Genomic DNA, 72,089 nt, shown 5'->3' with positions numbered 1-72,089 from the left:
TCCCATAAATCTTTCCAGTTTCCTTTCCACACACAGTGGAAACTTAAACTGGGCCTGCCTCCACTGTTAAACTTCCACTGAAGGCAAAACTTTGAGTTTGATATATTCTGCCACTTGAGAAAAGCAAGGATTTGAATACTAAATGGAGCTCCATAATCCATAGCCATGTAATTGTATGTTACGCCAGGAACTTCTGCTAAGAACGGAATTCAGGCAGAGGCACCAAGCTGACATGGAGACAGAGGCTGCTGCTGGGAAAATCAGGGGGAAAGGGATGTTTAGGAGGAAAGGGGGAGGGAGGAGAGAGGAATGTCACTGAGAAATAAGTGAGTCCTGGAAAAGCAGTAACAGAGAGCTGCTGGGAAAGTAAGAGGCAAAGACAGACTGGTCAAGGAGGCTTTGTGGCAATATTATGATGGAAATCCTGGAAGAGCCTGCTGGAGTAGGGGCTGATGGCACCCAGAGAGACTTCAGGAGAGAAACACAAAGACTGGAGTGCTGTTTTGGTAGTGTGTTCCCCCAAAAGTCTTACCTACCCTCAGAGGGAATCTGGGAAGTTGAAAAAAGTCACTCAAGTGTATCATATCTTTTTTGTGTGATGCACATGTCTAGCAAATGGGGAAGAGTTTTGGACATCTGGCAATGCAGGGGCATAAAGCAGGAGAAAGGCAGATGAAGTCTTCAGTGAGGAACTTGAACAGAGGCAGAAACAAGCTTGAGAGCTGCTGCCTTCTAATCTGTCCAGCATGGAGTACCCACACAGGGCTGTGATGTGTTCCCTTACACCAGGATGCAGGTGCTGTGGGAAGATGGTGGGGCCAGATATGAAGACCAAGCAGAAAAGGCAGGATTTTCTTGCAGGGTTGTAAGCCTTGCCAGGCATTTGGGCTGAGGTTTGCTAGAGGGTTGCAGATTCTGTGTTTCCTGTATGGTGATAAGATCACACAAGCAGCAGTGAAGGCTTTGGAACATGTCTGCTTTTCTTATTTCCCTTATACTATATGTCCCTTCTCATTAGACATGAGTGGATCACATTTCCAGTTTAGGATGCATGAGTGAGAACAAGGACAGAAAGATAAGAGAATTGTGCAAAGCCTCATCCCTCTGCTTTTTATTACCCTTGTCATCTATCAAGAGACCGACTGCTTCTCTTGCTTTTGCTTTTTTTTCTTTTTTTTTCCTCCAGCATATTTGTAAATGTTATTTACTTATTGTCACTAGCTCCTCCAGGCTGTCTACTTTAATTTTATATCACAAATTGTGACCGGCAGCATTTTGTTGCTGCTGCTTTCTTTATTAATTTGTGTCTCACTACTCCAGCAACAATAAACAGTCTTCAGCCCTCACTAAATTGGGCTCCATTTTGGATCCAAATGTCACAGGAATATTGATAGAATTCCAAGCCTAGCAGGGCTGGGAAGGTACTGTGGGCATTGCTATGGCATACCCACACTTTTGATTCAAGTTCTGGGCCCTTTAACACAGAGGAAAAGATTATGCAACAGTATCATTACCAGCACTATCACATTTCTCTTCACATCACTAAGCATCATCATCAGCATATTTTGAAAAATTTTTCTATCATTTAGAGTTTCCATAGTTCAAGTTATATAGACCTAAAAATAATGCCTTACCCTTTAAGCACTTTGGACAGAATTTTTTTTCTGAGTCTTGAGTAGTTCAGAAAATCTTCCTTGAGCCAATTTACCATGCAGGGTTTATGCCATCAGAATTATTATTCTACTCATGTGATTGGCCTTGCCAAGTTTCTCTAGAGTCAACATGTCCATGTTTATGTACCACTGAATTGACAATCTTTTATCTGTGAATACGGTAATGGGATTAGAAGCTTGACTCTTTCCCTATTTATTACTGTGTTTCTGACAGTTCTCATTCCTAATTCTCTTAATTTGGACCATCACATTATCTACAACCAGCCTGTAAACCTGAATGCAATGGTCTGATTATTGAAAATTACTGAAATCATCTCCTCTTTCCACACTTGATCTTCTTTAAATACCCATGTCTCACCACAAATAAAATTTGTGAGAGCAAGTCTTAGTCCTGTCTTTGTGCAGTAGTGCTAATAAAAGCAATAAAAAACATAGATTTTGTCATTAAAAACTTGTTTGTGTGTGCAGAGTAGGTATTTATATTATGGGATGTTTATTCATGTCTCTTACCAGCAATAATGAATAAGCTATATTCTATGAAGGGAAGTTCTCTAGACATATTTGCTACAGGGATCCCCAGAAGGCACACAGTAGTGCAACAGCTCTGGATTTCTATTCTTTCTTACTAGCATGAATTGAAACTACAGCCTCTACAGTACAATATATTACATTAAAACATAAAACAGATATAGCTGAGGGGAATAGGAGGAAGGAAGAAAGGCCAGAAATCTGTGATATTAACCCAAAAGAATTCGCTTGTTTTCAAATGTGTTTAATTCCTATAGGCTTGAGTTACCATGTTTTAAAGAACCACTCTTTTTCTTAAAGGTATTAGTCAGGGTACTGGAGCTGCAAGATAAAAATAAGATTGGATAAATGTGCCTGTGGCTCAGATCAACACCTGACAAGCAAAAATCTGCCTGTCATTATGCCTGCTTTGTATGCCATCATTGTTGATCCCTGAGTGCAAGGATTCATGGCATTATCACAGCTTCTTTCTCTAGACCTAAATGCTGGCTTCACCACCATTTGTTTTTTTAATATTATACAGTAGGAAAATTGAAAGGCTCACACTGCCCACACACACGGGCTGATGCATTTGTACTCAGCAGTCAGAGCCAAAGGTCGTCTAAATGATACACAGAGTGATGCTTTGAAAATTCATGGCAAAATGAGATCCCCCTCTCATTTCTAAATTACTGTTCTTCCCACTTGCAGATGTGTAAGAGGCATCCACACTAGGAAGCAATCTTTTTTCCTATGCCAGAGCTGACCATTCAAATTAGGACTTTTTTTTTCCCATCACATCATCAATTTAAAAAGAAAAAACCCCTCTCTATAGGATTTGTTGCACTAGAAATATATAGTGAAAATATCATAAAAAGGCCATTAATGACTATTAATTCTTCAGGGTTTTAAAGTAATTTCTGTAAAACACTATTATATTTTTACTCAACTTGTTCAGGTTTTTTAATAGATTAAGGCTAGAAGGGACTGCTGAATCATTTATTCTAACCTCCTGCATTACTGATAAAATAGCATCCAGTTAGTCCTGTCTTGAGCCCATTGCATTTGTCTGAGTCACACACACCTTTCAGTTTCAGTTCATTCATTCTGAGGGATCCCTGGGTAGAATTCCTTTTTCAAAATATGGATGGAAATTACATTTGAATTGGAAAGAAAGGAATCCTGTCGCTGCTTTTTTCTAGAGAAAAAAAGGACAGAAATTATGAGAAATACAATTCCTGTAAAGCATTTGAAAACATGGAAATATTGATTACCAGGATTCCTCTTAACAAGTAAAGATATAAATTGTTATCTGTTTTTCCCTAAGCCTTAACAGTCTTTCCCACGGCCCAAATTAATTATAGTGATCTAATTAGGTCACAATTCTTGAAACTAGCAAGTCATAAGACCTCTTGTATTTTTTGAGGTGTCTCCTCTGGTATGAAACAAATTGCATCCCAGAAGTGCCTAGTTTTCTTCATTAATTAATGAAGAAAGACAATTAGCTCAGTTACAGACAGCTGTGCTTGGGCAGATGAGTCTTATTCACAATGATTCGGTATTTAGCTGTCAAAAGGAACAAAAAATTAGAAGACCATTACATAACATTTTTCTGCTTCACATAAAGCTCAGGGGATCCTCAATATAGTGCATATGAGAACCTGGGATAAACTGCAAATTTAACCTGTTAAAAGGTCTGACAGGTATTGCTGTCCTGCCTAGAAGAAAAAGTCATGAGAAACAGGCTAAAATGTTGTTTATTCAGGGTTAGAAGAACCTAACAATTACCAATGAGGAAAATGCTTATCCTTCAACAGAATTCTTAAAAGACAGGGCTCTGCAGGAAATAATTCTCTCTCAAGACTTTGTTAGCATCTCTGTGCAGCCAAGAAATGGTTGGACCAGACAATGCAGGCAATAATCCAGCAGTGACACACTGCACAGTGCAGCCTTCACTATCCATCACTCTTGCTCAAATCATGGCTGCACCTTCGTGGTGGCTGAGCCCACTGACAGCAATCCCAAACTGCTAATGGACCACATGCCACCAAAAAGTGGAAAAGGTGCCACAACTGGCCATACCTCAGCTATTGTTGTGGGAAATGCTGGGGAATGGGGGAAGGCAAATATACGGGCCTCTCAACCCCAGAAGCCAAAAATAGCTTGTATTTGAAAAGTGACTGGACAACCTGAAGCCTGTGAGATACAGAGGATTATGTTAGAGGCTCTGCAGCAGACTTCAAAAAGTTTTAGTTACAATGCAATAATCTTCCTTTGACATTGCATGCCCACAGTATTTCATTTAGCTTTGGATTTCTCACTCACACCAAGCTCCCAAGGAGCCATATCCATCGATAATGCTTTCTTTTATCTCTGATTGGTTTAAAAACTCCATCCTAAGCAAGTCCAGATTAGTTATATATGCCATCATCAACTCCCAGCTGGATTGTACCAGTGCATTTTATTTGAACATGAAGTAATCAGACCTTCAGAGATACCTACTAGCTGATTACAGTGAACAAATTATATTACTTTCTCCACTGACTCCACAAAATATTGAATTAAGCTCAAGATTGCAGTGTTTATATTCAAAGTACTCCCGGGACCTCACAAAGTTCTGTCACAATGAAGCCTTATGGAGTAAGAAGAAAAAGTTATTTGCCTGAAAAAGAACTGCTTTGTGGTCTAATTTGCAGCTCCTGAATTACACCAAGCATCCCACAACTTCCTCCAAAGTGTATTTTATACTTATCTAAAAAAATAAAGATTCTACAAAAAACAAAGCTCATCAACATTCACCCCTTTTCCCCAGGGGTGAACTGGGAGAACAAATGTTATTTGTGGCAGTAAATACTTCAGGATTTTGAAGTATTATTTGAAGTATTTTACCACAGTGAACACATTCTAGATGTTGCCATCTCTGACAAAAAGCGTCATCTTCAGATGGATTAATAATCATAGAAATTACAGTAATTCTTCTTCCTTTGCTACTTATTATTCAGCTACTCTTTTCCTGGCTTATTGCAGTTAGGGTTCTGGAATGGACTAGAGAAAGTACATGTAAATAATCTCTTGTATTTAGAATGAAATAAAATAGCAATATATACTGTGAATAACTTGCTTCTATCAGAAGTTACAATTTCTCAGGCAGACACACGAAGGACACATTTTCCCCAGTTTACTTCTGCTTAGGAAAGACTCACTTGTCCCCCTTCTCCATCAGACCACTCCTGAGGTTTATTACTAGCTGAAAGATTGTATCTGTAATAATATTATTTTCCTACAAGGTAGTGCCCACCAGGAATAACAGATTAAATCATGTTCGAGCTCAGACAACTGTTAGCACACACCACAAGAATTCGTTCCTGCCAGTTTTAATGATTCTGTCTGAGTGTTTACAAAGCTTGTTTCACAAAAGTGCTAACTTGCTTTGCAAACCTTTCGCACATGAGAAACTGGGGAAGGGGGGAAAGAGAGAGAAAGAGAAAAAACCAATTTTCCACACAGAGAACAAAGATGCTAAAATTTTGCTGTCAGTAAGGGAAATACTGGAACTAGTTGTGCACAGGGATTTGGGAAATTTTCAGGGATCATCTCCCCCAAAACAGATTCCACGCTTTCCTCTTGTTTTTCAATCACCTTTAGGAGCATGTTAGCTCCAAAGGTTGGATTTCAAATTGCCCAGTGATGAGGGGCAAGGCAGAGTGACTCTCTGGTAGGGAGGACTGTAAGAGGGGGACCTGGCAGCCATCAGAGCACAACAGCCATTAACAGCTTTTCCTGAAGAGCCAAGGCAGGGGAACAGCAAGCATTGTTCCTGAAAACAAATTCATCAATGTCAGTGTCGTCCTTGCTAGCTCAGATGCACAGCTTTCAGCTGGTATATTTATTATTAATTATTATTAAATTTATTTATTTAAGTGTGCTTTGCATAGATAGACACATTGTCAGTCACCAAGGACTTAATATCTAAATTAGTTAGGACAAACAAACACGAGATGAAACAACACTGTAACCAAGAGCATGTGAGGGGATTACTAATGAAGAGAGAAAGAGAAAACTGTTTGAAGTGGTGAGTTGTGTCTTCAAAGAAGAACCCACAGATTTTAAAACCAGTGATTATGATCATTAAAATAATCTAGGACAACCATTTTATATGATGCTGAAAACACTCTGTAATGTCAAAATGGACATTCACTGAAATATTTCAACCTGGGTCTTGAAGCCACCTCATAGGAGCAATTCAATTCCATGTCTATTCACCTCTCTCTGGGATTATTGTGCTTCCTGAAGAATAGGAAAAAAATACTCAGAAGATGAGGACAAAAATCTTTTCCTGATATTGGAAAAAGGATCCAAATTCTAAAGAGCAACAAGAACAAAAAAGGAAGGCAAGGGAATAAATGGAGCAAGTGGATTTAGAGGGAACCAGAGGATGCCTGCTCAGGTGAGAAACATACAGAGTGATCATAGGGTATTTAGCCTTATAGGGTTTTAAAGACCTAACTGTTAAAAGGTCTGGAGGTAGAAAGACAGTGCAGAATTAATATTATATGTTTAGAGTAGCTGAGAAGCATAATAACTGTATCAGCAAAGCACCACTAGATAAAACAAGGAATGAGTAGGGCATGAAGGCCAAATGAGATCTAAAATGTCTCTGGCTCCTTAATAAAGAAAGGCTTTTATCTGAGGTCTTTTCCATTTCCAGATAGAACAGACCAGCAATTTCTATCATTTATTAGATAAACCAGAATCCATTCTTCAGTGGGTGACTAGATAAATGTTTGAATTCTTCCAAAAAATGATAAAAGCATAAGAGGAAAGTACAAGGACTCCCAAGCTTTGAAGGTCAGCTACTTCACCCTGGAGCATCCTGTAGACTTGGTTAAAGCAACTGACAAATTACAGGAGAATAAGAGACTTTCCAAAGGTCATTTTATTGGATCTATTCCCTCTTAAGTACATTATTAAAAGATTTCTTTTCATCTGGATCCTGCTGTCCCTTTCGTGGTCATCTCCAACTGGCAACCCTTCAATTTCTTTCGATAATATGAAAGCTGTGCTTTAGTAGAGGTTCTCTAAAGCCCAAAATGTCTCATAAAACATGGGGTTTCTGGTTGCTTTACATCAGTCTGCAGATGTTTCAGAGTGCATGTGAGTTGAGTCTGGCTTGTGCAGGTGTGAGTCCAGCTTAATAGTTTTCTTAGGCTTCAGAAAAGGTCCATTTAGGAATAGAAACCAAAACTGGAAGCCAGAGGGCAAATATTTTCAACATCTGCTACTCTTTGTGTGATATTCCTCTGCTTTCAGAAGTAGGATTCTTAGAATTGTTTTGTATGGCTTCGATTCAATCTCTGAAGTGCATTTCTGTAACAAAGAAATACTGTTACTGGGATCTAGTGTCATGGGAAACAAGATTCTCAGATTATAGGGCATAGGCACGCCTCCCTTCCCTGCTCGTAGCTATGTAGCTCACTTTTCCCCCTGCAAAGATGACTTGTGGCACTGACAGCAAATTCTGACATAGAAAAATGATGTCGGAGAAGCATTTAATCTCTTTTCACCTGTTCTTTATGAACTCTAAGTCCTGGAAACAAGAACCATACCCATGTTATTAAATATCCCTACCAGCAATCCTATCTATGTACTGCTGGCGAACCACTTCAGTGCGATTCCTTCGAGCGTATTTTTCCCATCCTGCAGTCTCAAGAGCCTGGCTAAGACACATGCTTATTCTTGTTAGATCTCATTCAAGCACATTTGAGACATTGCTACCAGGTCCAGAACACTTTTCCCAGGGCACTGGATATATTTTTCTCTCATGAAGAACTAATATTATTATCTCCATCAAGAAAAAAATGAAAATCTAAAAAAAGCCCATAGAAAGTGCTATTTTAAGCATTCACATTTGCAGGAAAGTCCCAGAATTCAGGGAACTTCTTTGTGATAAGGGAAAATAGTAGGAAGAAAGAAGCCTTTATCAACAATAATACATAGAGATTGTTCAAAAGCAGAGCCAAAAGCTGAAAATGCTGATAAGTCATTTTTCAAGTAGGGTGTGCAGACATTTAACAGACCATAACTTCATGCTTTGAGAAGATATAATCATAGAGAAATTCTTTGCTTGGGACCTGATACCTAAAGAAAGGGTGCCAATTTGTAAATGTACAGAATGTCTGAGCAGAAGTGCTTTGTGTACTTCTTCCCATCCTGGTCTCCTGTTACCTCTGGCACCATAACATTACCATAATACTGGTAACAGATCCCACAGATCTGTTTTGCAAGTACTACTTGCCAGGAGACCAAGGTCCTTTCAGTTCTTTTAGCCCCTATCTTGTCTCCCCTTATCCATGTCTCCCACACCCTCATCTCAGTGTGGGAAAGCCACATATTCCAAAAAGAGGAGTATCTCCTGCTGTGTTTCCACCCTAGCAGGATCAGTTCTATCCTCTGACCTAGAGGCCATGAAGAGCAAGCTGTTAACATTGACAAGTCTTGTTTGCGGATTCAAGGCATTCACTCTGCCTCCAAACAGGTTGTATGGTGCCACATGGTGGCACCCCTTTAATTTGGACTTGCTTGGGGTCTCTCACTTTTCTGATCCGCGTTGTTGTCCCTGACCTTCAATGGAGCACAAGAAATTGGATGCTGCTTGAAAGGAAGATTTGAAAGGTAATAGCAACACTCAGCTCTCCAATTTCTTCCACTCGTGAAGAATATATAGAAAATCCAGAGAAAACTAAATAACTGATTCTTAGAAAGCTCTTAGATATCACTAAATAAGGCATAGACCATTGAACATTTTTTTAATAATAGTTGATGTGGGTCTCCATATGTGTTAATTTTTTATTTTTTAAAATATAACTGGAGCCCATTTTTATGTTCCTTCTTGCTTTTAAGTATAGATTGTTCATGACACTTGATAACTTGTATGACCAGCATTTGTAGGGTAACTGCTTTATCAAGCTGCCTATGGTATATCCTTGCACAGCAGGTGAATAGAAACAGCCACACAGAGAAACACAATGGATGAAAGGCTGGACCACGAAAACAGCAGTTTGCATTCCTTAAAATTGAGCAAAAACCTACCTGAGTTCATCCTTAGCTTTGAGCATAGGGATTATTCACTGTATCCCAGTGGCTACATTGATACTGATGAATGCAGTGGACCAAGGTCTGTCCTCTGCTCTTGAGACCAATAATTCCGGCACAGCGCATATCAGTACAGCTGAACTCTCTTCCATGCAAAGTATGGGCTACAGCCAAACCCTGATAAACTCTGTCTGAGGAGTCCTTAGCCCTGCCAAGGTCTATGCTGACCATGCAGCATGTAGACCCCCAGACCCAGGCCAGGGCTCAGATGTCCCCTAGTCTTATTCCACTTCCTAATATAAATTATAAACTACAAACTACAGTAGTATAGAAGTATAGACATGACCACAGAAAAGTTATCAAATGCAATGGTGGGGTGCAAACACATACAGCTGCTCACAATAGATCTACAGACCTCTGCAAGCAACTGGAAGGACCCCATGTACTGCCACAGACCTAGATTAAAACTATTAATTATGTTTTGTTCCTGTATTTGACAGTGGTTAGGTCCATTTTCAGGAGAGAAAAAAACCTGCATTCTCTTAAATACTTAATGTTTATAAATTTTTTTATGTCTGTAATTAATTGTAGGTACCTCTTTACTTATGTGTAACTAAAGGGGGACAAAAAAAGATTAATTTCTGAACAAACATACAACAGCTATTGTTTTAGTTAGAAAACAGAGGAGTCTGAAACAAAGTAATTTTTTTTAATGTAATAAAAGGTGAAAAAATCTAAACAACAATAATGGAGATTTTTCTGACAGTTACAACTTGCAATAAAATTTATTTTTAATGAGAAAAAGTTGGGAAAAGGCACATTAAAAAAAGTCTAAAGAACATTGTGCAATGACATTTGATTTTAACACTGAAGTTTTCTTCTTTGCAAACAAAACTCCATCTTTAAAACATGTGCAGAAGGGGGTACAAATATAAATCAACTACAGCCAAAACAAGAGTTGTATAGTCAGTACCACAGTACCACCTTGTGGGGAAATAAAAATGGCTTCAGCATTGACTTCTTCCTCTGCACAGTTTCAGGAAATACTCCTCATATAAACATAAAATTATAACTAAGACAAATGAAACAGACCCAGACATCAGCAATGTATGTGATGCATGATTTCTCCCAGTGTCAAATTACTCTTTTTGAAGAATCCATGTTCCAGATGAAATCTTTCAGAAGTCTACCGTAAAAACTTCCTGGAAGAAAAATGTATCCTTTTACATTTGCCTGCATTCTTTACTTGACTTCCATTTGTTTCAAATTTATTTCTCTAGTTACACTGAATCAAGAGAACAATTGCATCAGGCATGTCAAATTCCACCCACACAAAATGCTTCATAAAGTTAAAGGCTATGACACAAATAAACTAATGTCAGGATCTTTGAGATTACTTTTTTATTGCTTTTCTGCAACTGATGTAGATATTAGAGACAGTAATATTCCTGACTACATCTGAAGAAATAAGGTTATCAAATCCTCAGATCCCCAAAGGGAATTTTCATCTGCCTTTCTCCATTTCTTTCACATAGTGAAAGAAATTTGTATGATTAAGTAATTGCTGGTTGTCAGAAGACGTAGTTGCCCAGCCATCATAGTTTAAGAGCTGTATTAAATGCAATTTTCACCCTTTCAAATATAACTTCTTATAGGCATCTCTGAATTTAATGAATCCCTAATAAAGCAGAACAACTAGTTCTTTCTTTCCCAAGTTGCTTGGATGTTGACCAATGGGGCAGGGGGGAGATGCGGGGGGGAGTATTCTTTTGGGGATTTTGTTGGGCTATTTTATATTTTCCTCCAATATATAAACAGTTTAAACTTGCTTTTCTTCTTGCTGTGGAGAACATGCCATTGATGGGAACAGTGCAGAAACAAACTCACAAGAAATTAACAAAATTGTATTCAGGTTTACTCTTCACACAGAATTAGGTTGTGACATTTAGACCTCTAGAGTTTGAGGACTCATCCAAGTACAGCTATTCTACTAAGACTGATACTGGCTTTACCTGGGCTGGGGTCAGATCCAATAGTGGGATTCCCTTCACCTTACTTTCATTAAGAAATAGGGTGAGCAGCCCAATTGCCCAACATACCTACCTAATATCATCTCAGATTCCCCAGAATATGATCCCTGGACCTTCAGCTCATGACCTGCATCACATTTACCAGCCCCATGCAGAGGCCACAGAATCCCTGGGGGTCTTCAAAGTCACTAAATGACTATTAGTAGGAAGCTGAACCAAGCCCTAGAAGTCTAACTGAAGTTCATCACAGGGGTTTGCAGTACAGAAAAAGACATCCCCAAAGAGTAATTTGGGAAGAAATGCCCTTTGAAGACACCTGTCTCTCCATACTGATAAAAAAAGGCTGTTTTAAATCATCTAACTTTCAGGAAATCACATTTGATGAGACTAAACTGAAAGTTAATGTATAACAGTTTATAGACTTTTTCTCTATTTTTGCATGCTGACAATATTGGCATTGTTGGCTGTTGTTTGGGTTGCATGTTGTACATATGATTTTACAAGGTGATCTGGCCTATAATGCACACATTATTCCAGGATACCAGTCAGCTCAGATGCCATTAGTGGTGGCAGTACCAGCAACTGGAGTCTGATTGCCAGGGATGGTTTGTGTACATGAACAGTGCCTCTGCACCCAGCTGCTCTTTTACAATCACATGCTCTCTTCTCAGTGAAGGCAGCGCCCCTCTTCTCCAAATATGCATTTAATTTGCCAGAAAGACAGAAAAAAATTATGCCTCCCTCTCAACATGTTCTCCACAAACCAACACCCTAAAATCATTGCATCACACAAATTCCCCAAGTTCAATCTCCACATTCTCAGTCTCCATCACAGTGGATCTGGCACACATCCCAGAAGGAGATGATTTTCCAGATGTCACCACCGGGCACACGGAACTTGGAGGACCTGCCATGCCACTAGTCATGTATGCCCCACAGTCTGGGAGACCCACAGGCACTCCCAGATAGAAAGTAGGCAAGTCCTGAAGTTAACATTTCAGACTAGCTTTGAAGTTTTGAGTTTTCTACCACAAAACCTAGTTGAGAAGAAGCTGTTTTTTCCTTTCTAGAGGAAACACCAAAAAATTTTTGGTGCTTTATCACATCCATATTTACTCTGACTTTTGACTATGGTCTCATTTAATTGGGAGCATCATGTATAAAGCAGAATAAAATGACTGTATGTCATTACAAACAAGTGATACAATGATATACACTGTTTACTTCCTTCTCCTATAATTTTATTTGCTTTATTCTTCCACTGATAGAAATATGTAATCTTGATTAGAGATTATTTTTACTGATCATTTTTAAAGATATCTGCTAGAAAGAAATGCTGTCCTAATGATGCATGGTAAAGCATGTTAACAAGTACCTCTTTAAAAGAACCAGATCGTTTTGATTTTATTTTATATTACAGAACACTGACTTACAGCACACATAACATGTGACTCACATATCAGTTAGAAATATGATTATCTGGTGCCATTTTTGGGTTCTCCATGTGCATTCATAGGCTGTTTTCCAAACACATCCACAAGCAACAAGAAAGCAGAGCCACACAGAGGACATGCCTGTGCACCCAACTGGGCTGGAGCTGCAGGTCCACGTTCCACACTCGTTCCATTGGTTATTGCAAACCACACAAGAATCAGGGCACCTTCTGTGAGATGTTTCCAGCCTGCTAGCATATCCTTAGGAACATAGTACAGCCAAGGTTGGAAGGAACCTTGAAAGATTATCTGGTCCAACCTTGTGCAGGAAATGGAGGCTAGATGAGATTATCTAGCACCCTGTCCAGTTGTACTTGAAAACATCCAGTGAAGGCAACTTCACCATGAACCTGGATGTTGTTCTAGGCATTGGTTATTCTCGCTGTAAAAAAAAAATCTCTCTTGCATCAAGATGAAACTTGGAACAATCAGTACCCATTGTACCTTTTCTTCCCTATGAAGAGAGGGACGCCATCCTCTCTGGAGAAGCCCTTTAAGTACTAGAGTACTTGTGATGAGATCCTCTCTTGAGCCCTCTCTTCTCAGGGAGAAAACGACTAACTGCTTCAGACTTTCCTCATACAAGTTCTCCATTTGACCAAGAGCTCTCTATGTTCCATGTTTCTGTCAGCTCTAGCTGATATGAAACCAGAAAGTAAGAACATCTATTCCTGTTTCTCATTTAAATAGCAGAACAGATCTTCTAGAAGAAAAACTTTGAAGGTAAGTTCCTCATACACAGAAGCCTTAGTGTACAAGCTCTCAGACTACATATCTTATCCCTATTTTGTGATGAAGATAATGAAGTTTCCCCTCTTATTTCCAGTCCACTGCTCCCATGCTTTGTGATACTCCACCCACTTTTGTGTCTTGTATAAAACACACAAGGCTGTAAACTCCCTTTCCCAATATTGTTTTAAAATCACACCTGAGACAATTCCTTTTACATGCTCTGAATAATTAATTAGCAGCTTTAAAATATGAAAGATAATGATATTACTTCCTCAAGAAATAAAATACCAAAAATTTCTCCTACTTCCAATTTCACTTCCTTCTTTAGAATACCAATTTCCTCACACAATTCAATGCAGTACTTACTTAAGAACATGCAGTTCATTCCAATCTATACTCAGGTAAAGAAATACCACAATAAGAATTTGCTACATTATTTACACTTTTAATAGAACATTTTTATTCAACATATGATTAGAAGATACCTCCTTGGGAAATTAATACAATACTTTGCTTTCAAAGACAGTTATGACAAATAAATGATTTCATTAATCAGGACCATCCAGTGACGTGACTTTCCCCTGAATATTTACAGGTCTCCAAACTGCATGCATTAACAGGGCTCTTGTGCAAAAAGGAGTTTCCTTTTAATTGAATATCACTTTCCATCAGTACTCTTTACCTCCACAATATCTTTATCTTTCCAGTCTCTTTAAACAGAGGCAACATATATCCTCTCTGTCTTTGTTTCGAAAGATTAAACATGCCAAGTTGTTTTATATTCCCTTCTGTGGTAAGCCCTCTCTTATCTTGACCATCTTTGTAGCTTTTTTCTGCAACTATTTAGGTCTCAATTCATTTTTCTTGGAAAGCAGGTATCAACACAGTGAGGCCTTTCAGATGAGGTCTGCATAAACTTTTATAGCTTTATTAGATATATCACACGGGATATATAAGCTTGCACATTTTCTAGGTGCATTACCTACAAGACTCACAGTCCTCCTAAAACCAGTTAAAGCATGCAAGTTGTAATTTTCTTCACCTCTTCTTCGTAAATCTTTCACAGGATAACAAGATGTCATGAGTTCTCAAATTAATTTATGAATGTGTATTCTAATATTTTCAATACTAGCTACTTTATTTCTCTTATCCTTGGAGTCATCTAATTTCTCCCATTTGATATTCTTATCCTTCTCTCCATTAACTATGCTGTATAAACTTATGTCTTCAGAATCACTGTCATACTCCTAATTCTCTTATCAACACTGTTAATGAAATTACTAAGAAACTTTCTCTCAAAATCCAATCCTGAAAAGATTTTATTAGTAACTTCATTCCAATACTTCCCTTTTGATAGTCTCTACTGTCTCCTAACCACTCCCCTACCTTCTTTACCCATTTTCAGTTCTTCTAATGATTCTTATCATGTCCAGCTTAATTAACAATTTCCCACAAGACAATATATCAAATACATTCAAGATAGAATAGTTCTACTCATTCTCCTTGCCTAAAAATATCACTGAATATATCAAAAATGGTCTTTTGTTAAGCCGAGATAATTGACCTTTGATTAAAAAGATGTGACATTTTATTCCATTTACATCCATGCTCTTTATTATTCTCTCCATTTTATTTTAAAGCCTACTGAGAGCAGAGCAAAAGACACTTAGGTGTCTCAATCTGTTCTTGCATCTTCCTAAAATACCTTTGCTACTTTATAGCTACCTACATTTACGCCTCTGCCTAACACATCTTCTATCAGCAATTTCATGTACCATATCTTTCAGACCTCTCAGTTCAAGATCAGCCAGTCTACAGCCATCTGTCTCTTCCTTCTCTGTGCTAAATTTGTTACTATCTTTCTCCCCCTGGCCACTTACCCAAGCCCGGCTACTGATAGCTGCACCAGAGAAAATGTGTTTGTTTGGTTACGGGACTGAATCTAGGTAGTCTGTCACCTTTGCTGAGCCCTTAATGCACAGTGGCTGCATTATTTGACTTTCCTGGCTCTCTTGGTGGTTTAGACTGCTGGAAAACTCTGGGAGATCTAACATGTCCCAGACTAGGAGGCAAAATAAGGTTTAGAAACAAACGTGATCATTTGAGTTTCTGTAATACTCATACAACAGAACTTTTCCTTTTACTAAAGTGAATACAATTCCTTGTATACAATTGACTTTGCTATTTAGCAAAGCAGCTCGTGCATTATTTTGCAAGGCTTTTTTAGGTTTTTTTAATAGATGCATTTTATCACAAATAATAGGGAACACCACCACTGAAGGAATTAATAGCTATTCAGAAGATTTTACATACTATGGGGAAGTCTTCCCAGACTGCAAAAGAAGCAATAAAAATACATGAAGCATGCTAGGGGCACTATCTCAGTGTATTTGACAGAAGACACCCTTGTTCTGTTTCCCAAGACTTTGCAACCATTAATGCAGGACATAATTAAGGAAATCATTGAGATTCAAAGTGGAATCTCACACACATACAATATTGCAATCTGCTCTTGGGAAATATTAATGTACAAGCCAAAGGAGTTGCATGAGAAGAGTGGATTAGGCAACAACTCAGCCATGCAAAGAAAAAGAAATCTCTCAATATCATCACAGTGATTTGTCCTCATGAGATATTACCACTGTACCTGCACTGGAACAAGCCGTGGCTCCTCTGGGGTGCCTCCCAGCTGGGACATGAATTTGTGGGGCACGTGTGTTTCATAGTGTTCTCCATACTACTGTCACCAGAAACCTGCTCTTTAATCCCAAAGGGTTCCCACAAACTGAAATAACATAACTTCATATTTACAGGACAATATTTAACAGGGACAAAATAGAGTCAGACTTGGCAGAAACATATTCCTGTGTTTAATCTAGAAGGGAACCTTTTTTGTTGTAGGCATTCCAGTTGTAGATACTATTCAATATGTTCCACCACTGTTTCTTAGTTTCAATCTTCAATCATCTAAAGTGAGACATTTGAACCAATTTTTTAAAATGCATATACTGTAAACATAAGTTAAGTCTTTTGAAAGAAGAAATCACTTAGCTTTTTTCTAAATTAAGTCAGTGGAAAATAATGCTTGCTCACCCCTCTTTAAAAATTGTCAGACTAATTTTAAGGGAGGTGGATGAAGGGTAGTCTGGATAATCTATCTGTGCCTTTGTCTGTATTCATGAAAATGTGTCCAAATTCTAAGCTGTACAGCTCCATATTATATTGGATAAATTTTCATTAGGGTATGCAGATATTAGGGCTAAACCTCAGGTCTGTTAATCTGTCCAGGTGGACTTTGTTTATATTTTGCATCAGACTTACTGCTGTCACTTTTGAAAAAACACAGCCCTACACTCTAGGACAGGCGTGACAAAAAGCTCCACAGCAGCTGTCTCTGAGCTGCTGGAGCATTTGTGCACACTCTGGCCATGGTACCCAGACCTTTCCAACAGTCTTTAAGCAACCTTCCAGGCAATGTAACCACTTTCCAATGTTAGAGAGAGGCCGAGACCCAGAATGTGGACTTCCCAGGTTCTAGGTTTTTCTTCTAAACAGAAGAGCAGTTTTTCTCCAAGATAAGCACAGCAGGTGCAGCTTTTATTTTCCTTTTTCTCCTGTATCTGTTGAATAAATATTTTGGGGCTGTACAAGCAATACCCAGTCCACAAAATAGCTAATCGTAACTAATTAAGACTGTGTCAGTCAGAAAAGAAGAAAAAAAGTAATATCAAAATTACCACATCCTTAAAACCCCTCCTGATCTTCACAGCAGTGACATTTTGATAATGATGATGACTCTGCCTTCACAAGAAAGAGCTCATTATTTTTGAGATACATATTTCCACATCAATTTCTGAAAGGAAATGAACCTTACAAGCAACTATAATTGGAATGCTCTCTTCTGCTGTCTTAATACCCATCAACAAAATGTAACAAAGGTAACAGAAAAATCTCTCCACTGAAAAATAGAAGACTGCAACTGCCATCTGCCTGATACATACCCTCAAGAGAGGCCTGTGAAACATAACAAAAAGCCAAATATTCAGTTACATTTAACAGAGATCACCAACTGCCACCCCCTAAAGCACAAGCACCCATTTGGCCATCTTTCTAAAAAAACTACTGAGGTAGTTCACCTTTCCCAATGCATATGTGCCCAAAAAAGAAATAAAATGTTACACTTTTGGCCTGAGATCGTGCTCATGATTGCAACTAAGTATCAAGATGATGGATTTCAAGCATCCAGTGATAGATTTTCACACCTCCCTTTCTTTTCATTCCCGCTTTTTGCTTGGCTTCAGTTGACTTCAGACGTTCCTTGTCTTGATCTACAAGTGTTTAGAGAACTGAAGCACTTTATCCAGCAGTATGAAGTCAATATGAACCACACTGAAAGGAGTTTGGTTTTCATTGGACTTGCAGTTTTCTCTATACCTCAGAAATCTATATTCTTAATCTTCCAGTAATCGATATATTGCACACTCCAACAGCTGAGACAGCAGCAGCTGCTTCACACTTTCCTGTGAGAAGTTGTGAGGTCCAAGTATAAACTGTGGCACAGCATGACTAAGATGAGCACTAATAGTGGCTTTTGAGAAAATGAAAACCAAATACTTCGCTGGGTATAAGGGGGCGCCAGGGTCAGTATGAACATCCAAACCTATAAACAACCTAAGAAAGTAGGGGCTCTGGATAACCCCACTGCTGGATGAAGCGGATATTAGCCAGATTTTGTGGTACTTGAACTAACAGAAGATTCTTTAGATCTTTTTACAGCAAACCATATCAGAAAATCAAAAAGCAACAGCAGAAACTCAGCACATTCAGCATATGAGTCTGCTCCCCACTCCCACAGAGATTGCTTAGGCAATGTAATTGCACCAACCCCACCAGCCCTGCATACGAGTTTCATCTTGCATGCAACAGAGTCAACATGTACTGTGACTGCTTGGCTGGGATTTCTGGATTGGTGTACATCTGAGAATCCCAGACAAATTACAAAAGCTGACAGAAAAATACAAGAGGGGACGAAACAACCCTTAATAGCAACCTGTCACAAAGTGCAGCAGCTCAGATAGAGGTACTTTCACTTTGGCTTTTCTAACAACAGCTGAGGCACCGTAAGATTAGGTCACTTCCCATATTCATCCTTGATTTTTTTTTTCCTAGTTAACTGCTTAAGCGGCTTTCTCAGGCTAGCCCTGCGAACCAGATCTCTCTACATTTATGAGACTTCCTTGTGAGGCACAGACATTCACTAGCATGCTAGCAGAGGAAGATCTAGGAAAGCTTACTAGATCTACTAAAATTACATACTATTAATAGTATTGTACAATAACATAACTTTTTATATATAGCCTGAAGGTTAAACATATCAAAATGAAGCACAGCTGTTTCAGGGGAACACAGCAGCTCTATTCACTCATCTCAGCACTGATTTCACACCACGGACTGCCCTAAAGCATCAGTCTGAGACATTTACCAGTGAAACACTAATGGGGTGGGTGCTGAAGCAGGAGCAGAAGCAGGAGCAGCAGACAGCCCTGGCAAAGAGTGGGTCAAGACTCCCTTCGAGAGGGAGTAGTTAAGGTATACGTTCATTCCCTATCCCTTTATTACTATCTGTTTACATCAACGGCTCCATTCTCCTCCACTCCACAGCCACCCTCCTACACACAGTTTTCCCCTGAGAAAGCACCACTGAAGAACACAAGGCCTGTCCTCGTCCCAACACCCCGTACAACACCTCCTGCCCTGGACAAATACAAGCACATATAACAGGGGAAGGGCCTGTGCCCCGCACTAGCATGGCGGTGACACGCAGCCCCGGCAGGGGGCCGTGCCCGGCAGCCGCCCGGAGCGCGGGGAGCCCCGCCGGGCTGTGCCCTGCAGCCCCGGCTGGACGTGCGGCCGGGGCGCTGCCCGCGGCTCTGCCGCACTCCGCGCCCGCCGGCGGCTCCGGCTGGCGGCAGGAACAGGAAGCGGGGCCGGGCAGGGATCGCGGCTGCGCCCCTGGCGGCAGCGGGCGGCGGGGCGGGGCGGGGGCGGTGCCGCCGCCAGGCCGTGGCCCCGCCGCGGCCGCCCGAGAGGCCGCTGCTGCCGGCGCTTCCCCGCCCGCCCCCGCCTGGCGCTCCCTCCCTCCCTTCCTTACTCTTTCACTCCGTCCCTCCCTCCTCGGCCGGGGCAGCAGGAAGCGGCTCTGATGTCAGCGGCGGCGGCCGCGGCGCGGCTCTGAGCGGCTCCCTTACCCCCGCCGCTGCCCCTCTCCCGCTGCCGCCGCTGGGGCTGGCGGCCGAGCCCGGCTGCGGCCCCGGGGGCGCCGCCTTCTCGCCCGGGGACGCGCGGCCGAGGCGGTCCCGAGCTGCGCAGAGGCCGCGGCCTAGGGCAGTCGGCGCGACGCCCCGCGGGGGTGCGGGAGGGCGCGGGATGCGCAGCGGCGGCGCCGGGGCCTGTGCCCGCCGCCAGTGAGGCCCGAGGCCGCCGCGGATGCGGCCCCGGCGGCGCCTCGGCCAGGCCCGCCCCGACCTGCGCCAGGAACCGCCGCCGAGCCCCGCGTAGCCCCGGCTCCGGCCCTCGGCTGCCCGGTGCCGGACCCTCGCGTAGCCCCGGCCCCCTCTCCTCCCTGCGGTGAAAGAGGAGGCATGTCTGCTGCCGCCTCCGCTGAAATGATTGAAACCCCCCCGGTCCTCAACTTCGAAGAAATCGACTACAAAGAAATCGAGGTGGAAGAGGTGAGTGAGGGTCCCGCCGTCCCCCTGGCTCCCGGGGCGCGGCCAGCCTGGCCCCGCCACGCAGAGCCCGGGGCTCTCCTCCCCGGCGCCGGCCCTGCGCTGCGGAGGGGCCCGCGGAGGCTTCGCGGGTGCGCCGGGATGCCGAGACCCCCCCGGTGTACCTGAGCGGGGGTTCTGTGCTCCCGTGGATGCTACAGCGGCGGGCACCAGCGAACAAAGGCAGTCTGGCTGGGAGCGGAGGTGAAAGGTTACTCCTGCCGGCCCTGCTGCTGGATTCCGTACTGTGGAGTTTTATTTAAACGGGATAGATTTATTCAGGACTTTAAAGTTTCGCCGCCCATTTTGCCACCCACTTTAGTATGTGTGGCAAGCATAGTTGTCAAGAGAGAGCTGTTAATTCTAATCTTTCTTTTAGATCTCTATGCCCCTGCTTTCACTTTCTGCCACCGAACTGAGCCATTGTATATATAATGACCATACCACTCTTAATGATTTGCTAAATTTACAGCTTTGTGAGCTGTAAGGATAAACGGGGGTTTTTTTCCTAACACAGGCTAGTGATGTTGCACTCATGGATATTTAATGTTTCATTTGTGACTTGTGCCTGTTACGTAGGAAGTGACATTCTGTTATTGTATAACAAAATTAGAGGGAAGTTTTTCTTTTGTGAAATTCACATAGTGAAATTATTCAGGTGCACCTTTCATATGTCAGGGGTTCCTGTGAAATTAAGGTGGGTGTGATCTAGGGTAGCTTGTATGCTTTAATAATGGGCTCAGTAATCTCTATATACTACAGTGTTCTTTGACTCTCAGAATTACACAAAAATATTGCTGTTGTTTTTTCCTTTGTCGCCTGCTAAATTCTTTACAGGAATTAAGTTTCTTCATGTAGACCCATAACAAATTTGATGAGGCCAGCTTGTAGAGTCTGGACCTAACAGGCATCCAAGACTGCTGAAACAGACCCTGTGCTTTTATTTGTAGATTAACATCTTTCTTAAAGTAATAATTTCCTGTTTTCCTTAAAATGTTTGTGTGGAAGTGGAGTTTTGTGTAGTTTTATCAGTATGACAACCTTTGTCTCAGGTTTTTGCAGTACTTTGCTAGATACTAGTTTCTTCATAATTATCCTACTGGGCTTGGGTCTCCTGGGGATAATTCAGGGACCTTAAAATCTGCCATGGAGCACCAGGGCACCTTCTGCTGTATTCAGGTAGTATTGTGGTAACTTTGGCTTTCACCATAGCAGGCACTGGGCACTGGAAATTTTCAGAAGACAATATATTTCAAAAGATTGCCTCTATCTCTTTTTGTGAATTTGGCAACCATACAGATTTTTGTTTCTGTAAGTCTAGTTGTTCCGCCTCCCTTTATGCATTTAACTCTTCTGAAGTGAAGGTATTTTTTGTTGTTTTTGTAACACTTACTAATAGCTGGGGATCAAATCACATGTTTTGGGAGAAATATAATTTCTCACCCAATGAAGAAAGTTTAAGTGGATTGTCCATTGTAAAAAGGTGCCCAGTGATGCCTCATTGAAGTGGGTACCACATTGGCTGTGTTAGACATAGCCCTTTGAATTAATAAAGTGCTATGCAAATCTTTAATCCTCACAACACCCTTGGGGAGGTGTTAGCAAGGATTGTATTGCTGTTTTACATACAGGAGATGTGGAGCTGCATAGTGTGTAATTGGTATAACTAGAGTCTAGCATTCTGAGATTTAGTGCTCAGAGCTTGACTGTATCCCACACGTGTGCCTGGGGCTCACAGAAACAGGGCCGTCAGTACAAAAATGTATCTAGAGACAGTGCTTAAGTAGAAATTTGTTTAATGCAGTTGTTATTCTAAACACAGTATCTTCGTAGAGATACAAAACTCATGTAATATAAGCAAGACAAATTTGATAGTGTTGTCTCCATTAAAAAATTGGTCACAGCTGGCATAGCATTTTGAGTGTACCTGTCTTCCCAGAAGTTCTCATAGGCAAAGGGAATACCCTAGTGTTGGACAAAGTCTAAATGTCATTGCACAGAGGAAGAAATAATACCTACTTTACAAGAAAACAGATGGATTGGAGATCCTACTTAGGCCTTGCTTTTCTGAGCTGTGGATGTTGACCTCTTACTCATGATGCAGTTTCAGCACAAATAGTCAACTTTGTAGTCATAACAAAACACACATCCTTACTGAGGATTTTCTGTGCTCTCACTTTAAGCTCAGAGGTTTTCAAGGATTTTAAGTGGCTGTAATATCACAAAATGGTCATATTTATGCTTGGCAAACTTCAAATGTTTCAAAATGGAGTGTTAGGAGATCTACACTGGAAACTCAACTGCTTTTATAGTCATAGCTTTGCTGTTGTATTATCAAGGCTGTTTTGTCAGCAGATAGCAGTCCCACTCTGCCACTGGTTTATTAATAGATATTGAAGTTCTGGAATACTTGCAGGCCCAGAGAACTTGCTAATAAATGTGAGATCTATAAGTGCACTTTCATTTAGGTTTGTCTGAACTCTACTGAGATAAAAACAAGAATATTTCATATTTTGGTTTAGCTACCATGCACATGACTAACTGTAGTGTTACTTCCCACCAGTCAAACACATCTTCAGCTTCAGAATGCCTTTTTGTTATTTCAAGTGCTTAAAATGAAGTAAACCATAGAGACAATTATTATGAAAGAGTTGTAGTCAAATCAAAATTGATGTGACACAGCACGAGCATCTTCAAAGCTAGACGGGGAAAAACAACACAAAACTTTTGTTCAACAGAAGTGCTCTCTATTTCACTATGCAAGTTTTCAATTGTGAAAATGGCCATTTTTAGTTTTTAGTGTTGTATAGAAAAATCATTAGAAACTGAAAAAATAAAATCTAATATAACTGAAATCAAGTCAACACTAAAAAGCCTAATAGCCTTGTTTTAAAATCTCGTATTTGAATCTAGAACAACACTCTGGTTGTTTCTTCCCAGGGGAGTTTCCACATCTAAGCTAAAAGAGACTTTGGTTTTTAATTTTCTGGCAGCCTACTCCCTGCCGCTCTTTCCTGAAAATTCCACAGGCTTTCCTCTACCAGGTAACTGGGTAACATTCCCATACATGACCAAAATATAGACCTCTTCATCACATGATGTGTATATGCTTGGATTGCACAGCCAAAGGTGCATGTCTGGTCATGTATACTGCAACCCTGCCCAGTCACTGCCTGATGCAGACAAGTTAAAAAACGAATGCCATATTTGCATGGTTGCAAGTTACTTTTGGATGGTCTGAAATGTACGTTATTTGAAAACCATTGTTTAATGCTCTACTGGTATATTGTGGTTTACAATGAAGTTTCTTTTTAACAATCTATTTGGGCAGTAGTTAATTCTAAGAGAGTTAGGGTCATGTTTTCTTTGAGATGAAGAGATAAGCTTTATAAATATTTATTTTAGAAAATTTACTTAAGGTCCCAGCAACTAAGGAGATGCAATTTATAGTATATCCACCTATCTTAGATATTTTTTAAGTAGTTGATTAATTTCATTAACTGAGTAGTGTGCTGAGAAGTACACGTGTTCCTTCCAATTCTGGAGCAAAGCAGTTCAGAAGCAAGAGAATGAGCAATACAGCAAGGCAACTGGGCTTTGCTTCCCTTTATATAGTTAACTTTTAAAAAGTTAGTGAGATGCAGTGTCTGATTATGTCCATTACAAGGTAAAGCAGATTTGTGTGAGCTGCTGTTGAACATGGAGCTGTTACTACCTTCATTGTTTCTGTGTCCTGGGGGATCATCCCCACTTGTAGAATACCAATCTGAAAAATTGGAAGAAATTTGGAGAAGAATCAGATGTGATTTGAGATCTGAACAGCATTATTGGATATCTGACATGAGTACAGAAGGATTGGTTCTCAAGAACCAAGGGTGGTAGTTAGAAATCCATTTGATCTCAGTCAAATTTCTCAGCCTTTTTCAGTAAGACTTCAAGGTTCAAAGCTGGGTATTCAAAAAAAAGGCAAAAATAAGTACATGGTGAAAACATATGCCGGTATTTTCTCTGATTTTCTTCGAAATACATTTCTGGGTTAATTCAAATAACTACTTAAATGTAGTTTAGTTACATCAATAGAAGATTCTCTTCATTCATTTATATAAGAAAATAGCTGGAATGTCAGCTGAGATGTGAATTTATAGCAGAAGTTATGCAACACCTATTCCATGTGGATGAAATTTACTGTGCAGTGAGTTAGAAGATAGCTAATAAGCTAGTTAAACTCTTAATGTGACACTTCACACTCATTTCTACACATGCAGATACATTCAGTGAATCAGTTTGTGTCCTGTAAAAGAGACTCATACTTCACTTCATAAAGAATCCATGGGAAAGAAACCTCACAGATCTATCCGTTCCAGTGATGAAAGCAAGATCCATATTTATGAGATAATAATAGCGTTCTATGTCTAATACCTTTCCCTAAGAAAAAAACTAAAACAACAGAGTAAGTTTCACGTGTCCCTTATTTGTTCCACCCAGTGGATTGTTACCAGTATTTTACCAGTTGCAGTCACTTGTTTGTTTTCTGGTTTGGTTTTTTTCCAAAGACCGGTAATTTTAGACAGCGCCAGCCCAGAGAGCTCATAAGAGTCCTGCACCCTGAGTGCCTCATTATCCAACATCTCATTTCTAAAACAATAATTCACTCTCTGGGCTGCTCTAACAGAACAAATTGATTCATACTAGAGCATCAGAAAGTTGTTTTGTTAATGTTTTTAAATTGCCATTAATTGAGTTCAGTTCTTGAGACAGATGTATAAAATCCTATCAGTGCGTAAAAGCTTTTCATTATGTGATAAACCAGAATGAAAGTATAACCTGATAAACTGTTACCTTTAAGATGCATGATTTCTTGGAATGACCTGAGCTGTCAAAATGCAGGGAGGGGTTGATTGCATGTTCAGAGCAGAGGAAGAATTTCTGGAAACATAATTTTTGAGAGCAGGCTGGATGGAGTTCTGAGTTACCTGGTCTAGTGGAAGGTGTCCCTGCCCACAATGAGGGGTTGGAACTAGATGATGTTTGAGGTCCCTTTGAATCCAAACCATTCTATGATTCTATAATTTCAGGAACATGTATGATGATACTTTGATTCTTCATAAACCTGTTCTAAAGAAGCTGAAAAGAGAATTAGTTCTTAAAACAGAACTAAATTCAGATAGACCAGCCACTGAATGAAAACTGTACAGTGTTATACAGCTCTAACAGATGAAACCTTAGATAGGGACCAACTGTATGACTTTGTCAAGAAGAACTTGCCTATATTAAGAATCTAAGTTGATTTTAATAACCAGTTTCTTTCAGGAAGAAATACTTTTTTTCTACAGTGTTTTGTGTAACTTCTACGTTCAAACTTAGAAACTAAATCTAAACTAAATTACTTAGTTTACTTCAAATTAGTAGGATTGCTTCCAGGGGTTTTGGGGGTGGGGGAGTGGAGAGGATTTGGAGGTTCTTCATTGCTGTATGAATCCCAGAAAGGAAAAGCAACATTTAGAGTTGTGCTGACACTAGTACAAATAAACTTAACCAGTCAAAGAACATAGCTGTAAGAATTGGCAGATAGATCTGAACTCCTTCCTAAAAGTGCTGCCAAGGTATTGGCCACAGTCATTTGTGGCACAGGGCCAATTTGCTTCAACCTACTTAATAAACCATAGCACACACAGAGGAACCAAAGCTGGAATTTGACGCTGGTTGAATGAATGATAGAAAGTGTAGGAATATAATTTTAGAAGCTCTAAACTGTTGTTCATGGCTTCTTTTGGCACTTTTTTAAAATCTACGCTGCATATGCCATACATTTCACATATGTGAAAAACTGAAAATATTAGTATACTTTATTGGTACTGCTGGAGCTCTGATAGACAGAGAGAGTAGAAGCAACTGAATTTTAAAATGTGAATCTTTTTTGTGTTTTTTAGAACGCATTATAGAACACTTTTTTCCACTCTCTCTCGTGTAGTATCTGGAGCTTGAGAGATCCAAACATTCAGTTTGCATACATCCCATTTCATTAGCAAATATACCAGTAAACAAAGCAATGTAGATATTAAAGATAACTTAAAGCCCGTTGTCATTTTGGAAGCACGGATTTTGTTGGGTTTCTGGTTTTGGATTTTTGTAACTGCTTGTCCTGCTTTCCAAAATTGTAAATGAGCAGTCATACAGTAGATACAGCAAATTATGAAGTCAGTTCTCTGAAGAATACTACATCTGCTAACCAGGGAGCTATTATATTTTATTGCTGTCTTATATATCCAGCAAGGTTTTTTTTAGAAATAAAAGCACTAGGTATCCAGCATGCAGAACTACCTTACATGGAAACTTTATGGATAAAGAGAAAAACTTTGCATTTTTATGTTTTTGAGTTAATAGAAAACTTGTGGAGTTAATGCAAAGTTGAAATTAATTCTTCCAAAGTTTTGACATTTGTTAGGGAATTATGGTGCATCTGAATAAATAGAGATGCATTTTTCTTGTTTTACTGGGGGAGGGGAAATTTTTGGTCACATCCCTTAGGACAAAATACATCCTTAAGCTCTTAACATATCTGCAGTCTCTATTTCCTGCATGATTTCTAGTCTACATAACTTACCAGTCAGTATAGTCTACATACTTACAAGTCAGTATCATGTATCTTTGTTTATGTACAGCATTTGATACTATTTGTACACAGAGACAGAGGTAATGCTTGTTCCAGGGTTCTTGTATGGTTCATATTCTTTAAATAAGACTCTAAATACATTATCTGGAAAACATGCAAGTGGCACTGTCCTTCACCATGTCACTTTGTCACACAGTAAAATGTAACTTTTTACTGGTATGTATTTTGCAGGTAGAAGAATAAATTTTAATACATTTTTCAATCTTTGAACCTCTTTAAGTATTACTTCCAGTTTAAAATGGTTTTGTGTCATGTACCAAGTGGTTTTTGACAAACTTAATTCTCTTCTGTGATAAAGGTAGAAGCAGACTTGTTCTTACTCTATTTCTAAATGTCTCATCTACCCTGTATCTTCCTTTTTTCTCCTAGAAGATATTTAAAGAAACAGAATCTTTTACTAAAAGAATGTGTTTATTTTTAGATCATTTTCCAAATAAACACAGTGCTACAGATCAACTGCTGTTTATTGATTTGTTGTGTCAATAATTCCATTAACTGTGCTTCATATAATTCCGAATATGCGCTGTTGCCCAAACATATGGTGTGGCACCAGCAGCAGGGGACAAGAAGGAATGAGCATGAAGAAACTAAAGTTCAGGCAGTGCCTCCCTCCTGTGATATTAAGTTACTTAGTTCCAGCACGAGGTGCTGAAGGAAACTACATAGTGTTTCAACTGTTCTGACAATATCTAAGACTTACTCCTTTAAAGAATAAATTTAAGGGAAGAAAGTTATATGTAAATGGACTCCACCACAAGCTGCCTTCTGTCAATTATAAAGGGGTTTTTGCTGTGAGTAATATACTTTTTCCAGATTAAGTAGGAAAAACACACTGAGTTTTCACATATGGGAAACCAATTTGTATTTGATTTGTCATTGTTTCTGATGGTTACTCCTTTCATGTGCCATCCAAGAGCCTGAGCTGCTTTAATGGAGGATCAGCTCTTCTGTTTTCCCTGTATCCTAGGTAAATATTCACTGCATCCATGTCCTCTTCTCAAGTTCAACCTTCTGGCTAAGCAGGCACCAAGTCACTGATAAATTGTTATGAAACCTTGACTGCATAATCATTTATCAAACTATTTTCACCAATAATAAAATATACATACCTGATGGTCTCACAGCTTTCTATTACATAATTAAAGTTTAGATTGCCTGGTAAACTCTTCTTCTTGGTGCACAACACTGATTTTATTTTTTATTATTATTTTTTTCCAGTCATCAGTGGGACTTCTTAAAGAACATCTAATTCTTGGAATTTATTCCACTTTTCAGCTAAAACCCAAATATTGTGACATTCATGGCTCAATGTAAAACACTACATGGGGCAGTATACTTATTTCTGTGAGTTTCTTCATTTATTAGAAATATTGTTTAAAAAGACAACATTAAAAATTAATTATTTCTTTAGTATATTAATTGGAAGTACATGTACCAGTTCTCAAGATGAGACATGCAAATAGTCATGAATTTTTCTGCAGGGGAGCAGTATGCATTTATATTGACTTAGGAGCTGAATTTACCATGTGGAATCAAATGGAAGAGATACATGGACTTTCTTTTTTTTGTTATACATCTCAAAAGAAATATAAATAAAATGTATAAAATTATATGTAGTATATATTGCATATTGATAATATTGAAATAATATACATAATACATATAGTGTATTTGTACATATGGGCATACACAAGGCTTTTCAGCAGGGAAAGATTCGACTAGCCAGAAATAAAGTAAGCCTGACCCATCACAAACTGTTGTAAGTAATTCAGGCTAAGTGGAAAAAGAAAGTCAAATTACTTAATTAAATTTTTAGACCAATCTTTTAACTGACATATATGCACTGCTTTCAAATCACTCTTTTTGTTTCTGTCATTGGACTAAATGTAACAGAGTTGTAGTTGAAAACTCTGAAAGCATGTGAGAAAAGGTATATTAAGAAAAGGAACCTTCTAAAAGGTGTTTCACAGAGACTTGAACCATAAGGCCAGTCGTATCCACCTAGGAGAATTCATTATGTGCCCATCTTCTTTTCCCTAAGTGAGAGTTCTTCCCACTCACTTGGGTAACCTTGTTTGGATTTCTTCACAGTGTAGGGGAGCAGCAGATGTGGAACTAACTGTATTGCTTCTGCCAATACACTTCATCCTTCACAAGCTGCTCTGTGGCATCCTTCTCTCATTAACTGGCCTTAGTATTTCCCAGGTGATTGCACTTACGTGCTCACTAATCACCATTTCTGTGAAATGCAGACTTACAGCACACACACTGACTGATGAGATTTTCCTTATTCTGTAGGTCTGGTCATGTGCTGTACAAGGTGGGTAGGGGCTTTGTAATGGACAATTTTTGTGAAGGTGGGGGGCCTGCCAACCCCTAGAAAGTGAGCAATTTTATTCAAAACATGGTCTGAGAGAAAAGGAAATAACAAGGAAGACTGCTCAGGACTTTTATGTCTTCCAGTGACTCATTGTTTCCAATTTGTTTATATGTACTATTTTTGTAGGCTGCTCATCTATCATTCATGGCTTGGTGTTTCCAACCTCACGTGCGGAATGCAAGAAAATAGCGTGTGTTACATCAGGACAAGATGTAAGAAGGCAACACAAAGTGCAGGGCACTTTGGCTGGGGGATGAGGTTACAATCAACAGGTTCTGTTCTTAAACAGAGCAGAACTGGGCATGTTCTGTGCATCTCCTGGGCATGTCTTATCGCAGACTCCATCTGTGAACCACTGCTGTGGAAAGTAAATGGGAGATGGCAGGAACTCCTGGAAGGCTAAGTGCATGCTGTAATGTAAAAGAGAAAAATATTTCTTACAGTAATAAGGAAACCAGAAGAAGAAAGTGCCTTTGATCACCATGGCTGTCAGGGGCAGCTGTACCTTATATTCACATGAAACTTCTAAGAACTATTAAGCATAATTTCCCTTTTTTTATCTTTCTTAATGCAAGACTTTGATGGGTTTTTTAAATTTATATTTTTCATCTCTTCAAATTGGGGCCTTGATTGCAGACTTTCTCATATCCATCATGACAGTTTAGCAGGTCTTGAGTTATGCATCTACAGCCCTTTCCATCCCATTCCCAGGGGAAATCAGTTTCACTGTTTATTTATTTGGAAAGCACATAGTAAGCCCCTAACCCAAGGATTACATAAATGGTAGTCAGCGCTTTGTTTCTCCTCCTCTCTCCTACTTCTCATCTTGCCTGCCCTGCATTTTTTGGGTTTGGAGGAGCTCCTTTTCCTTCTGTGCCTGTGTGTGCCTTAGGTTTTCTCCTCCTCATCATTTTCTTTTGAGCATATGAGTAACAACGCACTTATCTGTGCTTTCCTGTAGTGGCTGCAGTCGCTGTTTTGGCAACACCTTCATTTCAATTTTACATCTCACATAAATGTTTTGTCATTAGTCCTGTATGTTGCCATTTTTCCTCTGAGGAACAATTAAAAGAAGTGGATTTTCAATTAAACAGCATGTGTAATTCACCAGTAATTGAAAGTGACCTTCTTTCTATCCTGCTTTTATTTCTATGCTTGGTTTCAAAGAGCTGTTCTAAATAATGGTGGTGTTGGAGCTTCTTCACAGCAAAGGTTAAGGATTACTCGAACACTATAGTATGCAGAAGCAGCTACTACTGCTTTTGCAACATTATAGTGAAGAGTTATGACTCTTGTCTGGGGTTGTTTTTTTCCATAGTTTTAGGCAGTGTTAATTCCAAATAAGCTAGAAAGCAGACTTCAACAGAAATAGGGATAACTTAGTTCATAGACACTTTTTTGGAGGACTTGCAGGGTAATTTACTGCTATCACACTCTTGAGTCATCTGTGAGAAAATGAACTGAACTTTGAGCACATGGAACATCTTGTCCCAGTTTCATCATGGTCCTGTGCAGTTATGTAGGCATCTAAATTTCAGAAGTCGTAATTGCTGTTTTTTAGCAAGAATAAACAAATACAGCAGATAGATGTCATTTCAGGGGTGAAACCTAAAAAAAAAAAGAAAGGTCTCATTCCTCTAATTTTCTTCTGAGCAAATCATATTCTAAATAATTGAGATAATACTTTTCTGAGATACTGTCACTGCACATTAGTAATAAATTTTTTTTGTATGTGTGTTTTCCAATTCTTGCCTAAATGATCTCTGGAGCAAGCTTAGCTAAGACTAGTTATGCTTTAATAGCATAGTATTCAATTCCTACTGCAAAACTCAAGCCTGTGTATCTTCAGTTTTCTAAATTTTTTTTTTTTCTGTTTTTGAAGTCCTGCACAGTGAATGAAACTGTTTCAAATTTTAACTCCAGTGTTTGATATTTTGTTCTAGGTTGTTGGAAGAGGAGCCTTTGGTGTGGTCTGCAAGGCAAAATGGCGAGCTAAAGATGTAGCCATTAAACAGATAGAAAGTGAATCTGAAAGAAAAGCCTTCATTGTAGAGGTACAGTATGTTTGATGGAAAATATAAGATTTGGTAGGGCTTGTTTCCTGAAATTCATGGGTGCATTCAGTGTACTAAAAGCTATGTCTTTATCACAAGCAAAATGCTGCCTGCCGTACCCAGTTCAGGCCTGGACCCTTGTCTTGCAGAACAGGAGACCTGTCAAAGCACATTGCAGCTCCTTTAGTTTGCTTCTCATAAAAGCTGAAAAGCAAGAGTGTGGGAGAGACAGGGCACACAAGTAGGGAAATAACAGTTCTTAGATTCTGTCCCAGTGTGAAGTCAGGGTGCAGCTGGAATACCCACCAAAGCCTTGAACCTGATTAACACTTCCATAGGCCACAGCATAGGTTCTCCAGTACAATCAGGTTGATATTTGAAACTGTTTCTGAGGTTTTTCAACAGTTCTAATACAGTTTGATACATTTTTTTTCTTCTATGCAAGTACATTGCTACCTTAAAGGCAATTACTGTCTTCATTCAATGACTGCTTATTTGAAAATGTCTTGAGTAGTTCAGGTACACTGATAAACTTCCCAAGATACATAATATTTTCTAGAATCAAAAGCTTAATTAAAAATGACATACATTGTGACATGCTGCTTAGTATTTATTCAGTTATAGCTTAGAATGTTCAGGATACACAAGATATGTTAAAAATAAAACTTAATTTCAAACTAACTCTTACAAAATGTGACACACTGAAAGGGCTGAATAAAACATGTTTGTAGTAGGCCTTTCTGTAAATATTTATATGTTGTTCATTATGATGGAAAGTTTTTAAGGTTATTAATTTGAGTCTGGTTTAACACTAAGTAAATCTGATCAGTCTTCCGGGATTTTTGTGCTCAAAAGAGATCTGAGTAGATAATCCCAGAAATGCTTCAGTAATTACTGCTATTTGGGAAATCCTGCTCAGTGCAAGCATCGGTTGAAATATTTCATTCTGATTTTTGGATCTTCTGAAGTGCATAGAAAAAATAGCATTTGCTCTGAAGACAGCGCAAAGTACTTCAGCAGTCTGTGTATAGGAAAAAAAACTGCTTTTTGCTTGCTTCTACTGTGTACTAGTAAAAAAATCCAAATGCAAAATAATGCAGTTGTCAGTACAAACAGTAATAGGTTCTTGGAACTGTGTCATTTTAATTATTTTATGGGGTTGTGGGCTTGGGGACTTCAGAACTTTTGTCCTCTATACTGTCAAAACAGACAATATGACTCTGATTTTTTTAACTTAATCAGACAATTTTTATGTAGTCCCAGAATTGAAGGCTTCAGGAAGAGCACCAAATCTATAGACATCATAGTTGCACAGTGCTTGTGTCTTGAGTGACTTTACTATAGCCTGACAAAGATACTTTCTTTAAACATAATTTCGTAAAACTTTCTTTTAAAATACATGTCCAGTTTGACACAAACCTGACTACATAAATTAAAATGCAAAGAGTGACATAAATCTTGTAATACGTAAAATCACCATCTGGAGTTACGAAGACATAGAAAACTGTACTTGCTGTTGTGGTGTATTATTTATAGCTATGAAAATAAAGCATTAGCCTTTTTTTCCTGTGGTTTGAAACTGTGATTTGTATTGCAGCTTCGACAACTGTCACGGGTAAACCATCCCAATATTGTCAAATTATATGGAGCCTGCCTAAACCCAGTAAGTTATAGCTTATGTCAATATGACAAAAGGTAACTAGCTTAACATATGCAAGCATCAATGCACAGAACGTGTATTTTATATTAAAAATGTATCTTTTATATATTTTTCTAACTTCCAGTGAGAACTAAGTGTAAAACTGATTTTTCTTACATGTAAATACAAACATTTCAAACTGACTGATGTATTTTCCATTAGCTTGGGTATGGGGGCTTTGCAGCTGCTCTCAAAGAACATCCCTTTCAGTTTACAAAAGCTGTTTTCTGCCTCTGCATTGAAAATATGCCTATTTTTTGTCCCCTTCCCCACAAAGGTGTGTCTTGTTATGGAGTATGCTGAAGGAGGTTCTCTATACAATGGTGAGTATCATTTCAGCTTCTTGGAGTTAAAGTGCTAGTATTAGGGCAAACATGTAAACTACAAATTGTTTCATAAATATGAAATTCAATAGAGACCATTCTTAGAGCTATTCAGGAGCCACCTGAACGCTGTCCAGGGCAAACAGCTGGAGGTGGCCTGCTTTACCTGCTTGGTGGACTTCCAGAGATCTCTTCCAACTATTATATGGTTCTTTGAAATTCTTAAAATAATTTTAAGGAGAAAAGAGTGTACTTTTTAAAACCTCTTTTCACTTCACTGGTTTGTTCTTGATAGCAGTTTCTTATGTTTTATACAAGTAATGTAAGGTTTTCCAGTGGAACATCTGAAACATTCTTCCTTAATTTGTAAATTCCCTGGGCATTTGTTTAACATAGACTTTACCAGGGATAGCTGAGAACAAGCAACACTTTTCATATTGAATTTTAACATAAATTATTGTGGAAAATGTACTAAAAAATGGGAAATATTTTGACATTTCTGTTATTTTAACAGTCTGCAGAAAGGTATTTTTAGTTCAGTAATGAGGTGTTGGTGATTACTTAGATTCCATAGAGCTTTCTGGCTGGTATTTTGTTAACTCCATTGTATCTGTTGTAATATGCAATAAAGTTCTTTTTAGTTTGTGCCTTTGTTTTGCAGTGCTGCATGGTGCTGAACCTCTGCCTCATTACACTGCTGCACATGCCATGAGTTGGTGTTTACAGTGTTCCCAAGGAGTGGCATATCTCCACAGTATGAAACCAAAGGCTCTAATTCACAGAGACCTGAAACCACCAAAGTAGGTTTAATCTTCATTTTTCATATTTTCTTGCAATTGGTATTTAAGATCATTTACAATAATTTTATTGCATTTATAAGAAATACCTTTAATTGGTACTAACTTTTAGATGTACTGTATTCCAAATGAAAGCTGCGCATATGAAACTTCAGTTGCAGAATGATGGCTTATGATACAAAAAATTAACTGTATTTAGTTACTTTCTGTTCAACTGGAAAAATACCCTGCTCCTGCAGGGTATCTGTCATCATCTTATTGCAGGGGTTCCATACTGTTGTTTCCTTATCACAAAAGTTTCACACCTTCTTGGTGTTTCTCGGGGGCAGCACCTCAGAGCACTGACTCTTTCTTGTTCATAAAGCAACCACCTGGCTCCAATTCCCCTCTCATCCAGCCACCCCACTCTTTTATAGCACTCTTCTTCTCATTGGTTACACCTGTGGCATGTTAAAGTCAGGCCTATTCCTAATCTTTTATAATTGGCCTAGCTGCAACTCCTTAGGGGTAAGATTAGTTTCTACGCTATCTTGATTTTCTTATATTCTCTCCCCCTACATCCATCCCCAGGTATCCATCATGGAAGAGGATTTTATTAGGAATAGGGTTTCTCATCAGAGGCATTTAAAATCTTCCAGTTTTGGAATGGTTGTGGTGTTCAATAAGAGAACATTGTGGGGGGGTTGATTGGTTCTAATGTCATATATAATCTGTTGCATTAGAGCTCTTTTGCCACATGGCTATCCTCCTTTATCCCCTCCTTCTGCTTCCACTACCCCTGCTAGAAGCTCTCATCACTTTCCACCAAAACAAAATTTAATAGTTTCCTACCCAGTCAGTTTGTTATCCAGCTCATTTTACAGCTTCAGATCTGGCTCCACAGATCAGATAGAAACAGATGTTTGAGGATCAGCAGAATCATCCCTTTTTGGTGGTAATCTGCAGTTATTACCAGATAAAATTTTAACATGAAGCCACAAGTTAAATCTTTAGTCCTTTCTATTCCCCAGTTTTGATTTAGAGAGTTCACATGTAACTTCAAGTGCTTCCATTTAAATAAATTGCTACATTGATTGACATTGGTGGGAGTCTTGATTGTTCTTCTTTTGGTAAAATAGTTACACATTTGTTGGTTTTCAGCCCCTGGCATCTGAAAGTCTGCTTTTGTCAGTATATGCTTAGTAGTTTACTATGGCTAAAGATATTTATTTAAGATCTAGCATATAGAAATATTAATAAATTGCATCATATATTGGGTTACTTTAAAATATGTAATATGTTCACATTAGACACAAACGACCTTCTTTATTTCCCAGATTATAAAACAAAGCCCTGAGATACAAAGCCTAAGATATTCACCTATATAAGAATGATAGTTGTTGGGATTAAAAAAAAAAAGTGGTTTAATATCCTTTTTCTTCTTTGACAGTTTGCTCTTGGTAGCTGGGGGGACCGTTCTAAAAATCTGTGACTTTGGTACAGCCTGTGATATTCAAACACACATGACCAACAACAAAGGGAGTGCTGCTTGGATGGCACCTGAAGTTTTTGAAGGTAATAAAAATTCAGTGTTAATATTACATTTTCTTTATAGGGATGCAACTGTGAATTACTGTGGTGTAAGAATAAGAGCATCGTGTAGTCTTTAAAATAAAATTTACTAAAGTTGAGGTAACAACTGAAAGAGTTTTCACAGAAGTCTAACATTTCTTTAAAAATCTCTGCAAGTGTATATTGTCAAATAATTGTGCCTAGGTTTGAAGAACAGCACTGAACCAATTCTCTCATGTTATTATTAGATATTTATTTATGTGAAGAGGTAGAACCTTTATTTGTCATTACTGATACTTACATTAGGAGTACCTTTAGACAGCAGCAGTTCCTTATTTTGTAAGTCAGTAAAATACAGCCAGAGGGCTCTTTCCCCACAATTTTGCTGTTTCTAAGATTCTTAAATCATTTCAAACTCTTCTGTCATTTAAATACACTGTCACTACTTTCACTCCCTACTCTGATTAGCTTTTAACTTTAGAATTTCCCTGTTAGAGTCTAAATTGAACATAATTGCTTCTTTTTTCATCCCCCACTTTCTTGTAACTCCCATCTTCATCTGCTTTTTGTGTAATCTAGAGATTTGATGTACTTCCTCTTTCCTACATACGGGGGAACTTGTTAATACCAGTTAATTTGGTTATGTAGAAAAACAAGCTATTTCTTGGAGTGTAATTGGGGAAGACTAATGATACTTGATAATTAGATACCTATAATTGCTGCATGATTATCAAAGAAATAAACCCATAGATATTAAATTGCAGACTAAACACCTTTTAATCTGTCTGTACCTTAATTATCAATGCAATTTAGCAATGGTCTGGAAGAGTCACCCTCCTGCTTTAGGAAGCAGGTGTCCTTGATTTGATATATTTGGCAAGTGCCGATGTGCAGCAGTGGTTTCCCAGATTCTGGATCTAGGTGACCTCTTTTCTTTTTACTGTTCTTATTCCAGAGACTGTCCATATATAGTTTTAGGATTCCTCCCAAACATCACCTTTGGAACTTATGTTCTGAAGGTACCATTTTCTTCCACATATTGCTTAGAGTACCAACTGGAGGATTATTTGTTTCACTCAGATGCCTGAAAATTTTCCATTATGTTGTTTTACATTCAGGCACTTTCTCTATTTTTTTAGCCAGGACTGCTTCATTTCTTAACACTTGTTTTCTATTAGATTAAATTGTATAAATAGGAGATTTTTTTTCTTTTAGAAATAAGCAATTGAACAATCAGTGTTAAAGATAGATTTTTTTGTGAAAAATCTTAATATAAAATGGATATAAATAAGTGTATTGTAGTAGGGATTTACAGTTCATATCCTAGTTCCTCTAGTGTATGAATCCAGCAAGGTAGAAAGAAACCTTGTATTGCAGTTATTACTGGACAGTGCAAGAAGCCTTCAGTTTACAGTTGTTTTTATGTGCTTTTAACTGAAAGCATTTACTGATAAATAGACAAATCATTATAAAAACACAAGTATCAAGGAGAGGAAAGAATCTAGTATGATGCATCTTCTACAATGCAGCATATCAAATTACTCTTGGAACAGTTATTAAACTACTAAAAATAACCACTTTAAATGGCAAAGTTATTAAAAATTTCTTTGCTTGTGTTACTGCAGCTGAATTCAACAATGGAATAAAGGCTAATATTAATTTGGTGATGTTCTAGTACAAGGTTTCTAGGTGAGAACAGTAAAGGCACGAAAAGCATCTGTTGCAGAACATGTTGCTTAGTGAACTAGTCACTGTACTATTAAGAATTTTCCCCCCATTTTAAACCTAAGTACAGATCAAATAATCTAAATAAAAACAATATGCTATAGATCAGGATGAAGTAAAAGAGAGCAATTCTGATATAAGAACTCCCATTAGAAGAAAATGGTTTTAAAAAAAATTAAATTCTTTAGGATAATAAGGAAACAATACAGAATACTTTCTCACTTCTTTTGGACTGTCACTTTTCAGAATTAGTCCAAGACTTCTCAGGCACAAAGTAGAATTCAGTTGCTCAAATAGGGGAATAGTACTACTTTAGTTTTATAGGCTGTGTGTTACAGAAGTTCTGTGACTGCATAGATGAGACTGTTTTGCTTTCCTTAGTGATCTGCTATTGTTTACATGACTTTTTTCCACCAGCATCTTTGAAAATAAGCTGACTGATAAAGCTGACTTTTTCTTCTTCGTACCTTTTGAACTCATTGGCCACATTCAGCTACTTTGATACAGGTGTAAAGAGTTTTTGAGATCCACACTCTTAGAGAGTTTTGTAAAGTCCAAATTAGTGCCTTCACTTAAAGGAGGGCTTGTGGTTCATGCTGCAGCCTGTTTCTTGTGTTTGCCTTGCAAACTGGCTGGACTGGAAGAACTGACCAGAGAACAGGCTGTTTACCTTGCAGTTTGTCAGAGGTATGGGGGCAGAGGAAGTTGGCCCTCAGGTAGTGGATGGAGCCTATTGCAACTATTGCTATATGGTGGGTATTCACATGGAACTAGACTTCTTTAATTCCACTGTTACTGAAATTATTAGTCTGAATAATGCTTTCTGATTAGGTATAAACAAAAAAAATCTTTTGGCCACTATATGCCAATTTTAATCCTTGTTTGAAGATAGGTGAGCAAATCTCCTATAATTCATATTTACACATATATTCGCATGTCATTAGCCATTCACATTTCTTATTAGCATTTGCATGAGTTATGGTTGCAAAGCATACATTCTTTCTTTGTAGCCTCTGAACATTTTTATTTATTATTTATTATTCTATATCTCCAACCTGTCTTCAGCACCTCAGGAGTCTTAGAAATATTGAATTTATGGTCAAAGAATTTTAATTAAGTAATGACATTACAAAAAGAATAAGAATAATAAACAAGGAGGAAATAAGATGGTGAGGAATTGAGGACTCTTCTGTTTCGTTCATGTGGTAACTTAGTTGTTCTTCTGAAGACCTGTAATTATTTAAGAGTAATGGATATGACAGATGTTATTGGCTGGCATATTGTAACTAAGGTTGGAAGAAGTGAATGGAAGAATATTTAGAGGAAGCAAACATAATCAATTAAACCCTGAATGCGAGATTTTTAAAAGCTAATAAATTGCAGTTTATGTTATATAAGAAAAGTGATGCATTTTATCATTTCAAGATGACTCCAAATGAAAAGGATTGATTCCCAGAGAGGGGCATTCTTAACAGTCATACTGTCAAGTGATTTCAGATTTAAGTTAACATGAATCAGCCAGCTTTAGAAAACTGTTTTTTCTCAGCAAACTAAATGTGAAGTGAAAGTAAGTATGTAAAGCTGTTTATTTATTGGAGCAAGCTGCCCAGGGGAGTGGTGGAGTCAGCATCCCTGGAAGCATTGAAGTGACTCAGCATGACACTTAGTGCCGTGGTTTAGTTGACATTATGGCGTTTAGTGAAAAGTTGGATTCAGTGATCTTGGAGCTCTTTTCCAACCTGACTGTATGATCTGCTCAAGCTATATTTCTTTTTGATGTGTTACATAGAAAAGAGTCAAATTATATTGATGGCTTTCTTCCAGGTAGCAATTACAGTGAAAAATGTGACGTTTTCAGTTGGGGTATTATTCTCTGGGAGGTAATCACCCGTAGGAAACCTTTTGATGAGATTGGTGGTCCAGCTTTCCGAATAATGTGGGCAGTTCATAATGGTGAGTTGAAAATACTTTATTGCATTTGAAGTTGTGTATATGACCTATAAATTTGCTGAACACTCTTAACTGTACAGCTTTAAATTACTAGTGTTTCCATTTTGTGCTTCATTGTATATGCATTTTTGTCACAAAGACTAAATAGACACTGCCACTTTGTGTCACTGTGGCTTTTGAGTTACTTGGCTGCTACAGTGTTTGCTACATGTAACTGGTGTATGAACAAAGGAGAGTAATGTCCTCATTATTATGTCACTCCATTTTAAAAGTGATCTGAGAAAAACCTCTTACCTGGCTGAATGATGGTTTTATTAGCTACATTGTCTTTCTTTTACCTTTTTTTTTAATTGGACAACTACGAGAAATGTGTAACTTTAATTAACTTTCCCTGTGTTTAGAACCTAGGAAACATTCTCCAGGAACATTAGATATTAAAAATGGTATTTTTGTTTTTCGTCTATGGTGTTTTGGGGTTTGTTTTTTTTATTCTGCTGTTTAAATGGTTTTACCTTTATGCCTAGGTACCTGCACTCATGGAGCAGCACTCTACTAGCTGTTCATAGTCTAAGCTCCTGAAAATCTGTTCTGCATAGCTAGGTGCTATACAGAACAGATTTTCAGGAGCTTAGACTATGAACAGGACACAGTGTTTGTGTTCAAACGGACTGCTTTCTTTAAATCAGTAGTGTAACATTGGTCAGTGTAGTGTAGAGTAGGCTGTAGTATCTTCATGCTAGAGGTGTAATTTTTTTATGCTGTGTTTTTAGGCACTATGGGAAAACAATTTCTTGAGTAATAAAGTAATGGTAGTGAAGTAGTTCACTGAATGCAAAGAGACAACATCAAGGCAAGCACCAATTTTTTTGAAGAAAAAATTAGCAAACAAGCAATGAAGGCTGGGACTCTGCCTGAGTGTCATTGCTTCAGTAGTAAATGATAGAAGCATAAGGTGGGCACAGGCATATCCTATTCAAAGAAGAGAATGGGGCAGACAGAGACACAATCAATTAACATTATAGTCTTAATAATGCATATAGAGAGATGTTTGCAAATGCCATTTTTGAATGAAGAATGAGATTCTCCAGTTTTTCAAGAGCACTGGATGTTGAGATTAGGAGTGATATGTGCCTTGCATAAAAGCATTTACTGTAAAACTAAGAGTAAATCTAGTACTAAATTAGGAAGCCTCAGTAAGGTGTGGGAGTATACCTTAAAATTCACTGTTTCTACCTACTTTTGCTTTAAAATTTTATCTTCTTTATTTTTTCCTTTTTCTTAAGAAGGAAATTAGTTAGTGTTAGTGCACTTCATCTCACTTAAAACTATTGTGGCATTCTTACTTCATGTATTACTTGTTCTGTTTAATATATTCTTAAATACTTACTGCTTTCTTTGCAAACCATCACTGTGTCTCATATATCCAGCACAACTGGTTGTCCATTAATTGTTCTCATAGAAATTGTAATAAGAGGAGGAACTTGAAGCAAAAAAAGCTGAATAGTTATAAAATAGTTGAAGTAAAATGTTACTAAAAATTAGTATAGACCATGAAAAAGTCATACGAAATTGGTAGTCCAGGGCCTGATAATTTCTCAGGATGTTGTTAGGAGCAGCTTTCAAAATCAGCTTTCAAAAATACTTTAGGTATTTTTGGGGTTTTCTGTTTGTTTGTTTTGTTTTGTTGTTTTTTTATTTTGTTTTTTGTTTGTTTGGGGGGTTTTTTGTTTTGACTTATTTTTTCTTGTGAATGCAGCATTAGGAACCAAAGACTGTTATTACTTGCTTTCTAACTTGGCCTAGAACTTTATTCTTCAGAAAGAAGTAACATTTCATTAGCCTTTGTAATATGCTGTATTCGGTCAGTCTGTGAATGTATTCAAACCTGTACTGAGGGAAAAGTTTGATTTTTTTCTCCTGCTGCTGTGTAGTGCAAAGGAACTTTTCTTGTTGGTTTTTTGTTTGTAAGAGAGAAAATTAGTACAAGCCAGTTCATCCAGATTACAATTAATTCTGCATTTTCCTTTATTTATTTAGCAAAATACTGGAGCAAGATCAGACACTTTAAGTTGTTTTAGAGTTTATTTAAAAAGTTTAAAGGTGTTTTCTATTTTCAATTGCAGGTACTCGGCCACCACTGATCAAAAATTTACCTAAACCAATTGAGAGTTTGATGACCCGTTGTTGGTCAAAGGATCCCTCACAACGGCCATCCATGGAGGAAATTGTTAAAATAATGACACACTTGATGCGGGTATAAAAATTTATTTAAGTATTTTAATAATTTCTTAAACTATTAAGCTGGAAAATTGATGTACAAAAAGTACACTTTTCATCCCACTCCAGAGGTGGGCTTGCGTGTTTTCTTTTGCCTCTCTGTTTTTGACAAAAATTACCAAATTATTGAAGGGAAATCATTTGTCTTATATACATATATATATATATGTGTATATATTTCCTCTTTGAAGGGGTATAATAACTCATAATAGATTTGAGAAAATAAGCAAAGTCATAGGTGTATCTAATGTATTACATTGTTAAAAATAATTGCATTCATTTATCTTCTAAATAAATTATTATAAATGTAATATATAATTTACACTTATAAATTATGAGGTACTATTTAAATAGTTTTAAAACAATTGTACTTTTTAATTAAATAATTACTGGTTTTTCACAGTACTTTCCAGGAGCTGATGAACCTCTGCAATATCCTTGCCAGTATTCAGATGAAGGCCAAAGCAACTCTGCCACTAGCACAGGTACATTTGTATAGGTTAGAGAAAAAGAACGGCAACATGAAATGATGCAGATAGATTGTAAAGCATGTTCTTACATTGATTTTGAACTCAAAATGGAAAATACTTCCAAAATCTTAAGCATCACCCGACCCTATTTATTTTGTTAATACTTCATACTTAGTGTTCTCAGTCAAATGGTTATGTTGAAGTGTACTTGTAATGAAGAAAAAGCTTATAATAAAAGCTGTCTCCAAATGCCCAGGTTTAATGTCTCCATTTTTCCCCTTGAATGTTGCTAGCAATTGACACTTTTTTACGCATATGTAATGTTTAGGAGTTGTCAATTTAAAATGTTTCACTATTCTTGAAAGCTGCATCTGATTTAAGTTACAATCTCCACAATTTAAAATTGCATTTGTTTTATGATAAGTTGCAGTAAATACAGTAATTTAAAATAAGTGCAAGAAAAATCAAATGGAACAAAATGTGGGCTAGACTTTCAGGTAGTTTTGCCCTCAAAAAAATGCTTTTAATAATAATAATAAAAAAATAATTTAGTTTCCTCATTGTTTAGAGCACATTTTTTTCCACTTAAGTAGTTTTTCATTTTACATGTCTTCAGCTTCCTCTGCTTGGTTGAATTATTTTCTATCACCAAAGAAATTGCTGCTATTTTGGATAAAGCTTCACTGACTACTTTGCAGCTTAGTGATCTTTATATTAAAAAAATCTTTGCAGCTTTAGCATTTCACTAACTTTACTAGTTTTTCTCCACCTCTCAGCACATGATTTTAAGTGAATTTATCACTTCAAACCATGATATTTGCTGATATTTTTCAGGTATTTGTCCTGCTCTGTGATTAATGATGGTCTTTGTCATTAATAGTGAATGAGGTTGCTGTTGTGTTGTTAATTTAACAGCTACCCTAAAAATTTCAAAGAGTGGTAAAGATTGACTTCAGAATGTAATCACCATACTTAGATACATATTCTTTTTTCACTCCTCTTCCTTCTTATACTAAATTATCTGTAGCAGTCTTGCTACTTGTCTTCCATTAAATGTTTTTAAAAGTGAAGAGACACACTTCAGTATTTTTAGTGGACGTTCTCCAATGCTTTTCCTTGTTTCTGGTTTCTAGGTTCATTCATGGACATCACTTCTACAAACACAAGTAACAAGAGCGATGCTAACATGGAGCCAAGTGACTTCCAAGGAGCTTCTACCAATGACACTATTAAACGTTTAGAATCAAAATTGGCACAGCAAATCAAAAATACAGCCAAGCAGCCGGTAAGCCAACAGGTGCAATTTTGAACCATAATAACAAAATGGACACGGGTAGATGTAAGTGTTGTGTCTGCTCTGAAACATGTGTCCTTCAAAATAGTACAAAATTGGATCCAGTTAGTTATAGGAGAAGAATATAGAAGAAAAGGGACAGAAAAAGGTAAACTGGAAAGCTCTAATTGTAATCTAATAAATCCTTTTAAATACATCTCCAATGTATTTAAAGGGATTTGTTAGATTTAAAAAGTATGTTTGAATATTGCTGCCTTAATTTATAACCAAAATACTCGTATGACATGAAGGGATTAAACATTTTAGGTGAATTTTGAAGTAGAATTCAAATAGAATGCCAAAATTCAAAGATTCTCTCATGACAATATTGTCCTAATTCTGCTGTTTTTTTTTATCTCTGTGAAGTTAGATTGTTTTCAAAGCTGCAGTTTTTTCATTTGTTCATACCAATTATTGCCATTTATTGTGTTACGAATTTTAAATCTTGTCCCTTTGAAAATACATACTGTGGAAACATACTGGTGCATACTATGGAGGGGCTTGTGCAGAATTTTGTTTTCACAAGGTGTGACTGTTAAACAGGGTGACCCTGGCCGTTTGAGTTTGCCCCCATCTCGTGGGAGCAGTGTTGAGAGCTTGTCAGATGTTCGCGCACGACCACCGTCCGCCCTTGTTTCCGGAGAAGCCAAAAGGATGAGCGCTGACATGTCTGAAATAGAAGCAAGAATAGCTTCCATCACAGGTAAAATTTAATCAGGTTTGGGGAGTAGACTAAAGAACTGGAAAGAAATAAATGAGGAAGGAATATGTAAAACATGCATAGTCTTACAGAAAGTTGACAACAGTAGCTATATGAAAATAATTAAAGTTTTCCTGTAGTCTTGATTGTCCTTTATTAATTGTGGGCGGGGGGATGACTTTATTTATGGTTATACACTCAGCAAGACTATTTTAATTGAGTATTTTAAAGGTTTTAGAGGTTTTGTTGAATTAGATTTTTACCTTTTTAAAAAAAGAGTTATGAGACTTCTAAATATCAGTCCTATTCCAAATGCACAATTTCTCCTTTTTATCTGAAATAGTGTTATTACATCTCTGCTAGTGTAATTATTTATATAATAACATTTTCTTCAGGGTTGTCTCTATAATACTTTTGAAATTGAAAGGTAGGTTTAAAGTTCATGTTCCCAAATAAGTTTAAAAATCCACTGTGACAGATTTCAAAATGAGAAATGTAATTAGATTTTATTCACCAGGTTAAGAAAGCATTGCATTTTGTTAAAAAAAAAAGCTACAGGTGTTTTGCCAGGTTTTCTTCAGATATAAACTGTCATCTCGAAACCTTAAATCTTTGAGAGAATTAGAATTTATCTGTAAGTATAAATACATAATTTTATGGTGAAAGCAGTCTTGATTCATCCCAGAAGAGTGAATTAATAAAAATGTGTACAGTTGGCAAACACTTCCTTGTCTCTTTTTTTCATCAAAGATACTGTTTGTTAATATATGTAAATTTCAGGTTTTAAGTTCCATATGTGAAGGTTTTTTGTGTTATGGTATATAAGCACAGATTTAAATAATTAAGCAAAATTACTTTGGTTAGTTCAGGGTTATTTAGTTGTTTGAGTATTTTTATACCAATATTAAAATTAAGGTAGTTGAGTAGCTGCGATTAATAAGAAATTACACATCCAAATTCTGGCTTTCTCGTGCACCATGGCTATTTCATTTTTGTTCTTCATTGTGTTATGATTACTCCAGGATCTTGTTTTATTAAATACTGAGGTATTGAAATAATATTTATCGTGCCCTAATTTTTTTTTACTTTAATGTTTTTATTTTAAAGCCTTATTCCAAAATCCGTCTATTGTATTGTCAGTCTTTGACTGGATGACTGTGTAGCACATCTCACCCTGAATCTCTATAAAGGTTTCTTAACACAGAAGGCAGCCGTGTACTTACCTGGTGAAAACTGTGTTGGTTTTATTTTAAAACATGTCAGGACTCACTTTGGTCACTGACATTCTTAATGTAACTTTTTGGCATTATCAGAGATAGCCTGGCCCTCCTTTGTAAGAGTTTTTAATTTTCCTAGTTTGTCTTCTTTAAGTACATTGCTCTGAAATAATAATTACTATTCAGAATAATCTAAGGGCTTTTTGGTGGATTTTTGTTGTGACTGTAGGGTTTCTTTTTCTTGAAATAAAAGTACATATTGAACATACTATTTTTTGTTTGGGGTTCTTTGGATATTTTTTGGGAAATCACTTCATGCAGTAGTAGACTGTGAGAAATGAGGTCAAGCACATCTGACCATAACTTTTTCAAAAAGAGGTGAAACAGCACTGTATTGGTTTCTTTTTTTAATCTTGTTATCCGTGTGACAGAAATAATATGCTGTGAACCTGAAAAAAATGGCATGGCTGGGTGAGGATTGGGCTGTTGTTAAATCAAGTTGAAAATTATTTAATCTTGTTCCATCGTCCTCTGGATTAATTGTAAGAGTAAATCATGCGCATCACCATTACTTACTGAGATGGGTATGCTACAATGTTCTACTTTTGGAAGATGCATTCAGATTTTTCTCTAAATAGGAACTATTTCTCTTCAACTACAGTAGCAGTAAAATAAAAAAAAAGTATGATTAGATTTTATTTCAAGGTGTATAATGTTTCTTGAACATTATTAAAATGCTGGTAGTTATGTCCAATTTTCAAAACAAAAAATCTTCACTGGTAGGACAAAAAAGTAACTGGCAGGAATGATTGTCAAATGTAGTAAAAGTAAATATTTTTTCAGAGATAGCTGAGATTTGCTTTGAAAGGAGGTGATTTAAAGAAGCAGAAGTACCTAGCTATTAGGCTTTTTAATAAAATAGTTTGTGCCTAACACTAAAGAGAAAATGTTAGTTAAGTTCAGGCAATCAAGTTGGTTTTTTTTCTGAATGTGTAGGTGAATTGAAATAATTTAATTTGTTTTCTGTTTGGATAATTACATTTGGTTTTCCCTTCTGTGTTGCCATGCCGCTTTCTGTGTTTGACTTTTGTGTTGCTAACTATAACTAATTACACTGTGTTGTAATGATGGCTAGTTCTGCATTTTTTGCTTTTTAACAGTTGCTTTACTATGTGTAAGCATGAGTGGAAGGCAATGCAGTTTATTCTGCATGACACATTTTTGCATGAACTCTAGTTTAACCAAATATATGAAAAATGCAGTATTAGGAATTTAATAATTTTGCTCTTGCCATTTTAGTGTTTTGCATGTGTATTGTATATGTGTATTTTTTCAGCCTATTCCAAGCCTAAACGAGGCCATCGTAAAACTGCTTCATTTGGCAACATTCTGGATGTCCCTGAGATCATCATACCAGGTATCGCAGACCAGGTGAACGGGTCAGTTGGTTAAGATGCCGGAATAGTGATCAGACTGCTGAAATACTTCTTGCTCCAGTTGCTTTAGGACAGGCCCAGAAATTATCCCACTACATTTTTCATAATGCTTCAGTAAAGAGGAGCATGATATTTTATTGCAAACTTACTTTTATCAGTAAATTGTTCAATCTTCTAATCAAATTTACTTCTACTGATAAAGGACTTTTTTCCATAAGATCTTGATGTTCAGAGTCTTCTTATAGAGGAAAACTATATATGCAGTCTTGTATCACAGTACCTCATTTGGTGAAAATGGAACTAAGTTGAAAAATTCCTGTCTAGGTAATTGTTTTGCCCTGATCTTTGTTGTGTTTAGGCTTCCATTTTTAATCAGATCATAGTGGAAAAAACCCTAAGATAAATGATGTACAGAACTTTAAATCCATGTGATATTTGTGATTAAAACATTAACACTTAGTCTGTGTAATTCGTATATTTGAGAACACTTTTCTAGGGCTAAAATGTGTGTGCATGAGGTATTGCTGTTGTGTTCAAGTTAATGCCAACTAAAATTACTAGGAGAGGCTTTTGATAGGAAAAAATTAATATAATCAGGCACTATGGATGGGAATATCATTTGGGAATTTAATGAATAATTCTCATGTATTCCAAGTCTTTTTTTAGTTAGTAGAATGACATTTTTCTTTCTTTCATTTCATACTTCTCAAAGCCTAAAAATAAGTATAATCAATTCCAAACTGTGATAGGCATACCATTAACAGTATGCAACTCACTTCAGAGTGATATGTCAGGAGCAGAAAATGAGGAAATGTGAGTGAAAGTATCTAGGAATCCACTAAAAACCATGGCCCTCCTATTCTACATTTCTGTCATCTGAGGAAGTTTCTTTCTAAATCTTGATATTGTTAGGTATTAAAAAGTTGAATGCAAAAGATAATTTTGTACAAACGTTTCTTTCAAATAACTTTATTGAAGGTTACAGTAAAAATACAGAATATGAGAAAGTAGATTGCAAAGAGCAATAGCGCCCATAAAAAAGCAAACCTCTTTGGCACTGAGGCTAACAAATTGGCAAAAAAGTTTACTAGAATAGCTTTCCACTGTAACTCTCAAGCAGTCCTGGCCTCCACTGACATAAATGAAATCCTGAGAAAGCAAGGAAAGCAAAAGTGAAGACTTCTGTCCAGTTTCAGTGTTAACTCGTGATGAGAGCCTGGTAAATATGCTCTAGAAGCTAATGAGTGCCTCTTGTCTCCATACACTGTCTGTCCATAAAAACATTGAGCCTTCCAAGAAACTTTGAAACTTTTAGGCAATAATGAAGAAGTCAGTGAAATAAAATACAATGTTGTTTTTACGAAACAGATTGTATTGTACCAGTCTATTGGTTTCTTAGTTAGGCAGAGGCAGTCATTAAAGCTTCTTCACCTGATCTATTTTAATTGAACTTGACAGCATGGGAATTTCAAGAATTTGGCATACATATGAAAGAAATAGAAACCTGTAGAAATAAAAAAGGTATAGGGTTGGAGCAAGTATATTAAAGGAGTTTTCTCAAAATTTATTCCTAAAGTATTTAAGTGAAATAAGTTTGAGTTAATGCTTTATCAGAAGCAACTATTCATTAAAAGGAGGATTAGAATATCACATAGGGAGAATTTTGCTGTGACTAAATAGAAATAGGGTAAAATCCAGGGTCATGCACTAACAACAATTTCTATTAATAAGATGACATGAGATCATAGCACATGCATGCAGATTAATTCCAGGTAGTATGAGCCACGAATTTAATGTAGTTGTGAAAAACTGTGAAATCTTAAGGTGCATTTCCAGGAAAAATAAAGAAGCACTGACACTATTACTGGCCCTTGTTGAGTTTGAATCGGGAATTGAACATACTCTTCTGGTCAGCCATATAAATGAAATATACATGCACTCAAAAAATATGAAGAAGAGTTACTGGGATATGAGGGGTATAGAGAGTATAAAAACAAATCTGAAAGCATGGCTTTTTTAGCTCACAAAGTGAAAGCTGAGAATGAATAATTATTTTCTATAGATTAATCTGCTGCTAAAAACTAGGAAGAGATGACTACTTAAGCTAAAAGACAGTATTGGCACTACAGAAAAAATATGTAAATTGTCTGCAAATAAATCTGGGCTTTACATTGAAAATTTTCCGGTTGTCAGAACAGCTTTCCAGTAATAATCCCAAAGCCAGAAAAAAATTAGATTAATCGTTACATGACAGAACATGATCATCTGCCCAGTAAACTAATTATATTCATCTGTATACTTCTCACTTCTTTCCTTTCTTTACTCTTTCAGCACAAAGCTCTCAGTTCTGGCCCCTGAACACACTTCTCACTTTCTAGCCCCCTAAGCTTCCAAGACCCCTAAACTGTCACCACCATCTCAATCCCACCCAGTTATGTTCCATGCTACTTCTGCCACAGACCCAGCTCCTGCAGACTTCCCTGGGCACGTCCCTCGGTGGGGCAAGCAGCTCGTCCCTGTCCTTGGAGCCGCACAAGCGCCGGTCTGTGCTGCTGCCTGGAGTTGTGCTGAGCACATGGCAGAGCAGCTGCTGCCCAGAGAGGGGAAGCACCAGGCAGGCATGTTACCGTGAGTCAGCTGCTTTGGGCAGGGCTATTTTGGAAGTATGAGTGCTACATCTGCTATCATTGGGGGTTTTCGTAATGCGTTGCCTCAACTGCATTTCGTCCATGAACTGATTATGCTTCCAAGGTCGTAAAATACATACTTTATCAATTAAAGGTAAAATATTGTCAGAAGGGGAAGTTTTTAGAATATATTTGCTCTTCTTTCTAAGTAAGTACTGTAAGAGTGAAGAGAGCTATTTATTCATTTAAGATGGTTTTTTGTGTTACTAGCTTACAAAACTTAAAAACTGAAAGATGGGTCAAAGAATTCCTCCTTTGTGTAACAGCTTAGCAAATGAGTTTGCAGTGGTGGTATCCTGTAACCAACCTAGTGATGTATCAGTTCTTTTTTTTTTCATTTACAGTATGTATAGTACAGGTTATAAGCACCAACTTTATTTTTATATACATATTTATATATAAAAAATAAAAACCCTAATAAGTGCAAAAAGTTTAAGTATCCTTATGTTTAAAGAAACAAAAAAAATCTGAATTCTAGTTTGTGTACTTTTTTGGTAGAAACCATTCAAGCAGCATCTAGCAAATATACCTACAAGTACAGCCTTCTCTTCACTGGCAATGTTAGACATCTCGTGCATTTAGCATGTGTGCATTTGGCTTTGTAATTTTGTCATCTGAAACTGTGCCACAGTGTTACAATTTTTATAGCATTGACGCTGCATAAATGATTGCTCAAGATAGACACATTTTGTAGAGGGTCTTTAGAAGGTGGATAGGAATTATGGATGCTGTAGGTCTGTACTTTTTCTATCTACTTTTAAAATCAATGGATGCCAGAAATCCCACCCTTGTCTTCCCAGATCACTTAATTCTTCTGGAATTCAGATCAATGTTTTAACTTCTTCAGAATGTCTTATAGCAGTGTTGCAGCCACTAATCATCCTGCACTGTGAGAGAGGCTTGAGCCCTGTAGGTGTGTAAGGAAGAGAGAGGACTGTGAGTAAATAAGAAAGTGTAAAAGGAGATGCAAGTATCTGCTAAAGGGCAGGGAGAAGAGGTCATAGCTGGTCTGGATATTTGGCGGCTGGGTGGGGGCAGTGATCAAAAGCCTAATAAGTTGTACAATTTATTTTTGCCCAGAGTATGTGGGGCAGGACGTGATGGAAGTTTCCTGTTCCTTTAGAATTTAATTTTAGAAAATAAACAACACTATGTGAAATGAGTTGTTCTGAGGCCATGAAGTATATTTGTGACATTTGCTTTTTAATCTTAAAACCTGTAAACCACCAAAAGCCTGACACTGTGCATCAAGTTACTGTGGATTAACTTCTCTCCATGTACAAATCTCTTAGTTTTATAATGAGGAAAAAGTATTTTAAAATGGACAGAGAGGTAAGAACAAGATCAAAACTGTGAGAGGGAAGCATAAAGAAGTACCTATGAGCTTTTCAAATAAATATTTTTTGTTGTGTTGTACAGCATATTTTTCAATTGAAATTTGTCTTGAATCTGGAGCAATAAGTATTTGTTGATTCGTAGTCTGTTTCTGCCTTGTTGAAGCTATTTGCCAGATGTCTGCAGTATTATACTAATTAAAATGGCATTGCCTAGTTGAGCTTGCTCTTCCCTCATGCTACTAACTTGAAGATATTTCATTTAAAGGTGTTCATTTTTTACCACAGTAGTTTTGGCCCCTCTTTCCCCCCCACCCCTTCACTTCCCGCAAGGCATTTTCTTTTCTTTCTTGCACCCCACCCTGATTATTTTAACATTTTGGCAACCATGTTCTAATATTTCAGCAACACATGCACTGGGTTCTTTAAATTCACAAATGTTGCTAATCTGAAATGAGAATTTCAGATATTTTTGCAAGCCTATTTCAGCTGAGCTAATTTTATAACAATGTTGTTGAATGAAATGTGCACATAATTTTGTATCAGTCGTGGGTGGATTGCACATATGTTGCATATTGAGATGAGCTGTGGCAGCCAGATGAAGTATCCACAGCACAGAATTCTATTAAATGTATAATCTTGTTTGTTAAACAGTTGCATAGAGAAAAAGTTCACTGCAAATGAACAAGTTCATACATTTTGACATAGATTTGTAATTCACAAGATCCCCATATGAAAGTATTAAACAAACTTAGCCGTTGTTGCTTAGGTAAGTATATACTTTCCCTGAATTTCAGAAGCAAAATACCAAGACCAGAGAACAGTTGCAATTCAAATCCATTTGTAGTCAGATCAAAAAGTGTATTCCTGTTTTAGAATCGTGCTTGACTTTCTTATATGCTTGTTTCTTAAAGTACCTTCTATAAATTTTAAAACATCATGACAAATTGATAAAGTGACACTAAGCATTTTGTATTGCTGTTTTGTGGTAGTGTGCTCCTATGTGTAATAATACATACATTTAAAAACTTAAAAACTCACTAAATATATCAGTTAATATTAAATAGTCTTACATTTTTGTACTAACTGTTGCAATTAAAAACACGTGTCAGGATAGGCTTGGAGTCGTGGGAATTATGCTGAATGAGAAGTATGTAAAAGGTCAGCAATGTGATGCCTTTTGCAGGGCTTTGAGTGAGCTGTGTTGGTGGCTGAGTGTGGGGCTGCTGGGCGAGGGGCTGCCATGGCTGCAGTACATGTTTCAGATGCTCCCCTCCAGTAGCAGAGTTACGTAATGCAGAGCTAAGAGCAAGAATTTTGAGCATTGTCAGCTGTTACTCGGGACATTTTGGTGTTTCCTTTTGGACAGCTGACCTGCTCTCAAGAGATAGTATAAACAATCGCTGTAATAAAAATCAAAGTAGTCAGGGAGATTCTGTTGCATAATCTCCTTTTATTTTTAAGGAGATTTTGTTTCCTGAAAATGCCTTTGATTGCTTGTCAGTGCTAAAATTTACACTGTTTTATGTAGCTGTCACTGGTGGATAATTGCGAACAGGTGGAAGGAGAAGAGGAAAAGATTACAGCATTGTGCTTCGTAGGTTGATGGTGAGATGTGATTTAGCTGAACAGTCCCCTTTTCACACTTCTCAGAGCATGAGAACAGGACATAGTTTCGTTCCCCCGAAGGAGACAGGAGAGCAGAAGGAAGCGCTTTCGCTTCTTACTTTTCTTGAGGGGAGCGTCATGCAGGCAGGAGTCCTTGCTGTGTTCCTTGAGCAAGCCAAAGAGCAACAGGTTAAAGCTGGCAGCCTGTTATCTTTGTGGTTTAGCTTTTAGAAATCCCCATAACGTAACGCACTTGAAATAGATGTCGTCATCAGCTCCTGCCCCAAGTACTAAGCCTGACCAAATACATGTGACAGAAGATGGTGGAGTAGAGTGCAGCAGCTATTCATGTGGTAGGAGTGGTTATTGTATTAGGGTATACTTTTTGTTGACAGGCCAGCATGTTTTGAGTTAAAATTCTGCAGCTGTCTCTCCCCCTCTCTCACTTTGTCTCTGTGGATTTGTACAAATTCCAAGCTCCTCTGCAACAGTCGCACCCTTCTTATTTTGTTCTGAATATATTTCACTGGTTTGTTTTTGTTTTGTTTTTTTCCCAGCAGGAAACGGACAGCAGAGGCGCAGATCCATTCAAGATCTTAGTGTTGCTGGAACAGAGTCCAGTCAGGTAATGTCCTTCTCATCTCTTCTTTGCCTTTCAGTAAAGTCAGCACCAAATCTGTACTGGGGAACTGATCTGGAAATCTTCACCTTTGATGCTTTCATAGAAATTATGTGGAAGCTTGGCAGACTGTAGTGTTGTTTGTATTGCATTGAAATGAGATTCCATGAGGGTAACTATGAATGAGCTCTAGATGAGAAGCGTTTTCTGTATGGGTTATGCAGTATTTATCACTTCTATGTACACATGTTTTTTTGTGTACTGCTTAATTTGGCTGAGGGCACATGTTACACAGGAAAGCCTTTTCATCTTTCTGTATATAGGAAACAATTGTAATTACTACTTATTGTGTAAAATAGTTATATATAGACTCACTTTCTGCATTAAAATAAAAAGCATGTACATCAGCATAATAAATGTTATTTATTATCAATCTCTGAATTCTGAATAATAAATTACAGAGATATCTCTCTATTTCTTGTGAAAGATTTACAGCAGAGTGTTGTCAAAAAGTTTTGTTTAAAAAAATACTATTTCAAAAAGATATTTTATAATAAATTGCTATTTGACTAGTATTGTAAATGCCATGGAAACAGAGACAGTGATATGCTACAAAACATGCTCCTAGTTTCTTTTCAGTTTTAAATGAAAAAAGTATAGCTAATGCTTCATTCAGATGTGGTTATTTTGTTGTTTTAATTGCTTCAACAATTCACAGAGGCTATTTGATCCTTAGTGTGAATTGGCAATTTTGAGATCCCTACTATTATTTGAGTGTGGGATACTGGTGCTTAGCATATTGATCAGATTAATCAGGTTTCCTTATTAAACAGCCTACTGCAATAATATAAAATGGGTGGTAATTCTTGGAGGGGTGCAATTATCAGGAAGATAACCTTTGATTTTTCTTTTATTCCATGGAGTATGATAGCCACAGAAACCTCATCAAGCCTGTAGGTATTAGTAAATTTACTGTGTACATCTACCAGAAAATAACAAGTCTACATAATATATTTTAATATCTTCAGAGAAGACAAGTTTGTTAGAAAGAAATTATTCTGCAAAATTTAGGAACTAATTTAGCCTATTCATTTAATTGTAGAATTAAAATTATGCAAGACTTGAGGGGAAAAATTAAGTGACAATACATCAGTTATATCAAATTGTGCTGATTGATGTATGAATATATTTAATTATAGCTTTTTTATTTAAAAGTTTTCATTCTTTTCATTTTAATGAATGGTTGATATTTCAAATTTTCATCATTTGCTTCATATCTTAATAACTATTATAATAGTCTTTATTTGAAAGCTGTTCTACTGCTTGTATGGGTGTTCTAGCTAAATTGTCATTGTGAACAGAATGATACAGAAATTTCATTCTTTGTTTACCTCACCAATATTTCCTATGGGTCTATAGAAGTACCAGAGTCATATTTTATTTTCTTGCTTCTGATAGTGTACATACTGAAAATATAAGTGGAAGAATTACAATTGTCTGTTGCTATCTTGCAGTTTTTCTGGAAACATGGTAAAATCTGGAAAACACAATATTTTAACACGCATGAAAAATGCAGTTTCAAAGATATTTTTGCACTGTCTATATAAACAAATAATGAATTTTATCCCCTTTTTGATGTGAAGAGAGATAGAGGAGTCTGCTGAAACTAATGCTAACTTTTGATGTACACATGCTTGTATATTAAAAAAAATTGGAAAACAAAGAAGAAACAGAGCACAATGTAATTATGGCTAAAGACTTAAGATTAATCTTTATGGGTTCCTATACATCTGGACCTCAGTGCCTTGATTTCTTATTAGAAATTTTGAGCTGCTATCCATATAAGCAATCTATGAGCCAAAGCAGAAAAAACATCTGAGTGATATAGCTGTGGTGCGTTTATCCAATCTCCCCATATGCACCATACCATATCTAGGGTATCCTTTCTAATGTGAAAATCCCCTCCCTCCCTTCATTGCAAACATCCTTCTTCCCTGCATTCCATTCTCCCTTACACCCACTCTGAGGCACAGCCTTCTTCACCAAGCAGTCATGGCCCCTCTGCTCCCTCACCCAGGCCATAAGAGGCCCTATCCCACTCAAAATTGAAGGATTGCCACAGTGCCTCTTCTCTGGCTTTTAACTATTTGACACAGTAAAACTGATCAGAAATTTTTTTACGGAATGTATTTTTCCTGAAAATTGCTGCTGTGTCTATAGAAAATGGTTCTGTTGCTACTACGGGTTTTTAATTAGAAAGCTTTTTCCAATTCAGAATGGAATTTTTCTTAAGGTGAAGGAAAACACCCGGCTTGTATATAAATAATCAAATATATGTATATATAGTAATAATTAATATTTTTATATATGGGTGCTTACCTGAAAGGGGTAGTCTAAGACTCTTGGTCCTGTGTACCTGTTTGTCTGTTTTCATTTGACCACCTTGTATGTTTTATGATTGTATGTCTATTTTATGTCTGTGTGCTCTTTGTATGGCTTGAATGGCTGACAATTACTACGTTTATGTTGTTGAGACACTTAAGGTGCTTAGCAGTATTGCTCTTACTGGTTTTCTCAACAGCAGACAGTAATAGTGCTTTGCAGAGGGTTTTACTACTCAGCATCAACAGTTTAGATAGGAAATTTGCTAGGTCAAGGGTTTTCCGTCTTTGGATCACCTGTTAGAGTGATTTGGTGTTGAGAACACGTGTTCAGGTCTGAATTTTCACAGATTCTAGCACTTGGTGACCTTAGACTGGTCCTTACTCCAAGTGACGTAAGCATCACTGATGCAACTGTCTCTTCTAAAATCAAATGCTACATTTTCATTTGTTTCTATCTATATACTGTGATTCTCTGTTAATTTCTCTTTTTTTTTTTGGAACGGAATTGTTTCTTCTGCCTATTTCTCTGTACATGCACTTCGAAACATTTTAGTGTGTCATCTGTCTGGTGCTGTTGCTCTTGCCTAAACACCTTTCCAACATAGAAACATATGCAGTCTCTTAACTGCAACGACTAATATTTTTGGGGATTTGAAGGAATACAGCAAATTGCCATTAAAACTGCATGCAGTGTTTACAAAATTTCACGTTTTATATGGATACTGAGAAACATATCTGGCATAATGACGCAAGATCTGCAGGTTGTGATCTGATGCTCAGTGTGGTATCCATCTCCTTGCCTGTGTGTCTTTTATTGGTTTGAATGTTTTGTACTCATCTTTCACAGTACTACCATAAACACCAAAACTACCTGCTTCCTCTTTTAAACATTGTTTTGTTTTGTTTTGGGATTGCTGGTTTTTGGGGGAGAGGGGGTGTTGTAACTGTTGCAGGGCCTTCATAACTTTTACAGTTTACTTTGAAGTGAAAAAATTACTATATTAAAGAAAGCCATGTGCTGATGTGAGGAGTTAAGAAGCAAGGTCAGAATTTACATGCCCACATGCATGCAAACTAAGTGGGATAATTTGGGGATCTGATATTACACAGATGAATCATTCTGTCCATGAGATTGTGAAATTTGTCACAGATGCACATTCGGGTTTTTTTCACCCCTTTCACAGCAAGATAAAATTCACAGTTGAGATGAAGAAACAGGACTAGTAATGATGATTTCTTCAAATCATGTTGCCTGTTTAAATTAAGCTTCAGGGAAGATTATTACTCAGAGTATGCCTGCTTTTCAAGACTGTAAGTCTTTGAGAAATGGCAGCTAAGACTGCCATGAGGGTTTGACCACCTGGCAAAGATGATTTGAGAGTAACCTGCTAGCAAGTCTGGAGGAAGCAAGGATGAAGGGGTAGCTGAAATTGATTGCTAAAGTCCAGACAATGGACTTTACCTGTCAGAGGGGCTGCCATGTAGGTGGCCTAAAGCATCTCACTCAACAAACACTCAAACACTGTAATCTAACCAGTGTTCAGTTTGGGAAGCTTCTCTTCGGCTTTGTAGTGCTTCTTAGATATGCTTCAGATGTGATTCCTTCATTTCTACATCTACTGAATTTCATGTAAATAAAGATATCAAAGAAATGTGGTTTTAGTTGGTGGACCAAAACAATCTGGTAAAGCACTGAGAAGTTACTGTAACTAGAGTATTTATTTCTCAGGTGCCCTTCACTATCCACTATAGATACTCAACTAATCTCTTTTTGCTTAAAGGACTTTTGTGCTGTTACAAGTGTTTTCTCTATTTTCTGATCTTTTACCTCAGCAGGGTGTGTTTATCATTCATGTTTGAGGACACTAACAGTAAGCTCAGCAACTTAAATATTACTTAATGTCAACAAACACTCCAACACAAAAGATTTTTCAAAATGTCTGATACCATCATCTTGATAATATCCATCAGATTATTTCTACAGTTTATTGTCTTGTTTCTAGATACTAACATAAAACACAAAATGCTTAATAAACATCACAGAAGAAAGACTATGCATTTTAAATAATGGATGTTTCAGTATCTGTAATCTTGTTATTCTTTGGATCATTACTGGGCCAGAATCGTGAATTTTAAAGCTTAAATTAAAGTAGGATATTTGGAAATAAAGCCATAAAGAAATATAGTTTCTAGTTAATGTATATTTGAGTGCTTATTTTGAAAAATTGAGTCATTTAATGAATAATTTCATGATAAATACACCATCCTGAAAATAGTTGTATTTTAATAGCATCTTTCCTTTTACTTCATTTTTTTCTGAGAAACTTGCTGGGGCTTATAGTCTTAAATCCTTCACTGTGTTAATTTAATGTCACTGAGGGGGTATGTGAAATAGAAACATATATATTTTAAATAACATTCCTGAAAAAGCAGCTTAGGAGAATAATGAAATCTGTATTATGTTTTTGTGCTTTGGTAAACAAAAAGATTGGAGGAGTCAAACCGTACATGAAAAAACAACCTTCAGAATTTTAGTTCTTAAACTGCTTCATGAGGGAGCATGTACTCATTTTCTGATTGATATGCTTCAATTGACTGATCCTTTTTGATTGGGCTCTTTTTTTGTGTTTTCTGAAGCTTAATCACATAACCTCTGACTTAACAAAAGAAGCAGAAGAAAACTGTAGATTAATACATGGTAATCTAGTGCAGCTACTAAGCTGTATTCCTTTTATTGAATGTAGTTCCATTCATTAATTAAATGTTGGAAACAAACTTTATTTCCTCTTTATGTTACAGAGCTGCTAGATTTTACTGAACAATCGTGCAAAAATCACTAGACATATTGTCATGATTTTCTATAAAGATCTTGAACACCCTGTTCAGCATTGCTTTTTGTTATGCTGAATAGCAAAATTGTATCAATTTCTTTTACACAGTAAAGAAGAAATGGAGATGAAATTATCCCTGCAATGCATGTAAAGTTGACCAAACCATCAGCAGACCATTCAGGGTAAAAGCTTGGGGAGGGAAAGTATTTTTGAGGAGGATTATAGGTTCAGATTTCTTCAATTTTTTTTCTTTTTAATGAACTTCTCAAGAAATCTTCTGTTAATTTGTCATTTTGTTTTATTTTGTCATTTCAGGAGAGTAGAAACAGCAGTAGATCATCTAGTCCTAGTGTGAGAATGATCACTACCTCGGGACCAACCTCTGAAAAGCCAACACGTAATCCGTGGACACCAGATGATGCAGGTAATCCTTTGTTTATTGTGTAAATTTTTTGCCTGTAAAAAAATTAAAATATTTATTTGATTGTGGTATAGGGTGTGTGCTCAGACATTAATAAAAGTAAGCAATGAAGATCATTATTTTTTTTAATTCTACTTAAATCATTACCTTACTGCCTTGTTTTTCACATACATCGTAAGAATACTTATTTATAGATTTATAGATAGAAGTTACATAAACTTGTAAACATTTTCCTCGTAAGAAAGCGCTGTAAATTGCAGTGATAATAATACTTAATGAGCATCTTGTTAGCTGTCATTTTTTAGTGTGGTTTTGGAGAATTAGGGGAATAGGCATCTTAGAACATTTTAGTCTTGTCCAGTTGTATTTTCAATGCACATTTAAAGATTTCATTGCCCTAACATCTGGAATTAAATGTTATGTAGGTGAGTATCATCTGGAGTAGGTTACTCCTGTTTACCACCTCTTGTAATTTTGCTTATGCAGGATGTGGATGTGCGCACAAAATTGCTGGTTTTAAATGCACTAACACGTGTCTGTAGAAACATTGTAAATACTTCTACTGTAGCATCACTGTTCTTTTGTTATGAAATAGGATAAAGAATGAAGATAATTGAATAGTTCAGTTTGATTTTAAAAGTCATAATGTATTCTGTTATGAAAAGAACCAGTACTGAAATGCAGGAAAAAATGGATCCCCACAAATTCAGTTTTAGAGTATAAATAAAAATTACATTTTTAATACCAAAATGTGCATGTTGAATCTTAAATATAGTCTCAAGATGGTACTTCAGAGTGCCTCAAATGCTGTAATCTTTTTCTTGTGATCTTTTCATCTTGATGATCAGACTCTTTTCCTGTAACCAGCTGCAAAATGGAAACTCATGTGGTGACTGACTCTTGCACAAGCGTATGCACATATACATAATTATGTATGTATATATGCACACTTGCATTTTACTGAATGTAAGGTGATTATGTAAGATATACTTTTCTTTTTTCCCCGTGTTAGTGGGAGGACAACACACTCTTGTGTTTTGCTTCCCTATTTTGTTCTTTCTGTCCTTTGTTGCTTTGCCTGACCACAAGTCAGTGCCTTGTCACTCATAACTTTCCCAAGCCCTTGCCCACTGCTGCAGCCCACACTGGGCCCTCTTGTGCAGCATGGACCCTGAGTTGCTTTAGTCAGTGAGCACTAACAGGAATTGTTGCCTCTCATTGGAAGCAAGCTCTTACCCAGTCAAGAGTTCATTGGGAACTGAAAGCTGCAAATCCTAAGCCAGTGCAACAAAAGTTTGTGCCAAGTTTTTGGTCTTAAATGCAGCACAGCACTGGAGCTAAAAGTCAGGTTTGTTTTCTGGCCCACAGAAAATGGTCACCTTATACTCAGGTAAACACAGAATGTGCCATATGTATATTTTTTCTTGTTAGGTTTATGTAGGCCATGCGCAAAGAATTGTTCAAATTTTCTGAGGAGAGAAATAATTTTGGTTTTCTGTAAAAGATGCTTTGTTTTTAATTTAATGAAGCAAAGTGATAAAACAAGGATGCAGCCGTATCTGGTCAATCAAGGAGAATTTGCAGTTCTGTGATGCAGTGCTGAAACACTTGGGAATGTCACCTGAAGCACTGACATGTATTGATGTATTTTTGAAGCTTTGCAATTCATTGTTGCAATATCTGTATATGGCAATGGTCTAATGTAGGGAAGGACTTCTCATGTTGATTGCATTTAAGATACCGTGGTGATTAAGTCTCTGGTTTTAGGGTTGTTTTCTTTTTCCTTTTTGTTTTTACCACCTTCCAGTTTCCTTACAAGCATACACTTAACCACTTTTTTTCCATTCCCACCCTCTTATTTCTGTTTCCTTTTGAAGCTGCTCTTGGAAATAGCATAGTCTTTGAGGGCAACACCTTAGTTTCTCTACCACGACTACTCTGTGGCAGGTGCTTTTGGGGTATGGGTAAGCAGCCCCTTTTTTTTCCCACCTACCCTCCTCCATATAATCCTCTAGTAGCAATTCTGCGGCTGTAAAATCAGTAGTTTCTCCATGTGTCTTTACTCCTGTGTCTCTTAAAGCTTAACAGTAACCTTGTGATCCCTAGATTGTGGGCTACTGAAAGATAAGAATGCGGAAACATACTAAATCTGGAATGAAAGCTCTAGAGAAATCCAGAGCAACTGCAGTGTAAGAAGAGAGCAGCCATGCCCAGGAGATAGACCAATTATTGGGTTCTTTGCTACCCACAAAGTATCTGTATGGAGCAGAGAAGATGCCCTAGAGCATGTTGTGAGGAAGATACTTAGAGACCTCACTGGGAGCAGGTTTCAAAACTGAGCAGGAGGTTGTGCTTATTTTATTTTGGCAGAGCTGATTTGCACAGCTTCTAATTTTAAAGTCATTAGATGCATGGGCTGGCTGGCTGATCCTTCATAAACAAGAATGAAATGGCAAATTTTTTATAAACAGAAATGATCACAAACTGTACAAAAATGGTATTTTTAAAATCTGTGTGCTGTTACATGGCTTCTAGAAATGTAGGTTGATAACCATAATTTTTTTTCTTGATGTGATAGACCATACTTTTGATGTTCTTAACTATCAGAAAAACAAAATGATTCATCTGCCTTGGGATTGGAACGCTGCTATTTCCATCTGCTTATCCACATTCAGATTGTGTATTGTGTAATTACTTAGACTTCTTGTTTTTGTCCTATAAGAATAGAATTAACTCTTTTTAAACACATTAAAGTTTTCTTGGTATTTTTACAGAGACCAATGGGTCAGATAACTCCATCCCAATGGCATATCTCACATTAGATCATCAGTTACAGGTAATAAATATACAGTTTATTAGATTCTCAAGTTTGCATTTCATTCTAATATGTGACTTTAGGGCTGCAAAATATAGTGCCACATATTTACCTGGGTTTATGTTCTGTCTAATTTTTGACCAAGGCTAAAAAAATATATTATGTAATCTGAGATAGGTTGACTCAGGTTTGATCAAGCTATTAAAAACAAGCCCTGGGAAACATGATCCCTAAAACCAAATGTAAGCTGAGTTTGACTGTCAAAATAACACATTATTTGCTTGAGTGTTAGTGAATCAAATTGTTGTATACGCTTTATTTTTTGTGTGCGGGATTAAACATTGCTTTGATTTTTGTGACAAATGTCAGATTAAAAACTTTAGATTTGAGTAAACTTTGACATCAGTGCAGTAATATTTTCCAGGGATAGTTTAACACTTATTTTTAAATGCTTACTGGTTTTTAAAAGACTGTTATAAATACACTGCAGAGACATTCTAACACACTATTTACTAAGATATCAGTTCATTAGTCTTTTACATGTCTGATTTATTTTCAGCCTCTAGCACCATGCCCAAACTCCAAAGAATCTATGGCTGTGTTTGAACAGCACTGCAAAATGGCACAAGAATATATGAAAGTTCAGACAGAAATCGCATTGCTGTTGCAGAGGAAGTAAGTGAAATGTGTTTAACCTTTTCTGTTCTTCTATGTCTTTCCTATACACAAAGTCTTTGTATAATAATAAAAATGCATAATAAAAAGTAAATGATAGTCACTGTGACTATTATTTCTGGCTTTATGAAGTAACATTTCGTAGGGCATAATTATTTTCCAACCTTAAACTCAGGAATACTGAGCTGCTCAGTACAGATGAAATACTTAGAGCAGGTAATTGAAAGTTCTAATCAATATCAAGACTCTTCTTCTGGACAAGTCCTACATAAATAGTAACAAACTGGTAATGTTTGATTTTATCATCTCAAATTAAACACCTGAAGTGTTAAAGAACCTTAGAATTTCATTTGCTACACTGTCCATTAAAGTATTTTCAGTTGTAATTTATAGATAATTGGTTAGTTAACGGATTATAGGATTTTGGGTAATACATCAATGTTACTCACTTTGCAGTTAGTTTTAATCATATCTCTGACTTTTGTCAAGCACTGCATTTAACAATATATTATCAACATTCAAGCACCGCATTTAACAATATATTATCAACATTCATCTTAGATTTTTCTGCCATGGCTTGAGGACCTGATGCTTAAAAGCTATTACATGCTTTCTCCTTCCTTGTGTGTTGGAAGTAAAGTCTTTCCTCTTGCAGTGTTTACATGTATAAGTAAAGCAGCTGCACATATTGTTTTATTAGGTCAAAAATTATTGCTGATTCAGAATTTGAGTTCATAAAAAGTTCTGTTGTGTTGTTTCCTGATGCTGGGCCCAGTTCAGAGGTCATAGTCACACATTAGACCAAATAATCAGCTTGTGACCCACCAGTGTCCAGGCCACTGGCAGCTGTTAATAGGGATCTTGCCTTGGTATTTGTGGATTAGCAAATGAGAAAAATGTGTGTACCTTTTGTACAGTAGAAATATCATACAGAATGGGAAGAAAATGTTACTGTAAGATTGAACTCCTATCACAAATTCACTTTGGGCTTAGTATTCTGTGAACAATTTGGTTTTTTAACATGTAACTAGGATTTTTAGATTTGATGAGGAGATAATGATGCTAGAGTTAATATCTTAATTTTGATTCTATTTATGTTGTCCCCAATGGTCAATAAATTATTTAAAATAGTTTTATTTCAAAACTCTTAATTTTCTGCTTTTAGATTCCTACTGGGTTTTTTTTCTAGGAAGTTTCTGTTCACATTTCTTCCAAACTGTTTTTTCTTAGTCAGAATGTAATTGTCCATAGGCGTTAAAACAAAAAAAGATGTTTTGATGGATGAATTTAATGCTGGTTAAGGTAGTTATTAGTTCGAACCTCATATAATTACTAAATTTTCTTTAACTGTAATTAAAAACCATATGGCAACAATTAATTAATTTTCTCCTTTGCTATTTTGTTGCAAAAATATTGCTGGCAGCTTGCCTTCTTGTCACCTCATAACAAAATAGTAAAACAAACTGCCACATCAGTTTTGCAGAATAAATTATAACAGGATTATCAGTGTGTGTAGGCCTCTAAAATCTTTGCTAAAAAAACATGTTGAACACTTACAGCATATATAATGGGAAATGCCAGTTACAGAAGTAATTTCCTTGATTCTACTTTTCCACTGCTTTAATAGGTTCAAGTCCAGATAGAAAATAGCACTTCACTAAGAAGTTACAAAAATTACTGCAATTTTGTATTTGAAGTTGCCTTTTAGAGATTTAAAATGTGCATATAGATATCTAAAATTGGAGTTGAATATATTCATGAAATTTTGTGTGGCTCCTCAGGTATTTTACTGTGACCTGTAAAACTACATCTGAAAGACGTTATCTAAAGGACAGGTTTAGAGACTGAGGCTCAGTCCTCAGCTGTTTTAAAGTTTAAATGTGGATTTGATTTGGAAGGGAATTTTTCCCCAGACTACGTTAAAGAATAACATTCTTTTGTCAACTTCTTTTGCACAGAATATCACCAGCTGTGAGTTCAGATTGGTAATCAAATACTGATTTGAAACATATGAAGTCATCTACACACAAATGAAAATAGAACATAAATGACAATGACTTTTTTCTTTTTCCATTTCAGACAAGAACTAATAGCAGAACTGGACCAGGATGAAAAAGACCAGCAAAACACATCCCGTCTGGTACAAGAACATAAAAAGCTGTTAGATGAAAACAAAAGTCTCTCAACATACTATCAGCAATGCAAAAAACAATTAGAGGTCATCAGAAATCAGCAACAGAAGCGGCCAGGCACATCATGATTTCCTGGGACCTTTCAAATGAAAAATATGCACAGAAAAGACTGATTTTTTTTTTATTGTTATTATTATCCCTTATTATGACAGCTCATGAGTGTTAGCTTCTTGGTGTGATCTGTACGTGTCTGCTACACTTAACATCATTTAATTTTCTTTTTCCTAGGTGAAATCCAGTTCAACAGGTTAATTGATTAGAGTGAAAAAACAGTGACTTGAATTAACCAATAGCCCTCAATTTAAAGCAAGAAGAGTGGCTGTTTGCATGCTCCTTGTGTGAAGGCTAGCCTAACAAGTGTTGAGGAGGTTGCTAAATTGTGAGAACTTATTTTTAGTTTTTCGTGTTGCCTCAGTAAGAGCGAAAAAAAAAACAACACTTTCCTGTTTAAGAATGGTTTTGTTCCAGTGTCTCATCTCAAACTATTATTATGATGATTATTTTCATAATAAACTGAAACATGCAGCAAGCTGCAGAGGTGATGTTGGCTGATCAGAGTAATTCATGATGCATTAGTGGTGCCTTTTACCTGTAGATGGTGTATTTTTCCACATGCAAAATGGTAGGCAAGCTGATGCCAGCATTCTCAGTTCAGTGCTTGATAGCCCTGCATTTTGACTAATATATTTCTTGTAATCTTGCATTCATAAAATATTTGAAGTAAAAGGCTGTATTTTGTTTACTTTCTTGGGGTGAATGACATGCAGTTTTATTTAAATACGGGCCAAAAGGAAGGTGATCACTTTACACAATACACACTTTACACTTTATACATGGGACAGAATTGGTCCCTTGTATAAAAGAGATATCATCAAAAATATGTAAAAGTGTGTTTCAGACTTTTAAAACTTTTGTCCCTGTAGAATCTTTGAAAGAAAATTCAGAAAGAAAATTAATACACTACTTGAAATACTTGCTCCCTCTATGTTTTTGCTCCTTTATTGATTTTGTTTCAGGAGGTTTTTTTTCTTAAAGTTATTTGATGAAAAGCATTTACCATAAATGTAAATAAGTTTGTTTTAGATAGAGTGGGGAGAGAGTGTGGGGAAATTACTTTATTTTAAATAGCAAATTATAAAATGGAGTTGAGTATGCGAATAGTGGAAACTATTAAGAAAATGAGGGAAATAGCTTAGATCTCCATCAGGAATCTCAGTTATTCCACTCATTTGAACATAGCTCAGAGGAAGTTCATTACAGAATGCCTGCTGCCTTTGTGACTGGAGAATTGCATTTAATGAGGTGGAGTGGAATATGTAATTCTCAGTGTTGATATTTACCATTATTACATAGGAGAAAATAATTACTTGTTTACATTGCAGATTGATTATTTGGATTATGAATTAACTTTTAACTGGTACAAAAATGAGACCCTTCTATATACAATGCTAAATTACTCCTTATATACATACATAAGTTCTTGATGTTCTCAGTTACAGGCAGGTTTTAATAACACTTGTTTGCAAAATTAAAATAGGAAATTGAAGTTTAGCTGCTGAGCCCTATAAATAAAAGAGAAGTAATCTGAAATTTTATGTACACTTATTTCAAATGAATAGTTACTCATACCCATGAGCAGAACTTGGAAAAACCTCATACTATTTTCTCTTTCTCTTCCTGCCTACTTGATAAAAACCATTACTACAGTTGTGCTTATCTGTGAACAGCAAAGAGAACGAACAACTTACTGAGCATCCTGTCTTGAAAATAAATCTATTGTTGGCAAAGCTTTAGGAGTTAGAAACCTTTCCCTCATTTTATTTAAATAAAGGAAGGGTTCTCATTCCTAAAACCTTAACAGATAATTTGATTAGTTAGCTGAAACTGATATTGGGATCAACTTAAGGGCACACATATTTATAGCAAAATGTAATTGAGGGAGAAAATAACTATAGTATTAGGAATAGCACAAGTTATCCAAAGCATTGCTGTTCACATACATCTGTCTATCTACCAAAATGGAGACACTCGGTGATCAGCAGCTTACTTAACATATGCTGAAGCATTAAGTAGAGCAGCATAAATACTGATGCTCAACTTCAGAGGCATTGATAGTTATGTACACAAAATCATTTATCAGGACAGTTTTTACATTTTTGCTGTGTAGTAAAAGAGATATGCTTAAGGTCAATCTGTTGTATGTGAAAAGTCACTTTATGGCAAGGTTTGAATAATGGAAGTGAATGCAGTGAAAAATTAATGGTACATAATACAAAAGTAATTTCTAGCAATTGTTAATGATTTTCCAAGGTTTACATGAAAAAGGTTCTGCAATTATAATATAAGTGCTGTACTACCATGCACTGTTGGCTTCAATCAATAATTTGGTTTTATCACTTTTAATTTTCAAAAGAAATTTGGAGTTTGACTTTTTGCCTTCAAATTGTTCTTTTCTTAATTTTACCAAAAATTTTAAAAATACTTGCCCAGACTTCTTACTGAGGTTTTCCATGTGAAAAAATTTGTTTATCATAAAAAAAAGCCTATAAGGGTAAAACATGGCAGCTTGGGCTAAGAAGAGTTTTAACAGCTTAACTTTCAGTGACCTTTATTGTTTTCATAAGGCTGTTGTTTTAAAGTTGTTTACAAATGTACTTCTATTCTTCTGTTAAACTATTTGGACTGTTCAGGAAGTTTTTTCTGTGTACTCTTCTGTTCAGTTAAAGCTGTTCCTCTAATAATGGAGGTGAAACATCTAGTTTGGGCTGGGCACTGCCTTCTCAGAAAAGGTAACAGGCTCTGCTTTTTGTTACAGTCTGTGTTCTGTAAGATATTTTGTAATTGAAGTATGCTTCTGTATACTATGCAGTTCTTCCAAAAATGCTTTTTTAGGCTTTTTGGTTTGTTATTTTTTCTGATGAGGAGTTGAAGATTGTAATTCAAAACTTGTACATAAAATGGTGAATGATTTCATATGATTCAGGAATGAGCAGTGTGGCTTTCTGTTACAGGGTTTTACTGCTTTGTCAGGAGTCTAATTAATAAAAGCTGAGAGACTTCCACAAACATGTAGTAATGCCCCAACACTTGCCAGAGCATCCATGATCTCTCATGGAATCCCACACTGGGTGGAAGATAATCATCGTGCAGTTGTTCCCACTGCTGAAAAAAATTCTTTTGCTATGAGCTTGTTCCTTCCTGTATGCAGAACTAGGGTGTAGGATGAATAGTCTTACTCATAACTGGGTATAAAGATATTTTAAGAATGCCACATCTACCTTGTGGATGCAGTGTAAAGAGATAAGTGCTTGTCTTCTGTTGTTAAGGTCAGAAAAATTCCATTCCCTGTAACTTATCTGTTTGTTCATAATGGATATTACAGCTTGAGGGGTTCCGTTGCCATACCAGAGACAGACATGACCCCCAGAAGTGTCTCATTGCCTGTGAAGATCACAAAATTGTGCTTCACATCTGTTCTGAAGTGTTCTGAACAGCTTGATCCTTTCAGGTGCCCTGCTGTAACTTGCTGGGAAAGTTTGATAAAACAAGGGGAAAGAAAAAAGGTGTGGCACACCCAACCCCTCAGAACAGAGATATCCCTGGTGAGCTGGTTGACAAGCAGGATGTTAGAAAAGCAAACCTGTGTAGATGTATATTCAAATATAAACATGGGGATACCTGTTTGTGTGTTCTTACCTACCTGAAAGGGGATGCAGCCAGCCTCTGCTCGCAGGCAACCAGCAACAGGACAGGACACAGCCTTAAGATATGCCATGGGAGACTTAGTTTGGACATTAGGAGGAACTTTTTCAGTGTTAGTGCTTAGGAGTGCTTAGACTTTGGAATGGGCTGCCCAGGGAGGTGGTAGAGTCACTGTCCCTGAAGATGCCTAAGGAAAGGCTGAAGGTGGCTCTTGGCGCCATGGTCTGGTTGACGTGGTGGTTTCAGTCATAGGTTGGACTTGATGATCTCAGAGGTTTTTTCTAACCTTACTGATTCTGTGATTCTGTAGACAGCTGCATATATCAGTTCAGAATTGATAGATATCTTTTTCCAAAATCAGAGCTTTCTTTAGTTTTTATTTACTTCAATAATATGACTAGATGGGTGATATTGTATGCCTGTGAAGATCATATTCTTTAGAGGCAGATAAATAGAGGTGTGAGAGTGCATCAGTTATTTTCTCTGCCAGTGTAGCAGTTTCCTGCTTCTTGCAGGGACAATTCACATCTTCCACTGAACTTGGAGAGGTTTGCTACAAATGTTTTAACTTTGAACCTACATCTGTCTGGTCATGGAGCAGTACTTAATGAAAGGGCAAAAAAGAATTTAGACTAAGTAGTTTTAATTTTTAATTATTAATAAAATACTGTCTTAAAGTACTTAGGTCACTACTAATCCTAGGGCTTTAGCCTAAACAAGCATTAATGAAGAAAAGATTTTTGTTCATAGCTGTGTGCTTTACACTAAGTAGCTAAAAATTTGAGATACTCCAAAGGATACAACAGGCTTGTGTCTGCATAATTCCACATAGTTTGTCAGTAGTCCCCTTCTAACTGGAATAAAGGCAACCAGGCACTTGGGAACCATTTCTTTTTACAGGTGGATGGAGAGGAGTACATTATAGAACCACAGAATCATTAAGGTTGGAAAAGATGTGGGTGGTGGACTACAAGGTGTCTGTGAGCCAGCAATACCCTTGTGGCCAAGAAGGCACATGGTGTCCTAGAAAAAGCATTGCAGGTTTATGGAAGTGAGTCTTCCTCTGTGGTCAACCCTGGTGAGCTGCTGTGTCCAGTTCTGGGCTCCTAGTACAGAAGAGACATGGAGCTACTGGAGCAGGCCCAGTGGAGGGCAGTGAAGATGATGATGGGACTGGAGCATCTCTCTCATGAGGGAAGGCTGAGGTAGCTGGGCCTATTTATCCTGGAGAAAAGGTGACTGAATGGATCTCATCAGTGTGTATTGGTATCTGAAGAAGGATGACAAGAGAAGGTTTCCAGCCTCTTCTTGCTGGTGCCGAGCAATAGGACAAGAGACAATTCCCAGAAACTGATGCACAGGAAGTTCCACCTGAACATGACGAAGAACTTTACTGTGTAGCTGACTAAGCACTGGAACAGAGTGCCCAGGGAGGGTGTGGAGTCTCTTTCACTGGAGGTATTCAAAAGATGTTTGAATACAATCATGAGTAGCATGGTCTGGGAAACCTTTGGAGCCTGGACCAGGTGATCCGCTGTCATCCCTTCTAACTTTGCCCATTCTGTGAATCTGTTAACACTGATGTGCAGCCTGGTAGAAATGCACTGGTCTTCCCTTTCCCTGGTCATGCTTTTCCCCCACACTGATACTGAACAGGAAAAGCAATGGAGCAACTGCACACAGACTGCTCCCCTGTGGTAATTGGGCAAAAGACCAAGTGGTGACTTGCATTCATATAATCTATGGGCTCAGCATGTGCTGTGGAACAAAACCTTAGTTTATACCAGAAAATTAGAAAAATTTTGCTATCTGTAGGCAGCTTGGAGATTATATAATCTTTACAGTTTCTCTGCTCACAGGGTGGTGAGGCACTGGAGCAGGTTGCCCAGAGAAGTTGTGGCTGCCCCGTTCCTGGCAGTGTTCAAGGCCAGGCTGGATGGAGCTCTGAGCAACCTAGCCTAGTGAAAGGTGTATCTGCCCATGGAAAGGGGGTTGCAATTTCATGGTCTTTAAAGCCCCTTCCAACCCAAACCATTCTATGATGAGGTGGATATGTGAAGGGCTCTGTCTGGGTCTGTTCCCCTTCTTTCTCATTGAGAGTAGCAGTGTGGATGTCGCAGCTGTGGCCACCTTTGAGTGATGTGCAAAGCCGCATGACTGAGCTGGTAGCTCCTGCAGTGTGGAAAGAGGGGTGACCAAAATGTTGCTTAAGAAACGGAGAACACTTAATGCAGCTTTGCTACTGTATCTATACGGTAGATGCTTTAGACTACTCAGACTCCTTCCAAAACCAAGCAAAGTTACAAAGATTAGGCTAAAAGAGGGAGTAAATCATCCTATCATGTGAGGATATCCATATTTACGAAGCCACCACATGGGAATCAGATTCTTATTCAGGTTTCTTAGATCATCTTCATCATTAGCAAATTCCTGGCACAGCCAGGAATTGTTCATGAGGTAGGAGGTGTAGATAATTCCTCTAAGGGCTGTCTGGGGCCTGCAGGGCTGCAGGGAGCAAACTGCTTCTGTCAAGGAAGTGCTCAGATGGGACCTCAGAAGAAGAGTCCGCACCAGGAGCCCCTTTGGTCAGTGCTGCTGCGCTTTGCACTAAAGCGCTCTGCCATGGCTGAGGTTACAGGGCTGGTGGTGAGAGCAGGGCTGCTGCTTTTCATCAGCAGCCTTTAGCCACCCCTCTGGGTGTCCTTGGGTGCTGGCAGACACCAAAGCTGCTGTGAAGTGTGAGATTTAGAGTAATAGCTGTATGCTTATCACAAACCCTAGTTCCAAAGAAATGGCTAAGGAGGGATTTTGTTTATTTGTTTTGGGGTAGAAAAAAAAATTGGGGTGAGGGTCATTGAAAGCACTGTATCCCACACCTCTGGATCAGGGAAGTATGCCTGTAGCCTTGGCACAAGCCCTTCTCTGAGTAAGCTACCAAAAGAACCATGTGGTGAAACAAGTGGTAAAGGCTTTCATGGCTGCTTCCCTGAGGGCTCTGAGTTCTCAGACCTGAAAGGAAGAAGAGGGAAAAAAAAGAAAAAGCCATAACAACACAGCTAGGGAGATGAATGTGGCTGATTTATTAATGATTTTGCATATTATGCCATGATCTCCCCAAAAAGTGCTAGAGGTGAAACTGAGTTTTCAGTCTCAGCTTCTTTAATCCAGTGGTTTTAGGACCTGCATCTTCTGGATAAACCTCAGCCTTCACCTGGCCTTCACAGCTGTATTTGCCCCTCCATAAAGCAGAAGTTTTTATCTAAATATTTCTGGAGCAGGACCTCAGGTAAAGATATCTTTTTAATAAAATCCTATTGTAGTGAATCACAAAAGGTGCAAACAGTGATGAATATTAAGCATCTAACTTGGGTTTAATAATCTGAAAACTCAGATTTTGGTGATTTTTTTTCCTTCCCTGGTGCCCAGTCCCAGAGTGAGAAAAGATGCAAATATAACCAATTGCCCACAGCTTTTCTGTATTCTATCCAGCTCCTACAAGTTTAGTTTCTGTCAGTGAGGTTCAGTGAGGGTCTGGAGCACAAGTCCTGTGAGGAGCAGCTGAGGGAACTGTGGCTGCTTAGCCTGGAGAAAAGGAGGCTCATGAAGAACCTTGTCACTCTCTACAGCTCCCTGCAAAGGAAGGTGTAGCCAGGTGGGGTTCATCCTCTTCTTACAAGTAATAAGAGGAAATGCCCCCCAGTTTTGCCGGGGGAGGTTTAGATTGGAAATTTCTTCACCGAAAGGGCTGTCGAGTTTTGAACAGGTGCCCAGAAAAGTGGCTGAGTCCCCATCTCTGGAGGTATTTAAAAGCTGTGTAGATGTGGCACTGGTTTAATGTTGGGCTTCACAGTGCTGGGTTACTGCTTGGTCTTGATCTTTGAGGTCTTTTCCAATTTAAATGATTTTATGATTCTGTGATTTTGTGTGCAGAGTTTAGATTGT

General features: G+C 37.4%; 1 protein-coding gene across 6 annotated transcripts; it reads left to right on the top strand.

Annotated features, from left to right (window-relative positions):
- Nucleotides 1-19,637: 19,637 nt before the first annotated feature.
- Nucleotides 19,638-67,423, top strand: MAP3K7 (mitogen-activated protein kinase kinase kinase 7). Of its 6 annotated transcripts, XM_030944473.1 has the most exons (18): nucleotides 19,638-20,258; nucleotides 31,291-31,401; nucleotides 32,999-33,064; nucleotides 33,378-33,423; nucleotides 34,085-34,223; nucleotides 35,650-35,774; nucleotides 39,321-39,449; nucleotides 41,570-41,700; nucleotides 42,127-42,208; nucleotides 43,327-43,478; nucleotides 44,070-44,229; nucleotides 46,780-46,860; nucleotides 53,066-53,133; nucleotides 58,658-58,766; nucleotides 60,641-60,727; nucleotides 61,538-61,599; nucleotides 62,138-62,253; nucleotides 64,333-67,423. In XM_030944473.1, the coding sequence occupies exons 1-18, from the start codon at nucleotides 20,169-20,171 to the stop codon at nucleotides 64,511-64,513; spliced, it is 1,935 nt and encodes a 644-aa protein (XP_030800333.1). In that variant the 5' UTR covers nucleotides 19,638-20,168; the 3' UTR covers nucleotides 64,514-67,423. The 6 variants fall into 6 exon arrangements, with proteins under 6 accessions (XP_030800333.1, XP_030800327.1, XP_030800328.1 ...); XM_030944467.1 differs by lacking the exon at nucleotides 60,641-60,727 and having other exon boundaries at nucleotides 19,639-20,258; XM_030944468.1 differs by lacking the exon at nucleotides 60,641-60,727 and having other exon boundaries at nucleotides 19,640-20,258; nucleotides 53,069-53,133.
- Nucleotides 67,424-72,089: the final 4,666 nt, after the last annotated feature.

Source organism: Camarhynchus parvulus, chromosome 3, assembly GCF_901933205.1.
Source record: "Camarhynchus parvulus chromosome 3, STF_HiC, whole genome shotgun sequence".
NCBI lineage: Eukaryota > Metazoa > Chordata > Aves > Passeriformes > Thraupidae > Camarhynchus > Camarhynchus parvulus.
This window is presented reverse-complemented; position numbering and strand designations above follow the sequence as displayed.

Coding starts and splice junctions, on each gene's coding strand:
- MAP3K7 (XM_030944473.1), top strand. CDS start 20,169: ATGTCTGCTGCCGCCTCCGCTGAAATGATTGAAACCCCCCCGGTCCTC. Junction 33,065..33,377: donor ATGGAGCCTGCCTAAACCCA/GTAAGTTATAGC, acceptor TTCCCCACAAAG/GTGTGTCTTGTTATGGAGTA. Junction 60,728..61,537: donor CAGGTGCTTTTGGGGTATGG/GTAAGCAGCCCC, acceptor GTATTTTTACAG/AGACCAATGGGTCAGATAAC.